The 60,948-nt window shown below is 36.0% G+C and overlaps 3 protein-coding genes across 3 annotated transcripts; 1 reads left to right on the top strand and 2 right to left on the bottom strand.

Moving 5' to 3' along the window:
• Positions 1-355: 355 nt before the first annotated feature.
• On the top strand, positions 356-13,158 carry LOC137400044 (cytosolic 5'-nucleotidase 3-like). Its single transcript, XM_068086356.1, has 7 exons — positions 356-571; positions 987-1,076; positions 1,714-1,783; positions 3,816-4,038; positions 7,376-7,538; positions 11,386-11,586; positions 12,300-13,158. Exons 1-7 carry the CDS (start codon positions 371-373, stop codon positions 12,411-12,413), a joined length of 1,062 nt encoding a protein of 353 aa, XP_067942457.1. The 5' UTR covers positions 356-370; the 3' UTR covers positions 12,414-13,158.
• A 3,034-nt stretch (positions 13,159-16,192) lies between these two features.
• Positions 16,193-19,821, bottom strand: LOC137398995 (RNA-binding protein 38-like). The gene is made up of 4 exons (XM_068085162.1): positions 19,438-19,821; positions 18,717-18,843; positions 18,310-18,370; positions 16,193-17,160 (listed from the first exon to the last, which is right to left on the bottom strand). Exons 1-4 carry the CDS (start codon positions 19,612-19,614, stop codon positions 16,866-16,868), a joined length of 660 nt encoding a protein of 219 aa, XP_067941263.1. The 5' UTR covers positions 19,615-19,821; the 3' UTR covers positions 16,193-16,865.
• A 7,235-nt stretch (positions 19,822-27,056) lies between these two features.
• Positions 27,057-45,084, bottom strand: LOC137385917 (transmembrane 9 superfamily member 1-like). The gene is made up of 15 exons (XM_068072531.1): positions 44,954-45,084; positions 41,506-41,595; positions 40,544-40,625; positions 39,888-39,992; positions 38,551-38,669; positions 38,156-38,265; positions 37,239-37,302; positions 35,874-35,945; positions 35,610-35,754; positions 32,907-33,032; positions 32,688-32,780; positions 32,484-32,594; positions 32,177-32,339; positions 30,688-30,879; positions 27,057-28,055 (listed from the first exon to the last, which is right to left on the bottom strand). Exons 1-15 carry the CDS (start codon positions 45,062-45,064, stop codon positions 27,854-27,856), a joined length of 1,785 nt encoding a protein of 594 aa, XP_067928632.1. The 5' UTR covers positions 45,065-45,084; the 3' UTR covers positions 27,057-27,853.
• Positions 45,085-60,948: the final 15,864 nt, after the last annotated feature.

Here is a 60,948-nt window from a genome sequence, read left to right as displayed (position 1 = left end):
GTCTCACAATTTAGTTCAATACAACATGAGTTTGGCTGGAGGCAAAGTTGTATTTCTTTTGGTTTTATTATGGTCGAGGTGTACAGATTTTATGCCTAGTTGCCTTCATAATTACCAAGAGTATATAGTCATGGTCATATAGTAATTCAACACATTAACATCGATCATCAGTATTGGTACGGTTTTGTACCGGTTTGCTTTTTATATGTGAAGGCTCGGCTCTCATTGGTCATCCTTCATTAGGTCTCATTGGTCATCCCATTGTGAGATTCTTAGTTTATGTTGCGGTTTTATGTGCGTAAAATAATTGTCTACACAAACTTTCAGTCGATTTTACTTTATTTATTCAGCTGAAGTTACTTCTTATGAAATGTCGAGCCGTCTTCCTTACTCCGCTAGATTGCTAACCCTTGCACTAGCATCAGGAATCGGTATAGCTAGTATCTATCTAATGTATCGTTATTGGCGAAGAAAAAAGACTGTTGCCGAAGATATTGTAGATGAGGCCACAGAAGGCGTTACAAATGATGGGGATCGAGTAGCGAACCTGAAGCGCAAGTTGAAGAAATTGGTGAGTGGATGCATATTTAATGGGTATTAGCTCAGTGGAAGATTGTTTCTTGTCCAGAAACATGGAGAGTGGCAGAGTCGGGTATTGATGAGCCCCTCTCAGTGGCTGCTTCTCATCAAATGTAAGCAATATTTCTTACTGGATGGAGCTGCTTTAATAATGTTTGGTGTCTGCGTTTGTGATGCTCCGGCTGTAAATGTTGTCAAAGTGTACAAGTGGTAATTGTAAACCAATTGGATTAATTTAAATGTAGAGTTTCTTGTACACGTGTTGATGGTGGGGTGTCATATCATTGGTTTCTCCGTGGTAGATGTCTACCATCATCGGATGTTTTTCCTTCGGCAATCCTAAAATTCCCATTATTGTTTGCAAGATTTTTATGCGTTTTTGATCTAAATTGGTATAAATTTTATAGCTGTACCGGCAGAACGTCCATTGCACAGATATTGATGATGTGGAGGAATTAATAGATGAGCTTATAATAGATGGCCCTTCTAAACTTCAGGTATGTCCCCTGAACCTTACTGATCGATTTATGCACAAGTAACCGATTGAGCAATTATTGACCAATTGAATTAACACATTACCCTAGCTTTGTGTGACATAAACCAGTGTGAGCTGGAAGGTTGATCTTGTGTGATTTACTTTGCCATTGTTCCTGGGCAGTTTGTCAACGCAGCATGTAAATGTAGTCCGATATTCTTGGAGAAACAATCACTCATCATCTTATCTAAATAAGGTATCAGTTAGTATGTAAATTTTTGTTTTATAATCGCATCTGCTGAATAGAATTGATCATGTAGACCAATGATTTCGCTAGTCAAGCTGTTCCAATTATTCAATTTGCAATCACCTGACATAGCACAATATTATCCCATCTGTTTCTTGTTGCAACCTTGACAATTTGTATAGCCTAAATAATGTGATATATCCTCTCTAAGGCCTCATTGCTTTGTCATTTGAATGAAACCAACAAAACTTTTTGCTTTATCGAATCTTCACATGAAGGTCAAGGTCAAGCTATCACCAAGGGCAGTCCTTGTCAGCTGGATGAGTAACTGTACAGTTGTTTTCACTCTTGTTCTTCTTCGTGTTACCTCACGGCTAACAACTCTAACCATGTATTGGTAATGTATTTACAGGTGATAGCCGATTTCGATCGAACCATGACACCTATTAGTTACCGAGGCAAACCTGTGCCTTCAACTCATGGTAAAGATACTGAGCTACCCTTTGGTTAATCGCTTACAAAATATAGACTCAGCTTCTTACGTACATTAGTAGGAGTTGTGTCATTTGCTTGGCAGAAGAATGCTATTCTTTATAACTTCAAAGCTGAGGCTAGGGATAGCTTCAAGCAACTTGCTATTTGTGGCTTTGGTGCTAAGAACTTTTCCTGTACAGAACAAAAATGGTCCGTCAAAGATGAACTTGCGCACAATTTTAGTAGATTTTATCAGAAAGTATCGGTATTTTTCTATCATTTGCAATCGTTTTTTATGTTTGAGGTGATCTGATTGTCAGGATGTTTCTAGACATAAATCGATGAAGCTTGATCACGATTAAAACGCTCAGAAGAAAAATACTTGCGGAATGACGTCACTAGTTGCTATAGTTGATATTGGTTATTGCGTTTTTATTATGACGGTTTCTTAGCAACTATAAACCTCATAATCGCATTTTTGATTATTTTGAGCATTTTAATCTCGATCAAGTTTCATCGGTGTTAATCTTAAAACATCCTGGCAGTCAGATCATCTCAAACATCAAAAACAATCACAAATTATAGAAAAATACTGATACTTTCTGATAAAATCTACTAAAAATATGCGTAAGTTCTTATTTAGGAAATGAGGCTATAAATAGTTTTAGCCAACTCACTGTTTCTGGCCTCACCACTAAGAGTTGTCCAAACAGAATAAAATTCACATTTTATGCAAGCGATAGAATGCATAATAACTGCCCACTCAAAAATTGAATTTCTTTAAAAGTTTATCGCTGATATATTTATAGAAGCTAAAAACTTTGACTTAGTTTTTCGAATATAAATAGCCGATATATTGTAACAAATTGCTTTTTTATGTTAGAATAATAAATTTATACGAGTTTTTAGAAATGGTTTATCCGCAATAAAATTTTGCAGTTGGACATATCTTCTGTATTAGCTGTGGTTTGAAAAACTCACTATATCTTAATTTCATCTCTAGATATTCACTACTGTATTTGCTATTTCACTAGATGTTTCCGATCTCCGACTTAGATTCTAGATTGCTTCATGCAGTTTTGTTTGCGTACGGAAGGTCAATATTAGATTATACATCATGTTATTATAGTTCTACTAAATGTGAAGTAAGTAGTAATAATCTGAAAATTAATGAGAATAGATCCTTATTTTAATTCTTTGTGCAAGACACTGCTTAGAGAATGCTAAATACAGTTTTAAATCATCTGAAAATACTTTTACAGTGGAAAGTGGTAGAAGCACATTGTCTAATTATTATTACCTACCTGTAGTAGCAGACTTATTTCCTTCCAGGTAACTAGTGATGTAACAGAGATTAACAGTTTAATCATATTTAGTTTCAAATGCCCCGGTTCTCTGGTTAGTACCCTGGTTCCTAATTGATTTCACTGTTTTTCGGAAAAGCATTTGCCTGTTTGCATACATCTCTCAAGTCATTGGCCAGCTCACAGGAGCATTGCAAACTCAACTATGCAATGGTAGTTAATACATTGTGTTTATAGGATAACAAATTTGAGTTTCAACAATTTCATTTCATGCGTTCCAACATTTGCATGAGGTCAGGGATAGGTGATTCGATTGAACATAATAATTGACAACAGCTGCGCTTACATTTTTGTTCATTTTTGTAAATCTGATGCTTTTTGCGTGACAACACACTTGAATGTGATTGCGTAGATGTACAAAATTAGGCGATAAGACACTGAATTTTAAAATATCAGCTTGAATGCCTAGCTAAGTTGTCACACAGAATGTCTAAAGTTGCTTGCAATGCACTCATGTATTTAATGAGCTCTAGTCTAGATATAAGGGCATAGGCATGGAGCTAACACAGTATACAGCTAAGACAGTAACTAACATACTTGGGATAGATTCAAATGGTACCCCAGATAAATGTTGTGTCATGTATACAGTAACTAACATACTTGGGATAGATTCAAAGAAAGAATATGCATACTGTACACCTGCAGTGAATGACTTTTAATCAATCATTCATTTCAGGGGTGATCGAATCATGTCCCCACTTGCCCGACTGGTTCAAAGAAGAAGTTGACAAAACAAGAATCTACTACCAAAAGATAGAGTTCAGTCCAGTCATGTCACGGGAGGAGAAGATACCATTCATGGAAGAGTGGTGGCATAAAGCTCAGGAGCGGCTGACTCGCTGCTCACTGTCTAGAGAGGACCTCAAGGAAGGTGTAAGAAGCTCCAATTTGTACCTCAGGTGCCGTATTGTTCTTATACAACCTTACATCTACCTTTACTCTATTTTAGTACTTGCTTTCTAAGTTAAATCTGTTGTACGTTGAAGTGAGTACAGTAGACGCTCCAACAACATAAATAACCAGGTCTGAGAACGTTTACATTATACAGTTTTTAGACAACACAAAGTGTAAAATATTATAGTGAAAGAGTACTGGCACTTGGTTTATATCTGTATTGAAGACGGAACTGCTTGACTTCTATTCAACTGTGTTCTTGCACAAGTTCATATATTAAATAAAACACTCTGGGGTATACCTAATTATAATAATCTGATCTTTATCTCTGACAGCCTCTAGTACAGAACTGTCCTGCTCTAAAATTGGGGTTTCCTGATATATGATAAAGCTGGCAGATGCTGGTCGATATGGTTAATAAGACTGACTCGGTCAATTCTGCAGATTTGACTGATTCGGCAGATATTAGGATTCCAAAATACATGTATGAGTCATAGCACTAACTGAACAAATAGGAATTAATTAACAAATGGGAAGACCAATCAAAACACTAAAAGATATGACTAACTAAAATCCTGGACAGTGCCTATAAAGATTTGCCAAACAAAAACAAATGTTAAATACATAAATATATAAAATAAATAGTCGAGCACTATAATCCATGTAAATAGCCTAATCCATTCCAAGATTAGCCTAATCCATTCCAAGATCTTACCGAACTCATTCTTTGGTCCTTTCACTATGCGATAATCTAACCAGCTAAGCTACGCGAGATGCGATTGAGTCGTTAGTCAGTATTAGTTGCTATCTCGGTTAAAATACGCATAGCACTCTGCGTTACGCAATATCACCAAAGCTTGCTCTCACGGCTCTTATTAGTAAGTTGAGCAATATGTATAGCAGCATACTCAAATCAGTCAGTGGCAATGTGCCAGCCTAATGGCAAGTGGCAGGCAACTACATTACCTACTACTGTTTATAAGCTTATTTAAATGCCCGTGCAATGCTGGGCATTCAGCTAGTATATGTATGTTTACATGCCTTAGATACTCGTATACCTTGTTTTCTCTCAAGTGTGGTGAAAGAGAAAAAGATACTTCTATGGCTATAAATGAGACGCTCGTTATTTAACTCCACTCGGAGAACCTGCACTAACTTGACGCTTTACGTTATGTGGACTTTCTTACATAATACAATGCAAAAACTTTGCACAAATTCTTTACGTTTTTATTTTATGTAAAAGGAGGTTTGCGTTATGTGAGATACTACTGTATTCCTATAAGAGTACTCTGTATTTCATTAAACTTGTTCTCTAGCTCAAAAGCCTAATGATAATTCACGTAATTACACACAACATTGAAATAACTTAATAATATAAAACTATGTAGAAGAATCTAAATTAAACTTAAAACAATTAAATCAGTAATATTTAATAGAAGGTTGTCAAGGTTCTAACTGTTATTTTATCTTTTAAAAAGATGAGAATGCAGATTTAGTAAAAAGTGAGTTGGAGGTAGAGCGGATGATGGAATTACACTGCGTAACTTACACTGTAATGTTTTCTTTTTTCAGCTTAAAAACCAGGATAAGTCCTCAATAAATATTACAGATGATTACGGACAGCATTAAAATATGTGCGCTGTTCAAGCCTTATGTAAAAACTTATACATGTACTAATAAAGTGCAATTCAATAAAAACAGGTTTCCATAATCATTTTACCTTAGAACAAGCCATTTCACAAAACAAATGGTGCATAGGTAGAAGTGGTGGTAGAGATAGACAGCATTTCTTATGTATTTGCTCTAATTAATAACACGTCAAGGTGAAAATGAAGGGCGAAACCTCCATGTTACAAAGTACTTCTAGTGTTTAGCCATACATTTCCTCAAATTTTACATTGCGTGCTCGGAAGTTTGTATGTTCAGGTGGCCATTTTTGTGGGTTTTTCAAAGGTGTTTGCTTGTGATGTCATAATGTTGAGTGTAATGTTACTTTTTGTCATAGTATCATGCGGTGGTTTGTCAAGTGTTAGGCGTGTAGGTGTTAGGTGTGACTAGGGTAACAACCTAGATCACAGGTGTATAATGTTTTGGAGAGCGCTTATCGTGTTATTTGTTTACAGCTGATTTCCCAGTGAAAGATTTAGCAGTTTTTTTCATCAACTGAGTATGCATTGTGTATAGCAGTAGAGTTGTTTATAGCAGTAGCTTTGTGTATAGCAGTAGAGTTGTGTATAGCAGTAGCGTTGTGTATAGCAGTAGAGTTGTGTATAGCAGTAGAGTTGTGTATAGCAGTAGAGTTGTGTATAGCGGAAAAGTTGTGTATAGCAGTAGAGTTGTGTATAGCAGTAGAGTTGTGTATAGCAGTAGAGTTGTGTATAGCGGTAGAGTTGTGTATAGCGGTAGAGTTGTGTATAGCGGAAAAGTTGTGTATAGCAGTAGAGTTGTGTATAGCAGTAGAGTTGTGTATAGCAGTAGAGTTGTGTATAGCAGTAGAGTTGTGTATAGCAGTAGAGTTGTGTATAGCAGTAGAGTTGTGTATAGCAGTAGAGTTGTGTATAGCAGTAGAGTTGTGTATAGCAGTAGAGTTGTGTATAGCAGTAGAGTTGTGTATAGCAGTAGAGTTGTGTATAGCAGTAGAGTTGTGTATAGCAGTAGAGTTGTGTATAGCAGTAGAGTTGTGTCTAGCAGTAGAGTTGTGTATAGCATTAGAGTTGTGTATAGCGGTAGAGTTGTGTATAGCAGTAGAGTTGTGTCTAGCAGTAGAGTTGTGTATAGCATTAGAGTTGTGTATAGCGGTAGAGTTGTGTATAGCGGTAGCGTTGTGTATAGCAGTAGTGTTGTGTATAGCAGTAGTGTTGTGTATAGCGGTAGAGTTGTGTATAGCGGTAGCATTGTGTATAGCAGTAGTGTTGTGTATAGCAGTAGTGTTGTGGACAGCAGTAGTGTTGTGTATAGCAGTAGAGTTGTGGACAGCAGTAGATGCTGGAGTATTAAGTGATTATTTATATTTTGTATGCTGTTGCTCTGAAGTAAAAGTAAAGTAATACAGTTCTTCCAACCATCCAGAAAGCTTTAATTAGGCTAATTTGGCCATAAGTGTGAAAGCCTTTTTGGAAATGAAAAGAAATATCCCATAATTCACTTTTTATTATGTTTTCTTACTTTAGTATCTTTTTCAACTCTTTGAGTCGAATGATGTCACGAACGCACTCACCATTGCTGAAGGCTTTACATTCACATATCTGCGCTATTTGATCAGTCTTTTGTCAGTCAGTCTTAGATTTGCCATTATGTTTTAAGCATATACAGGTTTTCTTTAAATGTATGGATTGGTTTTAGAGAGAAGCTCAGTGCGGTGCTAGATAAACTGCATGTTAATGATATTCCGATGTTAGTCTTTTCTGCTGGAGTTGGAAATGTTATTGAGCAGATGTTTCTTCAGCGTTACTCATTGTACGATAACATCCACATCATCGCTAACTGGATGGATTTCAACCACGAGGTCAGTCACACCATTCTCTAGCCTCTGTAAAGAGGTTGAGGTAAAGTGATTATATGCAGGCTTTAGTTCTTTCATGAGTGTAGTTTTACTATTAATAATTTTGTAGACTGCAGTCTCAGCTTTTTTCAGATTTATAGAGTTGTCTGCTCAATGGTTGTCAATTTCTGATTTGCAATTCACAAATGCTAATAGCTTCATTTTTATATACCTCAATTAGTTGAATTATCTGTGCTTTACTCTAGTTTTCCATTTCTCTCTAAATAGTTTTTAAAGTACAAAATAAAATTATATATATACATGTATATACATTGATATATATTGTATATATATTGTTTATATGTATATACATCATATATATATATATATATATATATATATATATATATATATATATATATATATATATATATATATATATTAGGGAAAAGTTCACCCAAGTGACCTCAACCAACGAGGAGTGCATATCAACACACACTGTCATGGATACACGATCATGTGTTGACTCACGGGCTGAAGAGGACATGCACTTGGACCTTGACCCAAGGGTGAAGGAGCTTGCGGAAAATATCATCAACAAGATGTCAGCTGCTAATGATTATGGAAGCAGGGTACCACTACGAAGAGTTAGCAAGGCCATACCTAAGAAGCTGTTAGAAGACATTAACATGGCACTGGAGTCGATCTCAACTGAATCAATCAATGAGACTAATGCCTTAATCTACAGTACAGCAACCGTCATCTTGGAGGAGATGGATATTAAGCCAATGCCAACAAGGCTTCAAGCCATTCCATCCTGGCAGCTGAGGCTACAAAATAAGATCAAGGACTTGCACAAGAAAGTTAGTAGGCTCAGTGAGAGATCTAACCACAGTTTGGAGCGTCCAAAAAGGGAAGCCACAATAGAAGTTCTAGAATCTGCCAAACAGCGGCTAGTAGCACTCTCGGCACGACTGAAGCGGTACACCAAAGAGCGAGATAACAAGAGAATGAACAAACTGTTCATCAATAATCCATCTAGAGTGTATTCCCAGTTCAAAGGTGAACTGCACAGGCCAATGTCTGAGCCTCCCCGATCTAGCACTTCAAAGTTCTGGAAGGACATCTGGGAGAAAGAGACCACTCATAACACCACTGCAAATTGGCTGAAGAGGCTTAAAGAGAACCATCAACACACTGTGGCTCAGCAAGGACTCACCATCAGCAAAGAAGACATCAAGTGCAGAGTGCAGCGTATGAAGAACTGGGCAGCACCTGGCCATGACATGATTCAAGCCTTCTGGTTAAAGAAATTGACATCACTTCACACTAGAATGGCTAAGCAGATGGAATACCTAATAGAACAAGGTGACCATCCAGAATGGCTGACCAAAGGACGAACTGTGCTTCTGATAAAAGATCCAAAGCAGGGGCCGATTCCCAAAAACTATCGACCAATAACGTGCTTGCCCACCACTTGGAAACTGCTCTCAGGAATAGTTGCAGACAAACTGGAAGAGCACATGAGTCACTATATGACCAGTGCTCAGAAAGGAATTGGGCGCAACACCCGAGGAGCTAAACATCAGTTACTGGTGGATCGGACGGTCTGTCAAGACAGCAGGAGAAGGCAAACCAATCTTGCCATGGCTTGGATTGACTACAGAAAGGCCTATGACTCAATTCCCCATAGTTGGATACTTGAGTGCCTCAGTATGTACAATGTTCACCCTGCTCTTGTGGCATTCATCAAGATGTCAATGACCAAATGGAAGACGGAACTGGAGGCTAATGGCAAAAAGCTGGCGAGTGTACAAATTAAGCGAGGCATCTATCAAGGTGACTCCTTATCACCGCTGCTCTTCTGCATATGCCTAAACCCTCTAAGCAATATGCTGGAGGAGACTCAATATGGGTACCAGTTTAAGAGTGGCACCAAGATAAACCACCTCTTCTACATGGATGACATCAAGCTGTACGCTAACAAAGAAAGGGACATTGATTCGCTAATACACCTCACTCAGGTATACAGCAAGGACATCGGAATGACCTTCGGTATTGAGAAATGTGGAAGGCTAATTCTTAAGAAAGGCCATTCTATGCTCACAGATGGCCTAAGAATGCCAAATGGTACCATCAAAGATATAGAAGAAGGGTACAAGTACTTGGGGATTATGCAAAGCAACATCAACCACGAAGCCGAGGTACGTCACAAAGCCATTACCGAATACAAGAAACGCCTTCGGCAGGTCTTACGGAGCCAGCTCAATGCCAAGAACCAAATCATGGCAATAAATACTTACGCACTGCCAGTAATAAGATATCCAGCAGGCATAATACTGTGGACTGAGGAAGCCATCAAAGAAACAGATATAGCAACTCGTAAACTGCTGACCATGCATGGAGCACTCCACCCAAAATCTGATACTATTAGATTGTATCTTGATAGGAAAGATGGCGGTAGGGGACTCAAAAGTGTACAGCAGACAGTGAAAGAGGAGGAGCGAAGCATCAAAGCATATGCAGCCTCCATGGCCATCTCAGATAATTTGCTAGCTGAATTTCAATCGGCTGCTCTCACAATGGACCTACGCCCTGATGATGAGGAAATTGACTGGCATACGAAACCTCTTCATGGTGCTTACCACCAACAAATATCTAAGATTGGCGATCTTCACCAGACATATATGTGGCTGAACAAAGGAAACCTAACGGCCAATACAGAGTCGCTAATCATGGCAGCCCAGGAGCAAGTGCTCCCAACAAGGCAACTCCAAACGAAAATCTATCACACTAGAGACGATCCTAGATGCAGACTGTGCAAAGATGCACCTGAGACCATCCAACACATCATCAGTGGATGCAGACAGCTAGCAGGGAACGCATACACTGAGCGGCATAATCATGTCGCGGGTATTGTGTATAGAAGTCTATGTGATGAGTATGGCCTTAATAAACCACAACACTGGTGGGAAGCTCCTGATAAGGTCAATGAAAATGACCGCGCTAAGATCCTCTGGGACTTCTACATCCAAACTGACAAGCATGTCCTAGCAAACCAACCAGATAGAGTGGTGGTAGACAAGGAGAACAAGAGGGCTACTATAATAGATATAGCAGTGCCCAATGACTACAATATAGCCAGCAAAGAAAAAGAAAAGGTAGAAAAATATCTCCCTCTTGGAGAAGAAATTGAAAAATGCTGGAAGGTAAGAACAACCGTAATCCCAGTAGTCATTGGGGCACTGGGCGCAATAACACCGGCGCATAAAATGTGGCTTGCCCAAATACCAACAACAATCAACTCAGGTGAGTTGCAGAAGAGTGCGCTATTGGGAACAGCTAAGATCTTGAGACGAGTGCTCAAACTCCCAGGTCTCTGGTAGGAGACCCGAGTTAGAGCAGAATTTACCACCCATACGGGGTATCCGGGGTGAGGAAACAATTTTTTTTTTTTTATATATATATATATATACATATATATATGTGTGTGTATATGTATCTGTACTTATCCATTCTAGACATATAAATAATAAAAAAACTGTCACCAAAGCTAGACGGCCTTAAAAACCAAGAACTTTTAACAACCTGCATGTTGTTCATGCAAAGTAAGGTATATATTGTCACTGAATTACTGAATGTGATCAATTTAATCTATGTACATCACCCATTTTACCTGAAACCTGTTAATCCATACTAATAATAAGGTAACTGTGTTCTCTATGCTGGTAGCCTGGCACAAAAGTTGCACAGAATCAATTGAATGGATGTTTTTTCCCATATTGCCCATGACCTTTGGTTTGACCAATATCCTTATTTTAATTTCAGTTTTATTGAATGGCAGAAACCAGTATCGCTCTTTCATTTTTAGGGTGTCCTTGTGGGTTTCAAAGGGGAGACAATACACACATTCAATAAAAATACCCACGCTGTACACAATGCCTCCTATTTCAAGAGCTTGCGCCATCGACACAACGTCATTCTTCTTGGAGACTCACTGGGTGATCTAGACATTGCGCATGGCTTAAGCAAAACGGACAGACTTCTGACGATAGGTTATCTGAATGAACAGGTAAGCTTTAGACCAGCTCTCCTCTGTAATCTAGTAGTTTCTAGGTTTTCTCGTTACACAATTCAGCATTTTTCAGCTCCAGAATTAGTTACGCTAATCAAACTTTGTATCAGTATATCAATTCTAGCATCCAACATATTTGCTCAGGAACAGCGCTGACTTTTAGTTTTGTGGTTATTAGCTGCTGTTTGCCCAGCATGCATATCTATGGCTAGCAATGTTTCACGTTATCAAGACGTCCGCAGACAACCCATTGCAGGTATAATATCGCTAATGTTCTCACATCATGCAGAGGTATAATGCATCTTGCTGATGGTTAGGTTGAGCTGTGAATACTCTGAATCTTCACTATAATCTTTGCTATAATAAGAGTCTGTCTGTTCAGAGTCACACTAAGAGTATTAGGAACTTGCACCATGATATTCGGTTTAGCAACTGGTCATAGTAGCAGCTGCACCACTCAGCCACCTTGCTACATTGCGGAATAGTTATGTACATACTTACTACACACGGTCATATCTCATGGCTCGCGGGACGACTAGAATTCAAGCATTTTTAGAAAATGCATGAAGGAAAAACTAATATATTGCATTTTTTATACCATTGAAAGTTTTCGTGATCTGTTACTCGGTTTCGTACTGTCTGTTTCGATCTGAGCCAATCATTGGCAATGCCCGCTTCTAGCTTGTGTTTCAACAATTACGGTTTTGCAGGTTGATGCGAGCCTTGAAGAATATAAAAGAAGATTTGATATTGTGCTGGTACATGAGGAAGGGGCGGAGCTACTGCAAGCTTTAATAGAGAACATTGCAGACACAGATCAATAGCCGATCAATGGTCTATCTTTTCTTAGGTGATAGCAGAGCTGAACTATTGTTTATGTTGGTGTTAGGATACATTTGGCACAGCAAGTAGAATAAATATGAACTGAATAAACATCTTGTACTGTGTAACAAGATGTTTATTTAGTTCTTTTAGAGACTAGCTGGAGCTTCGGATAAAACATGTTGCCACCTTATTTTATATAACGGTGTATAGAAATCATGCAGTCTTTAGATAGTGCAATCCTCTTTTCATTGGCAGAAATGTTGTATTTCCTTCACATTAATTATGGTTTTCTTGTCATTTTTTTTATACATTTTTTGTTGATATTTATCATACATTCAATGCTTCTCGCTCTGCTCTTCTGTAACCACTTATGTTGGTATCCGTGTTTAGTCATAGGAAACTACCTAATATCTCAGCATCAGATTAAACATGTGTGTTGGCAAAGCTGAGTTTCCAGTAACGAGTAGCTTCCTCAAATTGCAAAATATTCTTTTAACATGCTGCTTTGCTCAAACGTAGCTTGCGTATTTGAAATCTTTTGCTTCATAAAATTCTTTTAAATTTTCTCCTCTTTTTGGCCACACCTGTTGAGACTAGATAAGCTATAACGCATTAAACCAATATTTCGATATATTTTACTGTTTCTATCATCTGATAGTAGTAAGTATAGAATATTCATAAGAGATGTTAACTATCGAGGTATCTCAGTATTTTATCATTTAGGAGAGAGCTCAGAATAAAATTGCTGATTGGAAACAATTGGTTATGATTCAAACTGAGCTTGTTCATCGGGCGGAAGATTCTAGAAAGAAAGTGTGTCAATAAGTCTTGTAGCATGTAGCATCTTCCGGCGCCATCTGCAACAGGTCACTGCATGTCAGGCATTAGTTTTGCATGTCCCACTGAACCTGTGTAGCTTGAGTTCCTACAGCATGATAAAGTTGTGTGTTAACTCCACTGGCTCAGACTACCACGTCGTGTTTTGTTGTGCTAAAGCTATCTTAATTAGATTTACCATGCTTTCTTATGAATGACAAACTTATCTCAAACAAACTCACCAGTTGCACCAAATACAGTACCTTATGCTGTCGTGAAAGGTTAAACTGATCGACTTTAAATGCAGTGGTACGTGAGACGACACCAGATGTTAATAATGCTTACTCAAAGAGAAGCTAAACGTTTCCCTAAAAGAAACATTTTAAAAATTCTCTCATTGACTACATTGTAGGTTAGATAGGTCTGTGGTGGCCTCTTGCTTTATAATCAACATAAGCTTCCAATAGCATCAGCTCTGGTGAAACACCGCGTTTGGTATATTACTACATGTACATGTATATCATCAGACCTGTTAACATTCTATAAATGTTTAGCCAAGCATTTGTTTCTATATTGAAGGGTCATAATTTATTTATACAAAAAGAACAAAATAAGCCACAATGATATGCTAGAATTATTAAACGGCTTGAGGGAAACTGGATATTGAAACATTTAAAATAACTTCATTATATAAAACCGTGTAAAATAATCTAAAGAAAATTTAAAGCAATTTAATCAATAATAAGTAATAATTGGTTTTAGAGGTATTAATTGTTGTTCTATCTAATAAAAACAGAAAAGAAAATGTCTATTCAGTAAGGAGCAATCTGGAGGTAGAGCAGGGGATGGACCTACACTATGTAACTTAGGCTATAATTTCTATAGGCTGTAAATACTTTAGGTGATAGTATATAAGGCGATATTTTAAAAGGAGTCAAAGTGGGATTTTTAAAGAGAAATGTAAAGAGACTTAAAGCTACCATGAAGCCCTGATATGAAAATGCATGTATCTATTTTGGATCTTGAAAAGTGGTAGTAAGCAATATCACACAAATTTAAAATATTTATAGTACGTGCATATTTTTTATCATTTCATCATCCCTTGAATTTTGATGACTGACTAGCAAACAAATTTTGAATAAAATTTTATTTTTTGTCAACTTTTATTAGCAAATAAAGGTTTTATTGCATACATCAATCCAGAAAGTAATAAAAATAGATTGGCTCATGTAGTAGCAAATATGACAGGGTGCGTTTGATATATATGTGTAGGCCATATATTATGTAACGTTATTTTTGGTTTACATGAAAAGCGAGAACAAGAAATATTAGGGCAGTTGCTCCAAAATAAGCCATCAATAGAGATCAATAATAATGTTTATCGGTGCTTTAGTTTTTAGAAGGCCACTTTAGCTCTAACAATAAGTCTATCTTTCAGCTGCAGATAGCTAAAATGACAGCAGCGTGTCAGTTTATAGGCAGTGACAATAACTAGCAGACTATTATTGGCAAAACATGTGAGAAGTGAAAGCATGTACAATATTAACACCAAAACTTCATGTCAATAGTCCAAAAAGATGGCAGTAGGTTAAAACTAAATCAGATAGAATGATTTCATTTTATCTAGGTAGCAACATTCTGGCGGATGAAAATGAACAATTGAACAAAAGATAAATCAAGTTTGGAAATTAATGCGGTGATCTTGATACGGAGAAAAAGAAATCAGAGACAACTATTAGAGTACCCGACAAATTGAAATGAATTTTCAAAATCTCTGCTAAAACAATATGGCGTACATGCATTATTTGCATGTAAATAAAGCTTAGTCTTCAACAAGTCTTAGCTTTAAAGAGAACAGATTTGTGTTTCCTTTTACTGACTTACAGCTATGCGTACTTATATGATTTTAATAGAGCACCTCTAGCAATTCTCACACTGGAGTTTAATAACGGTATGCCATTAGTCTAAAAATAGTACATCTTTAAAAAGTAAAAAACTTGAATGGCTCTGTCCAGCCTAGTTTTGTGGTTATGTACCATTACCTCTATACCTTTCTGACAACTGCTAATTAAAGGTTCCCTCTGATTAATAGTATAGCAAGCCTACAGTTATGTGATTAATGCTGTATTATCGCTATTATTTTAAAAACTCAAATATACCATGATTAAGGATGCATCTTCAACCTACGCAATTATATTCTCCTTGTAAATTACTGGGGAGACGAATCCATAAATTTGTGATAAAACGTGATTTTGACCGACGGAGCTGGTCATAAAATCAAATACATGTAGCTATTTAGCCACCATATCAGTTACACAGAATGCTTTTAAATTTTACTTTTTCAACTTATCACAATAATGAGACTTCAAAACTGTCGCTATTCGACAGAATAATTCTACATTATACAAATCTTAAAGAACAAATCTGCAATCAAGAACAAAATTGCTTTACGTAAACACCACTAATTACCAGTTAGAATCCCACACAAGACAAAAATTGATAATTGTGGTCATTTCAGTCGTAAAGCGTACAACGACTCGCAGGGCTAATGTTGCCATGTAGTCTTGACAGCTCAGTTTAGCGTATTTGAATGGGATTTGAGATGTTGGCAGTGCTGGCATGTAATAAGCGCATCACGATTAATAGTCTAGTAAAAGATATACAAACAGTAACTTGTCTACAGAGAAGCATTACATTTCAGCAAGAGCCCTTGAGCCAATGACAGTTGTGAGACTAGCTCACCCAACAAGCCATCACATGTAAATTTGTTTTGTGAATATTTGAAGTAGAAATTCAAATAAACTGCTAATTAAAGCTCTAGAAAGCGTGTTCTCTCTGTTCATTCAGTCACTAGTAAGGAATTGCATTCGAGCCGTTTGTCACTTTAAGGCTACAAGCTACAACGAGCTCCAGTTACCAATCCTAGAAATGTATACATAATTGATTGTCAGGGCAGTTGTCGGGTTTCTTGTACTTCTTTTATTTCTACTAGAATTTAACTGTTGTAGCTATTGATTAAAAATATAAATGCGATTGAATGAAATATGTGTAGAATAAATAGTTATTATAAGAATCAATATGCACAGTAAATCTGTCTATATCGATGACATAAAATATATGAAAGGAGTTTAAGTATTCCTATAAGATAATAACATTGTAATACAAAATATCTATAGTGGACATAGATATGCGAATATTTCGATATATACAGCTCCTAGAGAAAATGCTTTGGTCAGTAGTATCCTATTGCTTTCTAAAATGTAGATATTCATAGAAAAGTGAGCTATTGCATTCCTAGACACGGTTTTTTAACCCTCTGAGATACATGATGAGACTGATTGTCATACGGAGGACTGTGTCAAATAAATAGACTTGTAATCTTATTTTAATCGACGGATTGCTAGTCGATTCCGATTGTCATACTTGCGATTATGTACAAGTTGATTATTACATGCATAGGGAGTTTCCTTCTCCTTCTCTTACTGTTTATCATTTAGTCATTCAAAATACAAGAATAAATAGCACACAAAAAGCTATATCCAACTTGCATAAAAAGGTTTCACGCAAAGGACGAAATGAATCGAGATTCTGGCACATTGATAGAGAGTGTGCCTGATGAGCTCGGGACTGGGCAACTACTGGAGTCTAGCCTCGGCAGGTACCGGTTGGTAGTGCATACCAATGGGTGTGGTCGGAGGGATGGAGTAGAAGCAACCGGGTGGAGCGAGACCAAAGGCTGCAGTTGCAGCTGGATTCTGTGAGAACTCTAAACCGGCTAGACCCGGATAAGCGTACTGGGCAAAATCAGCCATGGGAGGGTATTGAGCAGTAGCGGTTGGGCTAATCTGGGCTGGTTGTAGCAAAGGCATCTGTGAAACTGGAATACTACCTCCGGCTGACATCATACCTGGCAGGAAGAACTGGGGTAACCTGGGTAAACAACAAATCCAGTTGTTAACAAAATGACAAGCAAAATTAGATATGGACACAGAGTTTGGACAAGAAGTTCACATCAGCAAAATCTGAAGCAAAAGAACGATGTTAAGAGAGTAAATCATTCCGTACTAGCTAGTATTTCACACAGTTCACCAACAAACAAGAATGTGTAACTAAGGGAAGCATGCAAATAAAATGAACACTTAGTGGAGAGCCGAGAAGGCCAGTTTGTATAAACGTTTGTTAGCACGAGTCGACTAAAGACACTACTAGTCACACCAGCCATATTTGATCGTTATTGTTCAAACAAATAATCTATCCGTCTACCAATATCTTTTGTCTTTCCTTGAAAAGATTTTCTACTTTTGGTCAAACGCATGTACAATGGATAATTGTACACTATGTTTGTTAGAAATTGCCAAATAATCGATGGTTGTCTTATATTCCACGAGATGGACGCACATTATTTACGGAGTTTGCCTACCCATCCTGTAGTTGACTATAGCTTCGTGCATCATGCGGTTACACCTATGACCAAAGTGGCATTGTGTCTTATCGCTATCCGTCACTCGGACAAACAAATCACTTGGTGGGAGCGGTAAATCTGCCTTTACTGTTTACATTATGTTCAAATAAAACGGTGAGACTATAAAAGGTGCCCTCAAAGAAGAAAGTATCAAAGTACCTAGTTCAGTTTAGTTAACTGTTCGTTGAAGCTGAAAACAGAAATAATCTGGCAAATCGAAAGCAACCCACTCCACACGTCAAACTAACATAACACCCAGTTCTAGTAATGTAAATACACCTGTTTGCATTCGGTGGACACAGGGCTAATGCTCACACAACTGCGTACCATGTGACCGCCTGTTTCCTGTGCGTTAGGTGTGGTGGATCACGTTAAGATACTTCTGACAAATACAGACAAGACACCAAATTACCAACAATTCATTTTATGAAAACTAATCTTGGTTCATTTATTATTTGTTACTGTTCTTCATCTACTTCTATAGCTTACATCTTACCAACAACTGAGACTGCAGCGGCTGCCTTGGTTGATACAAAGAAAAACTCGTTGACAGACTTTAAAATATTGGGAAAGAGAGAAAGCAATAAAACTTAGAAGATATGAAGATATTTACGTACCCGATTTGAGGAGCGATCAAACCAGGTTTCATATAGGCTGCAGCGGCTTGGTTGACAGGAGCTGCAAGTAGAAAAGACGCTTGTGAGCTGCACTGGCCATTTCACGATGACTCTATTCATTAGCCGTGTTACCACAAAGCGTTTAAACTTGCGAGGCAGTTATCATAAACACATCACCATAGCTTTTACTCTGCGGTCACTATTTGTGGCTCGCAATGAAGTGTGTGCTGGGCATAAAGAGGCAATAGCTAGTCATTATAAAAGGACTAATGGGATTTATTCGTGACAAGACAGTAGCACGTGTGTATTTATCATCGAGTATACTAGAAGCTCTTTCTTTCTTTCATTCCATTCAGTATTGTAAGAAGCTCGCAAAGCGGCAAAAGCAAGGGAATTGAGTGGCTCACCCGCAGCCGTAGTCGCACGTGGCTTGGCTCCGATATAAGCGAGGTTTACATTTGCTTTTCTGCCATCAATAACTGGATTCGGGTCCTGTATTGCAGATTTAGCACTTTCAGCATCAACCATGGTTACCTGTAAACAGTGGCATTAACAATACAGAATCTAAAAGCGCAGTTATTCAATTGCTTGGCTTTAGTCTTTGCGCTACTCAATGACGTTTACAACCGATGATACTGACCACTATTTGCTATCACAATTACCATACAAAGGGACCGTCTGATCGAAGCATTTAAATTAAATCAGTGTCAATCACACCTACCGCACTGACCATGCTCAGCACAGCCTAGTGCACTAACCAGTATTTGTCTGTGAGATTACGTTCCCTCATCGTCAACAGCACTTCGAATATAAATGATTTGAACACATAATGTGACTGAATTCTTGGTTAGAATGTCTGGCAGATGAAGGACTAGTCACCAGCCCCGAATAAAACAACAAAATCTGTGCGTGATCAGCAATCATCCCTCATTGTCCTCTAGATGAAAAATTGTGGTGACAAACTTGCGATATGTTGACAAAACAGTTAGAAAACTTCTGATATGCTTCAGAAAGCATTGGAAATATTACAGAGTTTGACTATACAAATCATGTTGTGTCGGACTTCTCCAACACAATACAAATTCTTGAACCTGCACAACATGTTTTACACATATAGTTGCTACTTACGAAACCGTAACCTTTGCTTTTGTTTGTAACTCTGTCGGTGATAACGACTGCTTCTTCGATCTCTCCATATTGGTCGAAATGAGCTTTGAGCGTTTCATCGGAAGTGTGATAAGGCAAGCCTCCGACGAAGAGCTTTGTGTACGTTGTGTCGCGGTTAGAAACTCCTGGTCCAGCCATATCTGCTAAGGTCTCGTTACAATAAATTAAACACACTAATAAATTATAAAAAGACACACAAAGCACTCAAACACGCAAAAATTTATACGGAATCGCTTGCGAGTTTGCACTAAAAATGAGATAGCACCGGCCTGCTGTACTTATATATACTAGTTTGAGGCTAATTCCAACAGTATTCTACCTAACAGCTACTAGTCTATTTCAGCCAACCACTTGCTCAAGAAAGGCTCAATTATTTGCCATGCTTTGTGTTGCAGCTTAAGCTCCGCCCACTTCAATTATGGAAAGGGCGTCTACAGTGACCTTACTAATGCCAATGGTGGCAATGCACAGAATCAAAGATCATTTCTCCACTCCTTCAAATTTTTGGTATATGCCTCTCAACTGAACTGATGAATAGGAGGGCGAGAGAAGAGAGAATCTGGTTTCACAACAATTACATTTGTACTAGCAACCATGACAATGACATACTAGATCCTTTGCATAAATTAATAAAACCAACTATCAAAATCATAAAAATCTTCATTGCTTGACAATGAATTGAAAGTCACAAAATGGCTCGTTTATCCAGTTTTCAACATGGAATGCTGCAGCATTCTGTTACCTGTTACAACCAAAGGCCCTATATAGTTCAAATATGTCCTCAATATTTGCGGCGGGAATTAGACAGCATATATGAGAATCAACTCTACTATAATGATCTATATACATATCTCGCAGGTGACTTCCTTCCGACAGCACATCACTGTTTAATTACCTCACGTAGCTGACGTACTCCCTTAACTGCCAAATTACCAAAGGCTTTTCATTAGGGATGAGCTAATTATCTCACTAGAATATGGAGTCTGACATTATAGCAGGATTTCTAACAAAGACATCAACTAGACAGACCCGGTGAGTCGGCAGCATTACAACGCTGTCCAATTGCTGCACTTAATTCGCTGCCATCGAAGGCCAGTATTTGACAAGCCGAAGAGCCTGAAAGTCATTGTAGTTTAGGCAGCCGTTGTTTGCAAAGTTATTAATTAAACACCGATATGAGCCATAGCACTGATAATCACTGACACGCTACATGAACCGATCCTGTCCGCCGTTGTAAAACCCTTTAACATATAGCTCTGTTAGTGGTCATTGTCAGCTCGCTGATTAGCCTGTGGTCAACCTTATCTAACCCCACTTGAGAAAGGAAACCAATGCTGATCACTAACAAGTTACTATGAACAGCTATTTCGCTTACTTAAATCCGTATCATTAAACTTGGATTTAAACTACCTTATAGATGGCAGCTTCTAACATTACGCAACAGTTAAAAGCTTAGTGTTCATTAGCCAGCAGGCAAATTATATAGACGTGATTGGATAAACTGGTATACCGTTCCATGATTGATAATAACAGAGTTTGCTTAGTCTAATATTTCTTGTTAGCTTCTGCTTAGTTGACTTTATTTCAAGCAAACAAAAAGAATAGCGACTTATTCAGCGAGAGAGAGAAAGTGTTTGAAGACCTGACATCTATTACTCGAGCTCAGTGAACAGCGCAGGCTAACTAACGTAACGCATGGTACCAGGACCCAAGTTTAGGTGTAATAACTATCCACAACTGTCCTTAGTTGATGTCAAGTTGTCAACAACAGATTTGCTTTTGTCTTTAAGCCATTTCATCTAGCGCTGGCAATTGTTTGTTGCCAGAGTCTTAAGTGTGTAAGGATAAGAACGGACCATTCGTCCCATCTGTAGTCGTACCGAGGGAATCGCTAGAGCAGAATCGAGTGCAGTAATGAGCAACAGGGCTCATTCAGCTTGTTATAACCGAATTGACATACAGTCGTGTTGGGCTCAAAGTAGTACAAATGAAAAAAAAACAAGTTGTGTCTGTTTAATCTATAAGAGATATTACAAGTTTCATAAAAAGTGGTGAGGTCAGCAATAATCACGTTTCTTTGTATTACTGTCTATCATTTAGTCATTCAAAATACAAGAAGAAATTGCACACAACAATTATATCCAACTGGCATAAACAAGTTTCTTTCAAAGGACATACGCGTAATGTTACTTTGAGTGAACTACAAACATTCAAATGACACTACAACTCCCAAAGGATCTCTTCATAAGCAAAACTACCTGCTGACTATTTGTTAGTTTAGAATCCACAACTGAACTCCATTTAATAAAATGTGAGTAATCGTCAACGGTGGAAAGTGCTAACAATGCATGATCAAACCCTAAAGCAGTGGTGAGACGATTACCAGCTGCCAGTGACAATCCTCAAGATGAGCGAGTTATGCAAGCCTACGATTTGCATATATTCAGAGAAATGATTATCTTTTGCATTTGAACGTTGAATTAGCACTTTGCTTTAATAATATTCTGTGTTTGCCAATTAAATTGCCTGCTTGCACAGCGTACTTGAGCCACTATGGTTTATTGTGACGCGGAGACAAAGCCCCGCGTTTTCTCACTGGACATGTACAGCTTTGATTTGTTATTGCATTACCTTCAATGTTGATTCACTAAATCAGGTTTTGTCTAATCTTTTTAAAATCACAAAATGAGAACAAAATAATACAAATACTTGCATGCAGGGCAATTAAATTTTTGTTAAAGGCTCAAAGGCTCTGTTTACAATTCGCACATTCCATGACAGATAGCCGCAGTCATCCATTTCCAATACCGCTTGCCCGCATTAACAGAAACAATATTTTGCCCCAATGATCACTTAGAATGCAAAACATGGAAGCGACGCTGCCATTGCCGTAATTAGCATTCCTTCAAATTCCCTTCAAACACAGATTACATAACAGTCATGCTGGTGTTTCAACATAGCCAAGCGCATTAACCACTATTACTAACGGTTCTTATGGATGAGCGCCTCATTAAAATTTCTCTTTCTAAACAAACCAAGATGGAATAAAAAAATTTTAAAGAGTTTTGTGCTTCTTATTTCATAGAGAGTGACATTTATTTCATGCAGTAATTGGAGAAAGAAAGCGACGCGTCCAGCATAACAACGCAATATTGAAGCTAAATTGATAACCTGGTTTAAACATACATTTCTGAGAGATAATATTTTTGTTACACAGAAAGGACTTGCCGATTTTTACGTCACAAAGAGCTCCTACTTATGTAGATTGCCTACCCAAACACTTTGCCTTCACAAAGTATTGTTTGTTTACAAGGAGGCTGTGATAAACCCCGTTGCTAGATATTACCATTTATTGATAACAAGAGAAATTTTAAATTTTGGCTCTCTCAGAGTCATCAACATACAGTACATCTAGTAGCATTCGAGTGGTTTCTCTACATGAAGACTACAACTGCAATCATTTTACAATTTCATACCATGTTTGGCATTGGCTCAATCTTAATCTTTATTCATATCTGAGGCGCGATGTCAATGGTACTTGCTGTCATAAATAAAGCTAAAAGATTTTAAAATGCTAGAGGCAATGCAAAAGCGGACATGAGTAGATAACATCTTATTGGATTAACTTATTACAACATGAACAATAGAAGTATGGAGGTTAGCTCTGGAGAGGTAAATTATGGCCAAATGAGAGAAGGCCCTGCCAGCGGACAGGCCGAAATGTGAATCAATAGACAACAAAGCAAAGCTCAGCATTGCACATCGATCTGAGAGCTTCACAAAAACTAGTTGGAGTCACACGAACTGAGCGGCGTGTGTAATCAATTAAACATACCCAGTTCAGTCCATCTACTTCAAAGGCACACAAATACAAACAGGAGATTTGTCCTAGCACACTCGTGTTTTCTCCGCGCATGTCTATGGTTTGCAAGGAAATAACATCGCCGCTTACGATTCATGGGATTCATGGATGTATAGTGGAAGCCCGGCGTATATGAAAGCCAAATATTTGCCCATTTTAAGAACTACCATAAAGCCAGTTGTCTGAACGCCTCATTACAAATAATAACAATAATGGTGCGTGTAATAACAAGTTAAGCAGATTAATGCAGGTGTTGGCATAACAAGCGAACAGTCTTTTGTATTATGATAATAGAGAATACAAAACATGCTGCAATTTAAATGATACGCTTTGTTTCATTGAAGTGAATACTTTTCCTCAGGCGTTTTTATGAGAAGCCATGATTACAAGGAAAAAATAATATTGTTTCACTAATATTTCAGATCATCTATGTTCTTCTCTGGCTAAAGCTAGCTACAGCGTGAGATTTTATCTATCTGTATCTTTCTGGTAGATTAAAGTACAACTATAAAATGAACTGGTCAGTAAAGTGGCTTCAGTGGGCATAGAATGAAGGAAATTTGTTGTCGCTTGTCAGCCGATTAGTTGACTCTGACATTGCAACAACATTACTAACTATCTGTGTTCAGCAATGTTACTAGCTATTTGTGTGCAGCAATGTTACTAGCTATCTGTGTGCAGCAATGTTACTAACTATCTGTGTTCAGCAATGTTACTAGCTATTTGTGTGCAGCAATGTTACTAGCTATCTGTGTGCAGCAATGTATCTAGATATCTGTGTGCAGCAATGTTACTAACTATCTGTGTTCAGCAATGTTACTAACTATCTGTGTTCAGCAATGTTACTATCTATTTGTGTGCAGCAATGTTACTAGCTATTTGTGTGCAGCAGTGTTACTAGCTATATGTGTGCAGCAATGTTACTAGCTATCTGTGTGCAGCAATGTTACTAGCTATCTGTGTGCAGCAATGTTACTAGCTCTCTGTGTGCAGCAATGTTGCTAGCTATCTGCATGCAGCAATATTACTAGCTATCTGTGTGCAGCAATGTTACTAGCTATCTGTGTGCAGCAATGTTACTAGCTATCTGTGTGCAGCAATATTACTAGCTATCTGTGTGCAGCAACATTACCAGCTATCCATAAAACTAAAAGTCATCGCCTCACTAGAATTTCTCAGATCTCACCTCAGTCGTTAATGGTAAGTCATTTCTCAGAGCCACCAGAAAGGTTGGTCCATCCAACATAGGCCAGCTAAATAGTATGTAGACAAACTGTCTTTCTTAGAATAAACAGTAAGTACTATTTTTTGTGTTATTACTGAAATATCTTATAAAACTACCTTTTTATTGATTACCTAACAGAATGAAGGTTTGATGTGCCTACAATGTTAGTATCATACTCCTAATATCTGAATTTGATGAAGCAAAGACTTACATTGTTACCCTAATTGAGGCTAAGCATGAGACAGCAGTGGATTCATTTTGTTAACCTACTCGGCCACATAAGTTACAGTCTTTCGATTGAAACTGTTGGATAGTTCGTAGGAACATCATTTCTTCACCCCCTATTATTTTCTTATTACTACAAAGAGGCTCACTGTGCAATGGAAACAGAGGTTATTATTAGTTGACTATTTTTTTGATAAAAAAATGCCAATGTTTGCTCAACCTGCAGTGCTTTTACTAGGGCATGAATTATGTTGGTGCTGTCGGGGACTATGTTGGTGCTGTCCAGGACTATGCTGGTGCTGTCAGAGACTATGCTGGTGCTGTCAGAGACTATGGTGGTGTTTGAGGGACTATGGTGGTGTTTGAGGGATTATGCTGGTGCTGTCAGGAACTATGGTGGTGTTTGAGGGATTATGTTGGTTCTTTCAGGGAATATGTTGGTTCTTTCAGGGACTATGTTAATAGTTTCAGGGACTATGTTAATGCTGTTAGGGACAATGTTAATGCTGTCAGAGACTATGCTGGTGCAGTCAGGGACTATGTTGGTGCTGTCAGGGAATACGTTAGTATTACCAGGGACTATCTTGGTGTTGTCAGAATTAGCTAGAGTCAGTTTCTTGCTATTAGAGGATTGATGAGGACACCACCAGCTATTAGAAATCAACTCCCAATTGTTGCTTACATCCTGAACTGTCTGTCCAACATTTGTCGTAGCTATCATTAATGTTTTAGCCCCAAGGTCACACGAAGCCTAACCATGTATTATATAGCATCGCAAGAGTACGGTTTATGCTATTGCGTAGGCATTATATTTGAAAAGGATTAAATGTTCAAAGCAAAAACAAACAGTTCTGTCCGTTATAATCAGCGTCAGTAGAATAGCGGTCAAGCTGTGATGTGTAAATACGAATTATACAGCGCTGCTGTAACTCTTTTGATACAAAATACTCTATGCTCACATCGACTAGGTTATTCTCAACCATGAGGTGGGATTTAGATTACGTTTTGACAGAATAAAGCAAAGCGTCTTTAGTAAACATTTGATTAACGTCAATCCTTTTGATTCCTATAGTAACTGGAAAAAAGATTTCTTTATTCTTAACGGCAGTCAACTAAAAATCTAGTTAAATTTGTGTAAACATCCCCTTTGTTCAATTTGTGGATTTTAAATATTGAGTGCAGAGTTGAAAGAACTGGTTGGAGCATTTTAATTAACTATAACTCTAGGCCTAAACGCTAGCTTGTGAGAATGACAGTCACTAGATGAATACAGTTAGTCGATTGAGTAGAGACAATACATCGACTACAAGAGTGTAGCCTGTGAATCATCAAGACCACAACCCCTAGGATATGCTCAAGCAACAAAGAAATACAAGAGTCTTTGGAAACACTTAAAAATACCAAAGTTGGTCATGAAAGTAGACAAAAAAAACTACAATCCTGCAATTCTCTCAATGTTGTAAGATTATCTGCTCAAAACATCAGGCACCCATTTCCCTGAAAATGAATGTTATACCTTTAATAAATTCTTGGTTAAAACTTTCAATAGATACAATTGCCATAGCTACATAAAACTAACAGTTGAAATTAAGCATGGTGCAGTCTATTCATACTGGTGGTGCAACGAAGAACAAGGTTTGTGTATGAGACCTCAATTGCAGCAGGGTACTACTTGCCACAGTATTTTTGTATATCTGCATGAACTGGGTATTGAGTGTCATCTTTCTCAACAATCCATGCCCATAATATCGGCTCTAATATTTCAAGGAATGTCTTAATTGGTTATTCTGATCAGCCCAGAACATTGTTGATAGAGACCAAATTAGTCGAACAGAAAAACCAACATTATTGTTCTGTACCAAGCAGCTATGAAATTGCGCACTCACTTATTGCAATGATAGACAGATTAATTAAATCTCATTACAGATGTGACATTGGCTTAGTCTAGTGCAATTAGCAACATTTCTTATAATTCGAAGTTGTCTGTTCCATAATTTTTTCGGCATGACAACTCTTACAACAAATAATAATAATATTGTTTGTTATAATCTTCGAGGCTGGTGAAAACTTTAGTTTTGGTATGACAACTCTTACAACAACTGCTGATATGATTTGGTATACGGTATATAACCTTTGAATGTTTGAGCCCAGTGAAAATGTACAATAGTGCCTAACCAATATTCTACACACTAAGGTGTACCATTAAACTGACCAACCTTTCACTAGCATTCCAGCTTGCCTGCAGCAAGGAGTCGTTTATGGCACAACTAGGTATAAAACAAAATATATTTAATTGTGAAAGGATCTTTTCCTAATTGAATTTTCAGAAAATTAAGCATTTGACTGTAATTTTTAAGTATTTCATAGCTGGTGCAGTTGCATAGAAAATGAATTGGTTTAATATGTGAGCTATAAGGACAGCCAGCATGTTAGGTAAATCGAGACAATATACTCTTAATAAATCTTCAGATATTATGATACATATTTATAAAGATACACCAAGGAGAAAGAAGGAATTAAACAGTGGTTCAAGGTAGCTTGACCTAATTAAACTTGTGTTATACCGCTAGCCTGTCTGGATAACAAAAGGCAGTTAATGTAAGTGATTAAAAACACTCAGAAAAAGCGGGCAAAGCATCACGTCTATTTACTATACAACGTACGGTATGTTTGACATTGCATATCTGGGAATAAAGAGTTGAATTAGAGCTTCATTATGCTAAAGCCCTGCTAGGTGATTACAAATAGGTCATACATGTAGCTTGTACAGATAGGTTGCACATGTAGCTTGTACATATAGGTTGCACATGTAGCTTGTACAGATAGGTCGCACATGTAGCTTGTACAGATAGGTTGCACAAGTATGGAATAAATTATCACATAAACTGTATACACGAACCATCAACAAAAATAGCTTTCTGGTATGTAGAGGGTAACGGAAAAAACAGTAAGTACCAAAATGATGAAACAGCAGCAATTACCCACAATGCTAAGTTCTCTCCAGCATAAATACGACTTTACACTCGGTAGAGATTAGTAGATTCGCCCAAAACAGCAATTTTAACTCAGTCCATCTTCACGTTAGCATAAATATATCTGACAAATTTTAAGGCGGAGAAGAAACCGACAGTGCCGAGTGAGAGAAAGAAGACATAGCAGGTGAGAATCGTGTAGCCAAAGAACTGGACAGTCTGAAGCGCTCCGGACATCGATGAACGGTTATAGAAGAAAAACATGGAATAGCCAAAGACGAACAGCGATGCAGATCTACAAATACAGAAGAAAATAAACCCTGAACACGGCCATACAGTGCAACTCCGTACGAAGCTACAATTGTGTATCAAAGGTCTGCCCAATATTTAACATTGTGCAGACCTGTCTGAGACAGGCAACTATTTGCATATGAGTGATGCTTGTTGCTATATCATTACAAAAGGCCGAACATGCTTAAAATATTTAAGAATAATGAGTATTTATAGGAATGGGATCGGAACAATAGACATGGACCTCGTTACATGTTGTGAGTTCTGGCTAATCATACTTGTGAATGAATCGAAACTACACTTGACAATAATTTATTAACAAGTTTCAAATTGACAAGAAGATGTAATACAATATACTGTATGTACATCAAACTTCATTAAATACAATAAATTAACGACATGAAAAAGTATATAAAGAAATTAGAATGCTTTCAAAATTATACTTTAGAATAATGCTACCTGATGCGGACAGTTATGACCAGCGTCTAAATGCCATTAACGCTGAGGAGCTAAATATATTTCTAGATATTTTCTGTTTAAAACACTCAAATCATATCCAATCTGCCTGACCATCCATTACATTCCTACTTTCCCAAAAAACCACTGCACCTTATACCAAAGCCAACACTTAGCCAATTTACATTATAGAAGAGCGTTATGCAAAAAGAGCTTCTATTTTCAATACACATAATTTACTTTACTATTTTTTGCTTTTTGTCACGGTCTAATTGCTTTAAATGACCTTGACATGTGTAAACAAAGTTAATATCCAGACCTTATCATAAGAGATGAGCAGACACCTTTTACAACTATAGTTAGCTCTATAGGGAAGTCAACTGGATGATGGCTTAATCACAATGGTCAGAAGTTTCAACTTTTAGAAGTGTATGTATGTGGACGTGTACATATGTAAAGGAGGGCCATTGTAAAGACGTACATATGTAAAAATGTGAGTATGTACATATAAAAATGTGTACATATGTAAAGGTAAACATGTATGAAGATGTGCCTATGCAGAAGTAAATGTATAAGGGTAGACAGAGATGTAGGCATATACGGAGAGAGGTACGCGCATGCATGTGTCTAGAGACGCGTGTATGTAGTGATGTGTGTAGAAGTGTACATATGAAGAAGTGTACAGATATGAAAGGTGTACACGTAGAATGTGTTATGCTTGATTTCTCATTATGAAACCAGGCATAACAAACCGCTTGTTAAAACAAGGAGTTTAATGTGAAGAAATGAGCAGCTACCGGAATCTTTAACCCTTTCAACCTTGACAGCTGGTATATCGGCATCTATATGGCTCTGTTTACAAATGCTGTTTTTAAATAACAGCGCGAACCAATCAAACTAATTCTTGCATAGGGCGCTACACCGCAATTTTTACTCTTATTTCTTACCAATTTCAAATATCTTTATCAACTTCCTTTGAAATTATAGCAATTTTACTAGGATGATACCGCGAAAAAATTTCATACTAACTATAATTTTGCTGATTATTTTGAGTCAGAAAACGATGATGAATGTTATGATACTGTAAACATTTTCAGAATTGGTTGAAGTCGTATGAATTTTATGGTTTCAGTCCAAAGAATTGTGAAACAATTTTTTTATATTTGCTGACACTTGCTGTGTTGTTGGATTTGTTATCCAGTGTTTCACCAAATATCATTAGATTATGAGCATATTTAAGCATACTTAATAAGTTTCCCAACATCTTATAGTTTGACAAATTGCCCAGGGATTCTGACAGACACGGACAACAACGGCCAAAGTTCAAGGGTTTCAAGGGTTTAAAGGGTTAAGGTTTGAACAGACTGGTGATTAATGAGTGTTTTGGAAGGCAATAACATCCAAGTAGGCCTGAGTGAGTATCGTTCACCCGACTGCTTGACCCGGCGTGAAACTCACTAAGCACCTACCTAGCTGATTGGTTAATCTAAGAAAAAAGGTAGCCAATTGTGACATGACGATAAAGTTGACTGAAATGATGAGAGAGCGACAGGTTTTTAGACAAGTTAGCCAATTCTAAAATACTCCTGTACAATTTTTAAATACACTTTGGAAACACTCAAGTACCCCCAATACTGCCTTTTTTGTCATGTTGAAAGTTTCCAACCTTACTATGTTTTTACATTAGCCCTATGTATATCACACGCATGCACACATACATTAGCCCTATGTATATCACACGCACGCACACATACATTAGCCCTATGTATATCACACGCATGCACACATACATTAGCCCTATGTATATCACACGCATGCACACATACATTAGCCCTATGTATGTCACACGCATGCACACATACATTAGCCCTATGTATATCACACGCACGCACACATACATTAGCCCTATGTATATCGCACGCATGCACACATACATTAGCCCTATGTCTATCACACGCACGCACACATACATTAGCCCTATGTATATCACACGCATGCACACATACATTAGCCCTATGTATATCACATGCACGCACACATACATAAGGGGTAGATATAAATCATACATGCCACAACAGTTTCCATGCCTACATAATTACAAGCTTTGTTGTAAAAACATTAAACAATGTAAGAGAATCTATTACAATATAAATGCTAAAAGAAAAGAAGACGAGACATACCCTGCAGTGAATATGGACCGCCACCACCACCGATAGTCTTCAGCATTAAGTTGGAAGTAAACAAGGGCGACAGTGATGCAGGCCGTGACCAGGAGTACCATAACATAAACAATGCCGAGGATACCCCAAAGGGTGTATTGATCACGGCCCCAGAGCGTAGAGAATATATAGTAAAGCTCCACGGAGATAGCGCTGTGGAAGAATAGTACATTGTAAAGCAAAATAGCATTACAACAAAAAAACAACAAAGGCTTGAATGAAACAAGTACAGTAGACATCACCAAACATTGATAATTTTAGGTAACAGAACTCGTTTTACCTGTTCATTACATTTAAATTTTGCATACTTCTATGTATGCTGTTCAATGACTATTCCTATACTTTTAGTAAATCTATTAACTCTATGGACGAAGTAGATTTTAGAATGTTTCCTTATCTTTCATACATCTCAAGGTCCTTCTAATTCTTGTGCCTATTTAAACTTTACGCATCCACGAGTCATAGGTGATAAGAGTTTCTCTTCCAACCATTCATATGTTTTAGAATGAGTCAGGAGTGATTATAATTCTCTCCGGAGACTAACCAATTCTTTATTCTGAATTCTATTCAATGAGATACATCTAGAGCCTTTTACATTTTGAGTCTTAGATTCACAATACAGCCAAACCTAAACATACCATTGTCTTAATATACAAAATTTTTGATACTTTGTTGTAAAAATTGAGAGCAAATACTTGTATATGAAAGAACTTCTAACATAAGAGCTAAAAAATCTTTCAAAACATTAAATGTCGTGGCAAACAGTAAAAAAACGAGTAAAAATTAAAAGTAAAAGCAAAAAATATAAGTAAAGATAATTCAAAATACAGTATATAAATTGCAAGTCAGAGTAAATTACACTGCATATTATTATCACTCACTCTACCACCGTACCTATGCATTGCGTACCTATGCATTGCCGAGCCTGCACGCCTGTTCAAGGGTCTCTAAGGTACCAATAAAAATCTCTTTTACAAATTATCATTAAACTCTAGATAGGGGTGAACGCCTGTCAGGGTGCATTGTTGATTTGGCAGATACCCCTCCAGTGAGCACAAGTTGCCTATCTAGATATCGAACTACTACCCAATGCTAACAGATCATTGGCTCTGAACCACAACCGCTCCCTTTCTTATTGATTACCACTTTATTGATTTCATTTCTACAAACAATTTAGCTTTTTATCTCTAGTTTCGTACACAAATTTATATAATGTGCTGTTTTAATGCTATACATAAATACTTGAAGTATTCATAATTAAGTTTTTAAGCAATAGAACAACTCAAACAAAATAAAATATATCCTTATGAAAATTACTTGCTCCAAAATGAGCCGATTTTAATTTTAATATACGAGAGAAATATTGCATTAGCATCAACTGTTGAGGTTTGGCTGTAAAAACATAGGCAAGGCAGCAGAACTTATGATTCCTAGAGCAATAGGTAAGTACCTGAATGGTAGGAATCCCCCTACAATCAACTGAATGGGGGCAGACCTGTACCAGTTGAGGAGGGGTAACTCCCGCGCTATGTTCTTAGTACGACACGGTGAGTCAAACGAACTAGCTGAGTTCTTTCCGATGATTCCCCCAAGCACGGTCAGTGGATACCCAACTACATAACAATTAAAGAGTAACAGCAAGAGGAACAGCGACAACTAATACGTTATAGTACAAAGGTACACTTTTATTTGCTTCCATTTAAGCAAAAAATACAGAGGTATTCAAATGAACACCGCAGTAATGACTAAAGACTTACTGAGGAACCAAAAGCACATGAGAAATAGAATGGTTGTCCATGGTAATGCTTGTGTAGATCCGTAAGCCCAGGCAACAGAGTTTATAATACTCCATACAACAAAGAGAGGCACTGCAAAATACAAGGATAAATTACCAATAGAAAGCCAATGAAATGGCATCCTTCTGTCCAAACATTACACGAACAATGAAAAACTCTGCCTACCTGCAAAGAGACAGGAAGTAAGGTTGATGTTCCACACCCATCTCTCACCTTCCATTTTCTTGTACATACCAGCAGCGACATAACCAGAAACACCTAAAGGATACAAAACGATGATCACATAAAGCACCCATTGGCCAATCACAGATGAGAAGACATTATAGTAACGACTCATGGCTGAGGTGACAGGTAATGCATAAGGACTGTCCATAAAATACTCACATGACGTGAAAGCGTAGAGGACAATAGCAGCTGTATTTAGTTGTCCATGTTTGTGTACATTGAAAGTTCCTAACAGAGCGAGCATTAGGCAACCTGTAGCTACTGTCAAAAACTGGCAACCAACACCTGCAAATGCATGCCAAGACTGTTTGAAACAAGTCCAAACTTGAATCAATACAAAAGCTTATCCCTAGTGCCAACAAAGAATCTTTAGAAAAACGGTTTTAAAATAATAAGAGATGAAACTATTTTTGCTAAACGTTGCGCTGAAATTTCAACAGAAAAATGAATCGCAATAACATCACCAGGATGGCATCACAGCAACATCACCAGGAGGACATGGATAACTAAAACTCATCTCAATGGTGTTGGTGAGAAAACTGATCTTAGTCGAGTTGAACCAAAATAATAACTCAACTTCAATTGTGTTTAATCAAGTCGGCAAAGTCAAACTTGATGGGACTACAATCCAATTTCGGAGAATCATAGCAACACTTTTTGTTTTCATATCTTTAATACAATTATTTTCAATATTTAATTTTTGTTTTTTATTTTTTTAAAATAAGCCAAATCCCTTTGCAAGTTATTACAGTCAGATATCGCCAACTACACACTCATTATCCTTGTATTACAGAAGTGTTGCCTTGCTAACACTGGCCTGGGATTACCTTACTCCTGTTCTACAATATCTTAACATGTAAAAACACAGACACAAAATATTGTTATTGATTCTAGCCCCACAGTGAATAAAACACAAAACAAACCATGAATGACTTGTTCACTTTTCTTTATAATCATTATCACAACACAGGCATAGGAATCAATTTAAACATTTTTACCTGCAGTTATATTATAAATAATCAGACTACCAACTATAAAAACTTGCAACATCTTCAAAAATGTGAAAAAAATTGTAAACAGAACCAACCATGATTAGAAGTTGCCGGAACGCTTTTTGTATTTCAACCAATCAGAATTCGCAACAATATATTGTTTAAATTATAGTAAATCGTTCTTGAATGAATTATATAGATTAGTACACATTCCCGTGCGCTGCGAGAGCTCATGTGTGATCATAACGTGCACAATTATTCCATGATGCTGAGAGGTGGCTGAGTAGTGCAGTGGTTAAGGCATTAACATGCCAAGGCAAGTATTCGAGTTAGATTCCTGAATGAGGCAATTTTTTTTGTAATGCTGTTATCGTGGCTTCGAACAGACTAGCTTTAATTATAGTAAAGATTTTGTGAGAATTTAATCAGTTAAGTTAACAATCTTTGGTGATTGTTTGCACTCTTTTTATACCAACAATTTTATTTACTCGAAGGTAATAATATTTATTATACGCACATCAAGAAGCGAACTGCGCTGATCTAGTTGAAATAAACATGTTAACATGAAAGAAAATGGCTTTTAAACCGCATAGCAGCAGTAATTCAACTATTATTCTCTTGAAAGAAAGTATACATCGGCTAATTGAGTATGCTGATACAAAACAGTAAAGAAACCAAGTACAGTGCACCCTCAGGATACCGATTACCCTGATATACAATTTTTCCACCTTAAGAAGTGGAACATGATGATTTTTTTCACTTCACCATAAGAATTTTATTTCACTTTATGAAGTCAAAAAGATTTTCACCGAAGTCCAAATGTGGCAGTCAGTGTGCTTATTACATACGTAGAAATAACAAAGACACTAAAATGCTGTTCGCCAAAAATATCTTTACAAAGCCTGAAACAGAAATGATGACCGATTTCTCTCAGTTCAACAATTTTTGTGTGTAAAATGGTAATATTTTCTCTTAGAAACCAGTAAAAAGGTTGGAGTTGTGCTCCCTTCAAACAGAAAGTCTAGTGATCAGACAACTTTTCTTAATCTGCTTACAAATATCCTCTTCATTACGAAAGCAGCATCAAACAGCATCGTTTGGGTTTTCTTGTTGAATTAGGATGAAAAATGTTTTAAACAGGTCCGCTAAAAGTTATAGTAAAAGCGAAGACAGAAACTGATAAGCGTTAAAATTTTAGTGATAAAAAGTTGAAATTCAGTAAAATAGTTACAAATTCAAACTAAAACTTAGCTTGAAGTGTATGTTTTTAGTAAACTAAATTTTTATGAACTTATTCAAAGTTTTTGTTATATGTATGTCTGTCTTAGAGGTAAGAACTTTCTATGGTATGTAGTACTGCTCGCAGCACATTGTAACGTTACATTCTAATCCAAAACCTAACCAATAACATCACTAAATATAATGAAGTTACTGTAGGTAATTAATTAATTATACATGTAGTTACTAACGTTAACATATTATTTTTGTTACTAATTTTTAATATATACAGCACTTATATGAAATTTTGACGATTTTTACCAGGGGATGCTTGCATTATATAATTACTATGGTTTCTATATCCCTACATAGGATTTTTTCACCATACGATGCAAACCCTGGAATGGATCAAAATCGTATCCTGAGGGTGCACTGTACACCAATGTAAGGTGACATCATAGTTAATATAATAAATAGAAACCTATTCTCTTTTATTAAAGCACACATAGCCCTTGTGTAGGATGGTTCTTATTGATTTATGAAAATCAGCTGAATGCGCCAGGCACTTGACAATTCCACATTTTTTATGAACACAACTGCCTTAGTTTTGAAGAAAAAGCCTCGACCAAGAAGAGGCTTAGTAAAAACTAACCGAGTACAGCGCAGAATAAACTCTTCTGCTTGGGAAACCTGAAAACATCAGTGTGAATAATCTTCCAGCCGTTGTCTTCCTGGTCCGCCTCATCCATGTCCAGATCATCGTTGTAGCGCGCAAAGTCATTTTTTAGTACCCTTGACTAGAAAAGGTGTAACAAGTCATAAAATGTAAAAGCTATGACATTTTACAAACTAAACCTAGTATCTGGATAAGTACAGCAGTGCTCTTATATGTCGGAGGTAAAAACAAAGCACTTACAAGAATGATGATGACAAATCCAACAAGGAGAACTACAAGAACCATGGAGTTGATGACGGACAGCCAGTGGATCTACATAAAATAAAAGAAATAGTGTAAGTCAGTAGCATAGTAAGTTTGTACATAGGTGAACAAATGACAGCGAGTTTTTCATGGGCATTTCTAGCTGAAGATTCAGTGTAATGTTATAAATTGTGGAAAAAAAGACAAACAACATTTATAGCCACATAAATCACAAAGCTTATGGCAAGTGTGCTCATTAGAAACCCTAAACATTTTAAAAACTTCAGTTGAAAACATCTATATATGAATAGATAAATGTATGAACATTTACATCTATATTACATCTATATATTTAATGTAATGTGTATTATACATCCAGTATATACTATACCTATGCACTATACCATATGCTATATATCTACACCTTATATCTATTTACTACTGTATATATATATATACACACACATATAATTTGTTTGTTGGCAGTAACATTGTTTCAAACAGAATTGTTTTCCAAATTATGCCATATTAGCATCATAAAACAATAAATAAAGAAAAGATGCAACAGTTAACCACTGAAATCAAATAAATAGTTTTATATATAGCATTTAAAATAACTTTCTCTGTTAAGCGAAAGGATATTAGGTAGAAGACTGTTGAAGCAGCTGACAATGATATTTTTAACATCAATTCTTATTTTTGATTTTACACCACGATTAGTCCAAGTAGCAATTTGAAAGACTAAAACTGCTTACAGAAAGCTGCATAATACACAAGCTTACTCTGTAATAGGGATGTTTGCGTTAGATAGTTACTATGGATGTTTATACTACTTTATACAACATTTTTGTCTTACGATGCCAACACCAGAATGAACTAAAATTGTATGGCGAAGGTCTACCTACTATTGTATCATAGTAGTTACAAGACCAGCCAACAACTATGTAGCATAGCGACTGAACGATACTAAATAACTTCTACTGTATTGATAAGCTAACAAGAGCTGACAATCCTTATATCTATGGTTTCCTCATGACTGAAACGTGATATAAATTACTAGAAATCACCAAATTCATGCTTTTTTAGATAGTAAACTAAGTTATGAAGAGAAAGAACTGACAACTTCTATTTGGTTAACCATATATGTATATTCATCGCTTAACAAATGTTTAACAATAAGAACAGCGCTTTATTAAATCGATGAATATAAATAACAACATAAATGCAAGGCACATAAAAACTAATTGTTCAGTAATTAATTAATTTTTCATTTAAAATAGCCCTTCAATGATGTAGCATACAGTAATCGACGTTTGAAAAACCAATGACAACACGGAGACCATCCTACACATTCAAACATACCTCAAGAGTCTTTGGGAAAAAAGATGATTTCTTTACAATTGAGCCTCTCTCCTTAATCGTATCACTAAATAAGGAGAAAAAAGATGCTGGAAAAGCAGTGGCCAACCTACTAATTCGCTGGAGAGATTACATAATCGGTAAACAATCATAAACAGCTTGATGAGGTATTACTATCAAAATTACTAATATATGAGATTGATCGTTGTGCGCTTTTTGAAAATAATATCGAGTATTGACTTATAGCATTAAATCAATGTAACAATGATATCTAAACAAATAACAATGAATTGAGAGGATCTGAAACAAATGATTACTTTTTATTGCAAAAACTTACAGCTTTTTTGTGCCTTGACCTTTAAACTTTGCATTTTATAAAATAATTTGTAAGATGAGAAAACGTGTTTCCTTATTTTAGATACCATACGCAGCTTCATACCTACCAACCAGTACAGTAAATGTATCCTTAGGTTTTTTGTAAAAGATTAGATGCAATAATAAGCTATGAAAGTTATGCAAAACTAGACTAGTCAGCGAGACTTTGTTTATAAAGCAGCAAACAGCAGTTTAATATAGAATATTGATGATTGACTGTGAATATCTATGTTCATTTTATTACGATCTTTCATTTTATCTCTGTTGGACCAATTCACTGAATGTTTCAAAACGCAGCTACTTGTTGAAACTGCTGTTACTGAAACGACTAGAGCTGTGTTCGTGAGCAAATAGCAACATTTACCGTAATATTTTTAGTTGAAAGTTATACCGAGATTAAAATAGATCAAAACAAGTTTAAATTTTGAAAAGGCAAATACAGTATCCGATTGGACGAGGTTGTCTACTCATCAGCAAAAAGCATTCTGTAACCGAAGTACAATGTCGCTGCGATACAACTTATCGAATGTTATGAGAAAACTCACGTTGTCGATTTCCATGTAACTGAATAGGTGAATGTAACAAGCACGTTGGGAGTCTCTTCTGTTATGTCTAGCATGTGCAAATCTGAAGTGCTCACGTTGGCTGAGATGATCTAAAACAAAACATATCAAACCGAAATATGACTAAACACATCAATCATACAGTTCAACAAATAGGATACCAAAAGATATAAATAATAAGGGTTGAACAAAGTAAAAAGAATTTCAAACTCCTGTGTTACGCATTGAACATTTCTGATTGGTTAATCCCAATTATGTATTGATTTATGTTAATTCCTTTTGAATGGGATGAATATTGTAAAATGCTTGAGTGGCATATGTTAGCATCAGCCTAAAACTAGCGTTACAACAGACTAAACAACAGAAGGCTGACATACATTCTTGCCGTTGTAAGTTAACGTGAATTGGAGACTCGTATACAGATACATCTTGTGGCGATGTGGTAGAATTCCCTCTTCGTTGAGACGACCTATAAAACCTCGGACTGGAAGATCATCTGTAAAACACATCATAAAAAATCATAGAAAGGAAATTCAGTGAACTAGATACAAAATGTACTCACAACTCAACTAAAGAGCTCACAGCGAGCACATATAAACACTACACCTGTTTTTATATAACAAATCTCTAAAGTCAACCTTAATTAACTGAACAATGTTTAGAGTTTCTAGTAGACTTTCCCAAAATAAACACACAACAAAGTACATAACAATCTAAAATAGTCTATAACAACCTATGGGTGAATAACAATTTATAGCAGTCTATAACAATCGATAACTGTCTATAACATATCTATAACAGCCTCTAACAATCTAAAACAGAATATAATAATCTATAACATATCTATAACAGCGTATAGCAATCTATAACGGAGCATAACAATCTATAACATATCTATAACAGTCTAAAATGATCTAACAGCCTATAACAAGAGTTTGTAACATCAGGGAAGCGTTAGGCAACAATTGAGTATGAGAAGCCATCAGTCATGGCTTGTGGGTTTATAGCTTGTACTAAATAGCCTGAGAGAAGAAAATACATAAAATTGCAAGACAGCTCAACCCTACATACTAATGAATAAGAATTAGCAAAGTTTTCGTGTTAAAAGAACTAAATTTTCATGCTTAAAATTAGATTAGTTCTGTATTGCTGCCTTTACCTCTGTCTCCAGTAGCACTAAGATTATTGCTCAATTTGCCTGTTTTCAATATAAAAGCGCAGAGACGATAAAACCATTTTTTATTGCTTTGCACTTTACTTGTTTTTTTGCGCACATACCCGGTAATCTATCTCAAAGCCTTTAGTTTTTGCGTGGTTTTATATAATGCAGCTGTTTTAGTGCTAAATGTAAATTACCTGAAGTACCTTTTTTAATTTTTTAGGTTATGAAATCAATTAAACAAAATATAATGTATACTTATAGGGATATTTACACCAACATAAAATGGTCTCAACAGGCGAAGCAAACATTGAAATGAAATCATTTTGTATGCCGAGGTTTGACTGTATGTAGGTGGACCTGGTGAAATTTCTCAATAAATAAGTAAAAAATGGAACTGTGCTTAGAGTTAGCCGTGTTTTGCATAAGTGCATTTCTACCTACTCAACAAGATTATAGAAACATTCAAAAGGGGAAAACTGAAATGAGAAACTTTTGCTATGCTATAAAAGGAGCTAAAATGTTTATGATGAAGAGTTTGTCAGCTTGACGAACCAATGACAAACTCAAAGTAGTACAGATCTTCAATGGCCTCTTTCATCTGAGCCAAATCGTCTGCAGTGTATTTTTTCTCACACAGCTTCTCACTAACCACATCCTCTGTAAGTGATAAAAAAATGAATTTCAACCAAGCCATATGTGCAAACCGATACACTCAGAGTGCACTTGAAAATCTACTTAAAAACAATGACTAACACCGCACACGGCGATGATGAGTTATGGCAAATGGCTAACAAGACCAGCGTAAGCAACAGCTGAGAATTCCTGTATTTGAACATATCGAAGAGTAATACTTGAGATTACTGTAAAACAGGAATGCTGTCATGAATGCAATCCTAAAACGCATTCTACACTACTAACAATTGTCTGTTACAAGACACTGTTGGTAAAGGCGCTTTGACGTTTACCAAACATGAAAAGAAAAGGCTGTGTCACTGTCACAAGTCTCACGAGTGCAAACAGAGTAATTCAGATCTCAGTTATTACATCGAGTTTGACGCGTCTGTAACAGGCTGTGCAGACATTACAGAAAGGATCTCAAACAGAAAAATTTAACGGAATAAGACATAATCGAACATTTATTCATGCACTTCAACACTCCGTTTCTGAAAAAATCCTTTGGAGCAAGAAGATTAGAACATGATACTAACGTTTAAACTGTATATTGTACAATGACTTGGCCATTCGGTCTCCATCAAGTACTTCTCCCAATGACAGTGCCTTGTGTTCAATCTACAAGCATGCACACCTTGCCGTCATCACTTTGTAAATCAAACAAAAACCGATAAAAAAGTTGCATTTAGAAATTCATTATATATTACTGAGAAAAGAATATAAATGCGACATATTTGGTTGGTGGAATGAGCTTTTTTGTTTAGAAAGTCTCAATTAACTCATTCACAAATCAACTTGGACAAGAGAATAGAATTAATTATTCAATAGCCAAGTGGCTTCAAGCTTCAATGACTCAAACAATCAGTGAGCTGGTCTTACAGTGCCCTTTGATGCCTCACATCATTCAAGCTAGCCCAGACTGATTTGTGTTAACCGGTGTATTGAAATGACAACTTAAACGAGTTGACTGACATACATTCTAGAGCCAAATAAGACACACAAGTACCAACAAACTAATTTGAATGAGCTTGTGAGTAATTACAACAGATACATTGATAATTTCTGACAGAGAAAACATTGCGCTAAAAATAACATATTTCACAAATCAATATTTATCTTCAATGAGTTAGTGTATATAATTATATATACATCCCTGTAGACTAAAATGGTTCATAGCATTACAATAGAGTATCAGTGCTTTATATAGATCCATACAGCAGCGTATACAAAGGATGTGAGATAGTGTTGAATGATACATATTTTTCGCATGGGCTCACAGTTTTAGGCAATCAAATGTGACCTTCAACCTTACCATGTATATATATGGCAAACGCAACATCTGTGATAACATTTTAAAACTCTTAAATAGTCAGCTCAAATGTTAGCTTCTCCCAAAATAAACCAGATGATATTCTAGCATTTTCTACAATGATAGATTGAGGAACAACCACCTATTACTAGGCACACCTCAAGAATTTTAGTTAAATTAATGACTTACCTTCTCCGGACTACAGACGGGGATCTCATAGTAGTGATATGTCTCATGTACATTAAAATATGGCCCCACCTTATTTACATAAACCTCCACCTACAAAATGATATAAATTGATACACCAGTGAAAGTTTCTCATAGCAATTTACATAATGGTGCTTCTCAGCTAACTTGATGCTCATAAATGTCATTTTTTAGTAGATAAATTTTAACCACACTATGCTAAAATGAATATAAAATATATATCAGATACAATCCTCGTGAATTAATTTAAATATTGTGGCTGTGACATTAAATGATACTACGTTTCCAACGATGACATTGAAAGAGATTATCGACCTCTGAATGTGTTAACTTGACAACTTCTGATCTTTTGTAATGGCGAATAATAAACTGGAGTGTTACCTCAGGCTTTTTACATGTATAAATATTACTGACAGGTCATAAAAGGTAACATATGGAAGCAAATACAAACTCTCTGACAAAAGGAGTAACTAACTAGCCAATGATTAACAAAATGATTGCCAAACTCAAAAATATTGCTGCTACTTTTCTAACCACTGCATATCTAACCCAATACACCAAACCCAACCTGGCAATTCATACTTAGAGAAAGCTACAAACGGAGGATTGGTACATTTAACGGTATTGGGGAGCAACACGCCAAGCAAAACGTGTTTGGTTGAAAAACTGCAATTTGAAAATGGGTATCAGGAAAGCCTGCAATATGTCACTAGAAACACTCATCCTATTGGTTGGTAATATTGTTCGACTTTCGATATGTATGTTTATTTTTTTTGATAAACCAATATCGTGATGTTTATCCCAGTACTTGATCTGTAACCCCAAATACAAGGCCAATCAACCAAAAAGCACCTCCTTACATTAATTTTATAGGCTGACGAAAGGTAATGTCTAAGAGCCTTTACGCATCAGCATAGAGATCATTTTCTAGACTTTGCTATAACAGCTTGTATTTTTTAAACAGTGCGAAGTGAATGGCGATTAACCGCAACAACAGACTTGCAATTTTGAAGCTATGATGACAGTCAAGGTCTAATTGACAAATAAAAATTGACTAAAAAAATTGGTATTCTCTTTAATGCCGCCCAGTTCATGTGTTCTTAGAAACTTTATTAACAACTAATCAGGTTGAGATGAATTAACAAAAGAGGCAGGATGGAAGGTCATGACAACACAGATTGGAACCATTTGACACAGAATGCTACAAATAATAAGCTTCGCTGTCAGAAGGCTCTGGTTATGGTAGACTTTTTTTAAACACCCCAAGTCAATTTTAGATTGTTTTATGATGTGACTTGGAACATGTAAGACTGGCAAATAAATTTGGGCTACTCTTTGTCCAAAATGAGTTCAAACAGCTTTTCCTTTGAAATGACTACTTTAGGCAGGAAATGTCATCACGTTCTAAAAATCTGTTATCGAACAATGAAAAGACAATTGCGTCAACTAAGCAGTAGTTTTTCAGCACCTTGCGTAAATTTGTAAAAGTGTTAATTAAACATGACAAAATAATACACAAAAGTTCTATGTGAAACGTGCCATGTACAAAACTGAGTGCTACAAGTCCTTTTATAGTGTTTAGTCCAAGATTGTGTGTACTGTCATTTTCTTATAGGGCATACTATAAGGGCACAGTATAGGGCTTCTTAAAAGATCCTTTCTAGGGTAATAAGGCTAGAAAATATTGATTAATCTACTGATGGGTAATTTTAGCTACTGACAATAAAGAAACTTGTGTCGTTACTGGTTCAGCTCATTAGAAAAAATTCACAGTATTTTCATATGAGTAACTTTGAAGATTGAACAAGCACTCTTGTCTGAACTAAACTCAGTGAAGTCGGCTAGACATATAACCTAACATAACTTTATTTCAAATAGCTGCTAAAATAGCATTAGTTCAAAAATCAACATCCCTAACACAGCTTTGCGATGCCATCAGTAGTAAATACTTGCTCTTGACAACAAAGATAACATGATTGTATATTTGCTACTCTACTCATGCCATCATGAATGTGTTTAATATCCCTCCTATTTCAGATAATCACTGATTTTGGTTGCTTTCCTTGCATTATAAATATTTCAGATTACAACTCAGAAACAGAATTAAAATCCAACTAAACTTATTTGCTCTCGGGTAACTTTATGTACTGACTGGCTCCATTAGCTACCTTGCTAATTCAAGTTTCGCTTAAAAACTCAACTTGATTGCTAAAGTAGTTAACATAAACTAAAAAATGAATCAATTCGATATGGTGACTTTAGATGGGAACTACTGTCATACATTTACTACTGAATAACTTAAAAGTTTTCCAAGGATACACAGAAGTGTGGACTACTTTTGCATCGTCTGGTGTCTGTGACTGCTGCTAACAACAATGGATCATTATTATCTGAGTGAATGAGCTGTCAAACAAGTGTAGATACAGCAAGTGTAGTTAGCCTGTTAACAAAAAAAGTCTGCACTTATATACTGTCCTGGCTTCTCTATAGCTTACCTCTTTATCTGGCACTGATGAACTAGACTGTGAAAAACGGTCTGGAATATTATGACTTGCTCAACTCTAGTGATTGAAAAAATGCAAATTTTGATAACTCCAATCTATCAATGCAAATCACACGGACTGATAAACATGCAATAAAGTCAACTCTGTTGTTGAGGTAAAACAGAATAAACTAGTGTGAGTGAAATCGGATCAGGCTATGCCGGTAATTGCGTCAACATTGCCTCAAATGAACAGCATAATGAGCAATGTCGAGATTGTTATAAAAATCTATCTACATACTTCTGCGCGCTTTATTGAAGACCTATAATGCAAACCTCTAGGGGTACACACAGAAACCCTTTAGTTTTGACTGTGTTAAACCTTATATAAATGAACTGAATGTAAACTAAGTAAAAGTAACAAAATGACAACACATGTACACTGCATTACGCTATACACAAGATACTCGTTAGCAATTTTGGATCGTAGAGCCTAATATGGAAAAACTTTATTTTACAAAATTTATTACTCTACATCTGTAAATACTTTGTTCCTCAGTTCTCCCCTGAAACTGGATAACTATTTTAAAATAGATTCCAAACAATAAAAATTATAACATACAGAAATACTATATTTTGAAGTAGATTGCACCCAAGACAATTAAAACATTTTTGACCGCTATTATTTGCGGGCATAATCGAATACAGAGTCGATCAATTGTTCAATAGGTCGCTAGCAAAGTTTAAACCATAAAAGATTTGAACATCATACTCAAATGTTCAACGTACATCAAAAAGATTTGACTGGTTTACCACACTTGGATTATAAACATCTCCAAACATACTCCAGCACACCAACTGAAAGAATTAATGAAACAACAACGGAAAGCGTCTATTTTTGCGGACCCCACTTGGTTAAATTATAACATACTTCCTCTAAAGTTTTACCTTTTCTTTGTCTTCATAGGACTTAACAGACGTCACTAACACTACACGAGAAAGAAGTATAACACTGCAAATAGCTCTAAAATATATAGAGTTTTTGCTCAACGTAGCCATTTTGTTACCAGGCAGTAACATAGCGAGCTACGAATAGCATTTGGTGATCAACCAATCAAAATATATTTAGCATTTTCAATTGAAAGTACGTATGGGCTAAGTTTATACTCCCGGCTTGCGGCCCAACGAGTTCTGATTCGAGAATACAAAATTAACGCGAGTTGAGCTATTGCATACGCACCACTTTTTGTTATATCTGAACGTGCAGAAGCTTATTAGTAAAACCGAGACACGAGCAATTAGCCTGCAAGATATTACAATAGCATGTTAGGACGCCTTCAATAAATAAATACATGAAACGAAATAAGTGCATTGACAGCAGCATTGTACATATTTATCCAATTTCTGTGGCCTGAATCGGTTAAGGCGATTATCTCTGGCGATTACATTGAAAGATATTCCCAAATTATGTGATAGTAGTAAATACTTTTCATTGTACTGTACATGTATGAAAATGCAGACCCCAATTTTAAGGAAACATACCAGAATCTGCCAGTATGTGTTTAAAAATATCTCTAAATGATAAACATTTTAAAGTAAGAACAGTTTGTAACTTTATGCTAGGATGTGTCGTTTGGAAGAAATTAGGTTATATATAATTATTCCGTACTCACGCATACATCAGTGTTGAATTTACTTTGTCATTTTTTGATTATGATTAGTTTTTGCACTTTTTCTTAGGTTGTACGAACTAATATGATTATTACTGTGATGTGGACTGGTACAAACAATAAACTATATAGGTATATTCTTAATTATTTTTTGTGTGTGTGCGTAAGCATTGTATGTGTATATTAGGAGTAGCCCTCATATAATTATATGTTGAGATTGGGGCCTGTTTTGATTGTGATTTATATAACTAGCCAACCTCTTCACCTTATTGAACTTGTTAAAGCCAGCCCTCTGGGATATCAATACCTCTACATGTACTGTATAGTTATAGTCATTCCTGTACACAATACAAGACATACTACAACCTTTGCTGGATCTTTTTACAAACATAAATTAGCTAGCAACAGTCCTCATTGCACCAGCATTCACAGAGCATCAATAAGCACCATCATCAATAAGTGACTAGGTTGGCCATCTCCTAAATTGCACCAGCGTCCTGGTGCACTAGCAAGACAGTTGTACTTTTCTTGCCATTTTCACTTGTCCCGAGCCAGAGGGAGTGATAATTTTCCTTCAAAAAGCAGTAGTAAGTTTGGAGTTGCAATCTTTGTAAATGGAGGGTCATGGATCAGACAACCTCCTTTAGCCTGGTAACCAAAATTAGTTTCAACTGGTATTGACACTTGTGACTGTGCTAAAACGTATGTAAGCAATACCAATATTTATTAATAAAAGATACTTCTTTATTTTTATAAGTCAAACAATTAAAATACACACCTAACAAAATTATGAAACAATAATACTAATGACAAAAGGTTATAAATAGCCAATGAAAGTTACACCCTAACACGAACAGTTGTCCATGTTCTTTTGCTCAGTTCAGTATGTTTACAAGTTTTAACAATCAAAAAAGAGCCATGACCGTCCAAAGATGGAGAGGCTCAACAGTTGAAAGAGAAAGAGCCTCAGTTGACGAAAAAGGAGGAGTCAGATTTATTAGACTGTTCTCTTTTTATAGGTGCTCAGGTTCTTTTCTTTATGCTCTACCGGATTGGTATTTGAGTGAACTTGTCCTTATGGAGAGTGTATTTTTGTCTACTTTGGTTTTGGTGGAGGTTGGAAGAGCTGTATACGTGCCATCGAATCTAATTTCTTTTGATGGTTTTTGCCCTGCTCATTGACGCGTCTTCTCTGATTGATTTCTTCTACTTGGGAGTTTTTAATCTACTTGTTGATGCACCTTTTTTAATTGGTTTTTGTTATCATCCTTGATGTACCAAGCATTTTGCTGATTGCATGTATTGCGTACATTTCTTGTGGTTTAAACTTCACACCGTTTAGGTACCTCGTTTAACAGATATTTCCATACAACAGTGCAAGACAAAATAATTGTTGATATAAGACTAGGGACGTGATAACAGTGTGAGACTTCCAATATTTTTTATTAAACTTATTTAATGGATCTGCAACGAACAGTATGTGTTTGAGTAAATGTACACAGATCTCCACAAGAAAATACAAAATCGCAAAATTGTTTGTACGATAAAAGTGAAGCTGAGAATGATGCAGTACTGCATTGACTGTCATATAGTGGAAGCTCATATAATTTTAGTACGATGTCAAACTGATTATTTAATAAAAACATTGAAAAACTGAGAATTTCCAACTGTAACAACAGGTTTTGTGCTGGGAAGCTACTGCTTGGCTATTTTTACACCTGACTACAGAGTGGTTTGCTGATTGTTCATCTGCAACACCGGTGCCTATTGGGCTAGCAAATGCACCTGTAAAAGTTTTTGCAGTGCGATTGACAAGGAAACTGAATGTTTGTGTAGTAAGTACTGTATATTGTAATAATAATAATAATAATACCGTAATAGTGTGATGTGATAGTGACCTCAACAAACCATGATAACACCATCGTTAAATTCAGAAGCCTAGCTGTGAGTATATCGTTGATATCTTTGGTTTGCTAAGGTGTTGTGTATCAATCTCTTAAAGTTTGCGGTCCTTGAGGAGCCAGGTTTTTGAACATTGTCTATGTTTTTTGGGGCGAAAGCACTTTTGTAGTTGACTGAGAGAAGATGGGTAAGGCCAATCATAATGAGAGCTCTGCACAGTTAGAGTCTTGTTAAAGACAGCATGTGGTACATAGTGAAGGGTCACATGCTGTCTTTAGACGGAGATGGGGTGGAGTAGACAAGATACTGACTATCTAATGTGGAGAATGGCTGATTTGTGCTCTGAGGAGCATTTTTAATCATAAGTATATAGAAATATTTTTTCCATTGTGAACAAGAAAAAACACTTGACAGAATATTATATTATTGACTTTCAGTAATTTAAACGATGTTTTAGGGAAACACATCGAGCACATGACCAATCATTTGGTGTCTAGATGAGCAGTACATACCACTATGTTTGCTATGATTGGTTAGCATTGCTGGTATTGCCTAGTCTTAAAATGTATTTTTTGTTGTTGCATATCCCCTTTACAGGCTTTGACATTTTCTGAAACCTAAGTCAACTTTTTGTTTCCGAATGAGAGACCATGTCAGAGACAGTTTTGTATTGTTGGATAGTCTTTCAACATTTAATTGTATGATCTATATCTCTTTGAACCTACTTCATTGATTGTAGTTGGTTTAGTAAACTTTACACTGGTTAGCCTTATGACATCCAAGGCAATTCCCACGTGTTGACTTTTTGTAAAGGTCATGTTAGCATTTGAGCTGAAAGTTTTGTCGCAGTATTAGCAAGTCTCACTGGGACAATTGGGATTTTTTGATCAATTCTTCAATACTTTTTTTCATTTCTTTTAGCCATTTAAATGTTGCACTATTGTATTATGATATCAAATCTATAAGAAAATGGTTGGCTTTTTGTTTGACTTCATGTTTTCCCATATTGCCAAACATAAGCACCAGTATTGTTGTCGTTTATTTATGGCCGCTTTCTGGTGCAGTTTTTTTACTTCAAGGGAAATATTGTATAGTAACCTAAACACGATTTTCTTCTTGATAGCTGTTTTTATCTCAATGAGCATCCGTAGTTGTTTTTCGCAGCTGTTTTGGTTCTGTTTGCTTATAAACAACATAAATCTTAATTGGGCATAAAAATCTCTTTTGAAATCTGAAGTCCATCAGTAAAGAAACTACTTTTACTGCAGCTACACAAGAAAAAAGCTTCATGGTACATATAGCTTTAGATCTTCGGAATATATTGTTATGCCTGTTATCATCAGTATTTTGAAAATGTTTTTGTATGGGAAGTCGAACAGTGAATTTGCCTTTTGATAAATTTTTACTGTTAAATGCACAATGATTAATAGATAAATATGAACTTTATATTTACCTGTCAATTCTGTTCAAAGCAAATTAGACCGCAAAATAAAAACTAAAAAATAGTATAGTAAAATTATGAGTATCGGAAAAAAACGCTCTTTATGCCTAACTCTATTTTATAATGTGGATTGGCAAGATGTTGGTGGATGGTATAAAGTGTAGGAATTTTTTGGGGGAAGTAGGAATGTAATGGATGTCCAGGCAGATTGGGGATACGATCTGAGTATTTCAGAAAGCAAATATTCAAGAACACGGTTAGTTCATCAGCATTAAGAGCGTTTAGAGGCTGATCGTAACTGTCCATATCAAGTAGCATAATCCTAAAACATAAATTTTGTTTATAATTCTTCGATACTAAGGGATACCAGCTTGGAGCAGCATAAGACAGAATGGACAATATATGGTTCTGGTTAAAGAACAATAGGCCTTTTGGTTTTACACCTATCTTGCTGAGCTGAACTCGAGCAGGAGTTGTTGTTCTAGTTTTTGAAATAATAAAGAAGACATGGCTTGAGAACTATAAATGCTTGTGTATTTGTATGTCCACAAGCCTGTTACTGTCAGTATTTTTCATGTTCATGTTGTTTATGGGGATAAAGAGTTTTTATATGGTTTTATTGAGTGTAAAATTGATAGTCTGTGACTGGGCAGTATTCAGAGACATAGAGTTCTGTTTACATCAAAGTGATGCATAATGTGCCACATGCTGAAGTGGGTTTCAACAAAAAAATGATATTGTTGATTCAGTGGCCAACACTCCATATTGTTTTGCAGTGTCATACAAAGTAGTGTCATCAGCATACTTTATATGTTTGAGACTTGGCTTGAGGTCATGTACAAAGGTGTTTTATAACAAAGCACCCAAAATGGCTCTTTTTGGCACTCTGATCTTGCAGTGTTCATACAATCTTTTACTCATTGCATACATGGTCTGTGAAGAAACTCCACATTGAAATCAATTTTGTTGATCTAAAGCATTTAAAAACGCCCATTCGTATTTTGTTAAGGTTCAGCTAAGAAACCTCTTTCTCTGGTAGATTATAAATAATAAATGATCCTTTTGGTTCAAACAAGATTTTATTTCATACATTTTTACTACACCCATGGACTCTTTGTAATTTGTGGTTTAGAGATTACCATTTTTTGGCATAGAAGATTTTGGTGTTAGGTTTACAATCTTCTCAGCATAAGTTTGCTTTTGACCGATAATCAGGTCAGTAGATTTATCAGTGAATGGCACCGTGGTCTTCTTGCATTCCTCTCACTCTACTGACACATTTCTTTAAACTATTTGGATATTGTTAGTTATTTCTGTATAAACACTTAATTTTAGGATCTAACAATGCTCTCCAGCATGCCAATGTGTTTAGTTAATCCATTCAAATAATCTAAGACTTTATTTTTATCAGTATTTATAATCTGATCAATATTTTTCATGGTATATTCAGTTCATATGAGAAATCAGCATTCACCCTTGCGTGAGAAAAAATACTTCTTCCTTTTCTTCTGGCTGATTTCAAAGTCTTTTTGGTACATGGAATATACTCAATTGTTGTTCCACTTTTCTTCATTCTTCAGATATTGTTTAGCTTATGTAAATCATTGAAGCTTTTATGAACGGCTCCCTTGAATCCAGTTACAGAATCCCTACATAAAGCTGATTCTAGTACAAATCAGTTACATTGCCACAGCATAAATTTCGAAGGCTTTCCTAGTTTTCAGACTTTTTTTTCTACTTTTTTGCTTAGGTGACAATGATATCTATTCACACAGTTTTTTGTAAAATCAGAGAACATTTTGAAAAGCAACTTATTTTGGCTGCCTAAAGTGACAACATACTATGTACTTCAAGGCTGATTCTCAAGGTACAAGAAATATTTGATCAAGAAATCATGCTGTCCACAAACAGTTTCAAGACAACTATAAAGATAGCTTATACTGCACTTATAATTTTAACTCTGTAATTATTTTGTACCCATTGTGTGCAATCATGGATAACGAATGTGTATTAATAGTTTTGGTGAAAGAAAACAACTCCCAGAAGTAAGGCTAATGTGATAATTATTTTCAATTTACTTAGTGAGAGTTTAAAAATATTTCACATTCTATTATGAAATTGCAAAATACTCTCAGGGTCGTATATGATTATTAAATACAAACATTGTTGATACAGTCTCATACACCAAAACGCTATAAGTTAATAGAAACGCTAGAATTACCGCTCTAAATCCTTTGCTTACTGATTAATTGGTGGTTTTATTGTGATAGAAAGTAGAAACATGCGCACCAAATATTATTCTCAGTGTAGTGCAGTATATTGCAATGTAATATTATGTAATTGGATATAATATGACATCTAGTAGCCTACACCATCATGGCAGTGTGTTTACTTAGACATGTAGTCAGATGATATGATAATCATGCTATATCTAATACTTTTTTATTGATGCTAAGTATCTGAATAACCATGACAGAAAGATGTAAGTCTACTTCATCATCATCATCGTAATGCTGTCACTTTGAGCACTGATATCTCAAAACCCACTGTAAATATTCGTTAAATTTTTTAACCTTAGCTCGAAGGATTGCATATCATCCTCTGATAAAAATGGCGAGTCTGTTGGTCACCTGTGATAGTCAAAAAATGCTGCAGAAATTATTCGCACTGTTTGGCAAGAAGTATAGGTCACTTGATCAGATTACGACTAGACGATTAGACCACACCGAAAAAAAACTGTATAGTAGCAAGCATTTATATTTGATACGAGCTTTTTGGTAAAACCTGAAGTGTGTCATATACTAGTGCTATGAGAAGTTTTATATTGAGCTTTTCTTTGGCCTTTCAATTCACATGATAACATCTCGTGTCAAAACAATAACCAAATTGCTTGTGTACATCAGAGAAATAAACTGATTCCAACCTACGGCATTTTCCTGATGGCGGCGATTATTTGTTCGTTTTTGAGCTTTTAACCTTTCGCTGCCAACCATGTACAAATTCGGGTATCTGCCAAGTGCCAGCCATTTTACCGAAAATTGCCGATAATGCTTCGTGATATGTAAACAGTATTTTTTCCAATATCAATCTCTATCCAGAACATTTTTGTTACATATATTAATTTGCCAACATTTTAACCAACATTTCTACGCAAAAATTCAAGGGATCTATAATTAGTGCGATGATAAAGCTATGTGAAGCTACGATCGATGCGAAGCTAAAACGATCTTCCATGATGTTCCTTACTCTTACAAAATTATTACTTTCATCACTATCAGAGACAGTGTTGCTGCTTTAATTATCTGTATAATTACAAAAATGTGAATCTGAATTGACTATAACGTCATCTACATAACTAATTACCTGTTTTCTGACATGCGCTCGATAATTAATGAACTCACACGAAAAACATGTTCATTTTTAAATTAGAAATTCTCAAACAAAAGTTTAAAGTTGCTTCGTTAGCTTAGGCTAATTTTATAGACAAACTTCGGACAACATTGTCAAGTTCATAAAAGTCTTAAAGACCATGGGTTATGTTGTCAACGAATAATAAAATTAGGTAACTACGCAATTGCTGGGAAAGTTGCAATAATGCGTCTATGGCAGTGGTCCCACGAAAACGCATTTACGCGTCTACGGCAGTAAAAGGGTTAAGAGCTTGTAATCACATTTCTACATATTTTGCACTTACAACACAGCAGAGTAAGACATGGTAAATCTTTTGATACCAAATAACTGTAATGTGAATTTTGTTGCAAGTCAGCCTTTAAGTAAACAATCTTAAAAACGTTACTGATTTAACCAACATGAAGACTTTATGATTTTCTAATGGAATAGCTACATTTTTACTATATTATCGTGTAGATTATTTGCAGCCAGGCTTGCAACTTGCTATCTACTATGATGGTGGATTGTCATATTCGGGCGGATCAATGTTTCCCTCAACTTAGGTATGAGATAAGTTGGCAAATCTAATGTGAGATTGCATGATAGAATTTTTGCTAAATGTCTTCATTTTTAGCAAGACAGGAAGAATCAGCTCTCTTTATTACTATGAAATGTAACTTAAAGCATATCGTTTTGATTGGCTAACATAATATGTCACTATTTGCGTTCAAATTTTCTGAAAAACCTTACCTTATTTTATACATGAGATAATTGTTCGCATCAACATCATACCCTGATATGTTTCATGGTAGCTATAAGTGGCACAAAAATCCAACTGTAGCCCTAGTGACCTCAGTACAAGAGTCTTTCTGTTCTTCTACATGCAGTAATTGTTTCATAACTAGAAATTCCCCTGTCATAAAGCCCACGACCAAAGTGATAATGGAAAAAAGAAAGGGTACTGCTAAAGACAAACTGTAAAGAGATTGGCTGGCAAGGCAGGTTGGTCAACGCATCGACGAAGGACAATGATGTCAATTTGTTGTAGTTGGCGAAGTAAACTTATACCAAAGTCATTTATGTCCTGAGGGCACTTGATGACATGACCTCTGAACCCAAATTGGCCACCACTCGGAAGACGGAATATTGACATTGTAGGATTAACCTTAGCAATAAGTAACTGTTCTTTAAGTGTAAGAGAAGATAACAATTCAACAGATGGACCTTGGTCCATATTGTTGGCTGCACTGAATTTATTAACAGTGTCAGGTCTAACTTGTTGGCACGTATGACATAGTTGTATTTGAGCATTGTATGCAATGAAATCTTTCTCATTACATCCAGTACATGTGAGCTGTGATATGTTGTTGTCAAATCTGCCTAGAAAGTTGTTACGCAGTTGTTGAAAATCAGGACAATCTAAAGATTGAAAATGAGGAATGTGGTGAAAGGGGCAGCATTGGGAGGAGCAATATTGTTTTGTGCAATATTTCCATGGTCAATGATATCCATACAATCATGATCAACATCTGGAAACAAAGGGCTGCCAAGTCCATGTCATTTACATCGCCTACAACATCTACTAAAGAATTCTCTGAATCAGATGAGTTGTTATTAATTTGAGTAGCGTGTTGTTGAACATTAGCATTGGATGTTGATGGTTGCTGTGAGGACCTTCTATTTATCCTTCTATTGAGCTGTAATAATAGAGACACGTAGACGACATTGTGTCGGCGACGGCCACGAGGTGGTGTTCTGGGAAGTTGTATGTCCATGGTAGTTGTCCAGTTGTTTTGAAATTGAACTAAAAAAGTCAATTATGCAAAACAAAAGGTTGTATAAAAATTACACCTAATCTACTACTATCTCAAACCTATGTTTTACAACAATAAAATAAATATTAATTAAAGCTGTAGGCCTAACTTACTATACTGTATGTAATTTAACAACAGCAATAATGAAATATGTTTATTATATCTCTGAAATGCAATATTAGAAGTAAAATGGCAAGCTGCTGTGGAATATACACTGTTTGAAAGTTGGTTGTGTTGAATGTAGAATGGTTTTGATAGTGATCTGTAACAGAAAGCGAGCATCAGCATTCACGTGTCTGGAAGTTTTCTGCAAACTGGAGCAAAATAAAAAATGCTCTCATCATAAAAGGGCATTGTAGTTCGGCCCTAGCTTGTACATAAGATGTAAAGAATTTTGGCTAACGTTCTAGATAATTTAATGAAACCTGCGGTAATTGGACAAAAAAAACAGGCTGATAAACTGTGTACTACAATTTCGTACCTGTAAATCCATCTACGCCTCAAATGGTTTACGTTTATTACAGAAATCTTCGGATAAATAAATTCGAATGATTATTCTTATAATTAAATCTTATAATAATTTTATAAAATTGAATAATTATTCTTATAATTAAATACTTTTGCAAGATATTAAAAACAGAAAAATATTAGAAACCTTTGGCAATTGGACAGCGCCATAGACTGGTGAAATGTGCACGTTTTTCTCGTGAAATGCGCACAACTTAATGGTTCTACTCTGTCAGAAGGCCTTATCGGCGTTTTGTTGGCCGGTCTTAATTTTGATTAAAAAAAGCTTGTCATTGTTTTAATGGCGATTTTAGGCCAAATTAATCTGTCTATTTATGTATAATCCGATCAGATGGGTTAGTTTTAGGATATTGTCTACAAATTTCAAAGACTTGGTAACATATTTAAATAGGTTTATATGTGTTTTGTATCGTTATTATACTTAAACGACTCCATAGAAAAATGGTTAAATTCGTTGATGAGATTTCGGTACAAGGGTTTGCGACGGCCGTTCATGAATAATTTTCGTGAGTTGTGTGCACATAGGCATTTATCATAAATCTCTCAAACAATTGCTTCACTCATGTTTGGTCATGGGATAACATTCTACAGTACAAGAAGTCATATGCATCTAAATTTTTTACAACAAGCTAAAAATGAAGAGATACTGTGTTATTTATATTTAGTCAAGGTTGAAATATTTTGCATGCTGTCAGAAAGTGGACATGCGAGATATTCATATCACATTGTTGAAGGTATCAGTAAACGAGAGCATAATGCTTTAAGGAGAACAGTGCATCAAAATTAAAAAAAAATTCTTTAAAAAAATATTTTTCATGACTAATTTCCTTGAAAATGGAGCTAGTTCAAACTAAAATAGGAGTTATGCTATCACCAAAAAAATTTACTAGTTTTGAAACAGGATGGCATAACTCTAGTTTCCATGTTGCTTAATGTCGTAGTACATGTAGTTTGTGTTTTGGTTTTGTAATCAGTTCTGACAATAAATTCTGCGATGCTGTGACATCACATAACTTTATACTAACTTTAATGACTATTTCGTTGCTTGTGCATCAAAACATTACAACTTTAGTTTTAATTCACTGTCTCACTCATTTCAGTCTAGTAGCTATGATTTAAAAATGGATGTGTATCTTTTATATTCCTACGGGTTTATGTAAAAACTCTACAGTCATATCATCTTTAAAAGCCTGATTTGTATTATCAAACTTCTGTTTTATCAAAAGTCTAGTATGACTTCAATTAAGTTTTTGTGTATAGGCATCTTAAGATAAACAACACTATATCTGCAATACTATCATATATTGCAGATATCTCTTCAATATTGTTAGTCAGATTAAACCAGATGAGATGCTAATATTAAGGTCTATGAATTTTAAAATATGCATAGCTACGACTTGCTGTTAAATTATAAACTTTTTGAAGAAAGTTAAAATTTAAAGAATCAGCTCGTTTTTCAATTGAATTCAGTTTGTATAACTTTTAATTAAGTAGGCCTATATAGTTTGTGAAGAACTGTATATTATCTAGTCGTTAATTATTACACATATTTCTATGACTCTGAACATGTATACCAGCGATACTCCTTATTTTAAGGATGACTGTAGCCAACAATTGGTTGCAGTCTTCTGCAAAGAATCATATCTTTCAAGTTTTTGGTCCAAACAAATTAAAATAGGTGTTAATTCAGCTTCTAAACTACGATATTATTTCTATAAAAGTTAGTGGACATCCGACAGGTCAACTTCCATATTCATAAAAAATATTTTAGTCTCACAAAGTTGTATAATATTTCCTTTTGTTGCCCTTAATGACTTAACAATGTTATATGCGCTTGTAGCACTATATGTATGTATAACATTATTGGCATCGTTATCATCAACAAAATCAAAATCAACACGATTTTTTGTTACATGCCAAAAGAAAGAAAAAAATTGAAAGACAGAAATCAGGAATTATTTGAAATTCAGTTAAACAGACATATTTTATAAGTTTGTAATCTAAGAATGTTGTGGGGGAGATATAATAACATATATCCACAGGTTACTGTGGTTTACAGATTATATTTATAAATTTATACGCAATTATCTTTTTATTATTCAAACGATTTTGTTTAACACCTTTTCCACAAATCTTACAGTAGCTATAATATGGAATCCTGCAGGGTTTTCTTTAGATATGCATTTTCTATAGCAATTGCTGCTGAATAGATGACTGGGCATTGCCAGTTGTTGGAACCAATACTAATGAGCCATGCCATCTCAGCAATGCACCTTTCGCTAAACTTGACAAAAGAAGGCATGTTGCCAAACAAACATAGCAAATAAATCCGATAGAGATCTGGTGTAACAGTTATAGGCTTGCAGGTGACGCAGTGCATAGCGCATCTCCCTTTCACCATGAACTTACCTCTGAGATCATTCATCTGTGCCAGATTATCCGTTGTCAATTGTGTGCAAAAATTTGTTCAATGAGTTTTTGCGTACACATTCAATCTATTGTTTGGCATCGAGGATTAATGCTATTCGATTCAGCTAATGAAGCTAAATCGCATGCAGAGCCCCAATTGTAATTGACTACTTGAAGCTGCTGTGGTATTGCTAATAGCAGAGGCTTCCGTACACTTGCAATTGCATTCCATTCGTTTATTATCTTTCTTAATTTGTGATAATAAATAATTATACACCAATTAAAACACCGATATTTGGGGTAAATCTCAACTCTTGGATCATAAATAATTGGCTCAGTGAACCCTTCGCACACGCTGGTAGTTGAGTGATAATGAAGCCAAGGAACGTGTAGTTTTTGGATGCGTCCTCCACTGCGTACAATAATGCGATGAGCTTGTGACCTGACCTCCGACTATGCTGAGAAAATATTTCATGTTTGCTTGATTTAGCAGATTAGCTCTTGAGTGTCACCCAGCTAGTCATCTTATTGATACGCAGTTGTGTAATGTAATCAAATGCCGTGGAGGATTCCTTGTGATCTTGCTCCAACTGTCCGCTTCACATCTCTTACCGAAAGATTAGCCGTTAGCACTTAGGAAATCAACCTAATTTTGCTCATTGAGTGAAGGCGCTCTTGATTATTGTGTTGAGGGACTTGGGCAATAGCGTGCGTTTCATGTCCATAGCCCCCAGCTTCTCCTAGCCAAGATATGAATAGTACCCTTTTGATGTTTGATAACTTTTTCCTTATCTCTTCTCGAGTACAATTCAATTTTTTGACTTCTTGTCAAGTGTTAACTTTATAAAATCTAGGTGCCATCTTGAATGAATCTTTAGCCATTGTGTTGAATTACAGCCAATATTTTCATTAAATTACGTATTATTGTGTCAAGCGCGATATCAGCATTAGTATAATCCACTACGACTTCATTACGCATATAGGAACTGAACAAAGCATTGCATCAAAACTTTCGTTATGCTTCGCCTACTCAAATTATCTGCATGCTAGCCAGGTGTGCCCGCTGGCACGCTGGTGCTTTGCTTTACTCCATTTAAAACACATTCTGCATTGACAGTTTTCATGGGGATCTGTTGGACTGTCTTCACAACTTGTTGTTTTCGACCTTTCAAGAGGGTCTTATGGATCTCTTCTAGCAATATTTATTATTGTACATCAATAATATAACAGGCATAAACAACCTTCTGGAAATGTAAAACTGCTATCTGAGACTTGCTCAAAAGCGTTCCAGTTTTCTGGCTTCAAGTTGTTAATACATTTCGCCACAAACCGAAAAACCAATTTAAAAATGATTGAGCAATTATGTAATTCAAACTCATTTGCAAAATTTTTATGCAGTAATAGAAGTTACATAGATTGTTATGCTCTTTTGCCAACAACGCTGTTTATGATTCTCAAGAAACTTTTAGCATTAGGATTGGCAGAGGCTATACTTTTTTATACCAATTAGAAGTCGTTAGAACAGAGGCTATGAACGCTAATTTATTAGCTTTTGTTGTTTTGGCTGCTGCTCAAATTGTAAGCTCGTTTTTTCAAGCAAGTTGCCTATGAGGATGAGCTGAAAAAGATTGCTATACTGGGTGATTGCCAGTGGCTATCAGACTAGCTGGATTCGATGGTGCTATGTGCACCGGTTGTCTAATTATATTGGGTGTGGACAGATCATTTGTACAGGATATTAGGAATATATAATTCAATCCTCGTGTTACCGTGGTGCAATAGATTAATCTATATTCTCAGTTCTAGTCTTTACCATCTCAATATAGAGTGGCAAAAACCCAAAGCCAATTAAATTAAGTGATTCCGTTAATCCACCCTTTGTGTCATCCTCTATTTTCCAGTGCTAAATTCTTATTCAAATTAATTCTCTTTTGTTTTAATTTATTCTGGAGCCTTTATAAGTTCAGCCCAAACAAGTAAGTCGGCTTACCAAATATTCATTACTTACAATAAATGATTTTGGCAAACGATGCAAATCTTGCAGCAGTTGAACTGTACCTATTTACACAGGCAAAAAATGTTTTATTTAATTCATTTGACCTAGATAAAGTGATGGCAGATTTAGTCGCTTGAGTTTACACAAGAAAGGTTGCCGCAGAATCGCGGTTATATTTCAACGAGCAGGGTGGTCTCCGTTCTTACTGGGAAGGAGGGTGGGTGCACGTAAAATAAAGGTTTAACTTCTAGACATGATTAACTTTGACATATTCAATGCTAGTGTCAAAATTCTAAATCTCACCATTACTTAACATGACTATAACCGACCACCAGTAATTAACCGTCGTTCTGCTTTAATCCTTTCCTTTGCAACATCTCCGGTTGGGTACTGAGAGTCAGGATGGAAGAATACCACTGGCATATCACTTTACCTCTGTTGTACTTCCACATTCTTTAACTGCCGATCTGCTCTAGCTAATCAGTTGTCTTTATCATTCATTTTCTAACCCTGCAGTAAAGCTAAGAAGCCCTAGCGAGGCAGGCATGTGCAGAACGAACTTGTGTGACCGGTGTATTTCTGTTCATAAGCATCAGATGGATTTGATAGGATTCTGCCGGTGTGTTTCCTGATTATGTGCTAAGTAGAGATCTATCCAAAATATTTACTGTTAACTGTTGCTAATCCCAGCAGCCTTTAAACTAACCGTATTGCACTAATTTGGCGAATGTAAATTGACCGCCTCTACTTACATAATGCATTCCAAATGTTAGCTCAGTAGATTACAAGCCTTACTGGAGCCTTTTGGATCAAACCTCGCTGGTAATAGTTTACTTGCTGCCTGTCAGAATGGAGTTATTGGTATAAGCAGATACCTGTAGTTAAGAATCGCATTAGGGCGGCAAGCTTAGATATACTGCTGCTCTACATTCAAGATTTTTCATTCGCTTCAGTTTTTAGATGGTATTTGAGAATCTGTCTTTATTGTTCATAAAAATATTTTTATCACATCATACACTACCATGTGCCACTTTTTGCGCTCGTAGCAAAAATTTTGACTCAATAGTTTTAACTTAAGCATGCATTAGGATCTGTAACTCTTGCAGTAGGCTAAAATAATTGTTGACGTAGTACTAGAACAAAAATGCTACACATATGATGGGACTCAGACAAACTGTGCTTGGGACAGAGCAAAAATGATAAGTATTGTTGAAAACTATTTCACATCCTGTAACTCTTGCAATATATTAGTAGAATATTGTGACAGCTTTATTATGAAACAACGGAGCTTTATATGGAGAAAATTTGTTTGGTTGTTTCCTTTTGACATGATATAAAGGCAAGGTATTCTGGCAACATGGTTGATGATCATGGCATAAACAAATCAGCTATTTGCGTTATTTTATTTTTCTATACATACATTGTATTGTTGGAAAATGAAACTTAAAGGTTGACTTGCAACAAAATTCGCATTACCGTTATTTGGTATTAAAAGATTCACCATGTCTTACTCTGTTGTGTTGTAGGTGCAAAATATGCGGGGATGATTACAAGCTCTTAAAAGCTAAAAAACGAACAGGTAATCGCAGCCACACGAGACTGCCGTAGTTTGGATTCTCTTTCCAAAACGACTCAAATGTGACATAGTTGTGGGAGATGGTTTCTGTTTACACTTTCATGCAACCCTATTCGTCGAAATATTTTCACAAATATACTTCACGCATTCAATAAAACCATGTCTATTGTTCTTACGCGTCTGTTTTATCATCATTGTAATGCTGTCACTTTTAGCA

The sequence above is a fragment of the Watersipora subatra genome, chromosome 1 (genome assembly GCF_963576615.1).
Source record: "Watersipora subatra chromosome 1, tzWatSuba1.1, whole genome shotgun sequence".
NCBI lineage: Eukaryota > Metazoa > Bryozoa > Gymnolaemata > Cheilostomatida > Watersiporidae > Watersipora > Watersipora subatra.
This window is presented reverse-complemented; position numbering and strand designations above follow the sequence as displayed.

Bases quoted from the DNA above. Each gene is read 5' to 3' on its own strand.
- LOC137400044 (XM_068086356.1), top strand. From the start codon at position 371: ATGTCGAGCCGTCTTCCTTACTCCGCTAGATTGCTAACCCTTGCACTA. The intron at 572-986 runs GTGAGTGGATGC...TAAATTTTATAG, and splicing joins AGCGCAAGTTGAAGAAATTG to CTGTACCGGCAGAACGTCCA. The intron at 4,039-7,375 runs GTGCCGTATTGT...GATTGGTTTTAG, and splicing joins AGCTCCAATTTGTACCTCAG to AGAGAAGCTCAGTGCGGTGC.
- LOC137398995 (XM_068085162.1), bottom strand. From the start codon at position 19,614: ATGGCTGGACCAGGAGTTTCTAACCGCGACACAACGTACACAAAGCTC. The intron at 18,844-19,437 runs GTAAGTAGCAAC...CACTGTTTACAG, and splicing joins AAAGCAAAGGTTACGGTTTC to GTAACCATGGTTGATGCTGA. The intron at 18,371-18,716 runs GTGAGCCACTCA...TTCTACTTGCAG, and splicing joins ACGTGCGACTACGGCTGCGG to CTCCTGTCAACCAAGCCGCT.
- LOC137385917 (XM_068072531.1), bottom strand. From the start codon at position 45,064: ATGGCTACGTTGAGCAAAAACTCTATATATTTTAGAGCTATTTGCAGT. The intron at 41,596-44,953 runs GTAAAACTTTAG...ATCATTTTGTAG, and splicing joins CCTATGAAGACAAAGAAAAG to GTGGAGGTTTATGTAAATAA. The intron at 38,266-38,550 runs GTATGTCAGCCT...GTTTTGTTTTAG, and splicing joins TAACTTACAACGGCAAGAAT to ATCATCTCAGCCAACGTGAG.